Genomic DNA, 71,369 nt, shown 5'->3' with positions numbered 1-71,369 from the left:
ACCGGTGCAGCTGTCCAGCCCTGAGCAGCTCATCTCTCCAGGACCTGGGCCATTCACACTAGAAATGGAGCCAGCTCCTCAGGGGCATCTCCTCTGGACAGGGAGTCCCTGGGGACTACTGCCTGGGTCCCGAGGAGCTCCTCCCCACTGCAGTCTCCCTCTGTTCAGTCAAAGAATTTCCAGTGCTGCTCAGTTCAAATCTATCCATCGTAGCTGAGGGAGTGAAACGGAACAGTCAATTGTGTTTCATTTGAGTGATTAACTAGAAGATAATAAGCTCCTCTGCCCCTCAGATAGCAGGGCCACATTAAGCACAGCTCGGCTGTTAAACGGGTCAATGGAATCCAGATGAAAAGTGGCCCAAATTCATCATATTGCGGATCCAGGGGTTCTGTCAACTCACCCTGGTCACGTCCTTTGTCTAGGAAATGATGTTGGATATAACGGCCATTTCTCTTAAGAATATGTTACTTTTTCTAGGAAGCAAGTATTGGACCCTTCCATCCTGTAGCATAGGAGGACAACGAAAAAAAAGATTCAAGGAAGCAATTAGCCCAAATGAATAATGCTGCCCTTGGACCACAGCCTCCTCAAACCTAAGAAGAAAATAATTAGGTGGATTCTAATACCAACTACCAACCAAGATCATAATCGAAGATCCCGGTTAAAATAGGTGGAAATGTAGAATAAAAGTTAAAGACCAGACTTACTGGACTGAAAGACAATGGAGGAACCTGGAAGACTGTTGCCCTGAGAGTACAACTTCTAACTTGAAACCAAAGGCACCTCTGTAAGTCAACTTTCAAGCAAATGTTACCTGGGAATATAAAACCCACCACAAACCCAGTGAAAAATGTGGTCTGAGGGACAATCCACACTACAAAACTAAAAGGGTATCATTTGCCCAAAACCCAAGAGGAGGAGCCCAGGGAGTTAACAGGCAGCTGCTACCTCACTGCAAGAGTGTGTGACCAAGGTCACTCAACAACGGTGTGGGAACTGTTGATTTGAAAACAAACTTGCTATGCAAACCTTCACATAAAACACAATTATAATGCAGGAAAAAATGTATCTATTGTGGAAGGAGGAGCAAAAGCTTGTTGTCTGTGCCTGGATACGAAAGCAGTTCATGTCCACCTCTTTCTATGACGATGACAACATTTCTAGTCTATGAAACAATATCACCCAAAGGGATCGTGAGTAGTTTGTGATTCCCATTTAGTTATATTTGTAATTCTCTATTTAGTTTCTTTGATAGTTCTATTTGTGTTTCTCTTTCACTTTTTTTATTAAAAATCATTTTATTGGGGACTTTTTTGCATTTTATTGGGGGCTCTTATGGCTTTTACCACAATCCATATACAAATTGCATCAAACGTATTTGTACATGTTGCCATCATAAGTTTCTAAACATCTACTTTCTATTGAGCCCTTCTCTTTTACTTTTATATCATAAACACCTGAGTTTCTAAGGTTTGTGAGGGAGTGTAGTAGGTACATAATTTCATGCCAAGTTGCTATATAAACGTATAGGGGTGGAATTGAGCCTGTCAATCAGGTTACAGCCTGATGGTGCTTCTTTGTGGGCGTGGCCTTCTCCAGGGCATCTCCCTCCCTCTCTGCCTTCACCTTCCTGCTGGCTGACCCTGGTTGCTACCACTGCCCTGCAGATGCTTCCACCACCATTGGATCCATAGGACTTAGAATCCACAGGCCTATGATCTTCTTGCATTCTGCATCATTGCATGTGACTTTATGAGTTTGAAGAGGGACTTATGGATGAGTATCAGACTTTTGGACTTGATTTGTACTGGACTGGGACGTGTCTTTGATCTGTGACTTATTGATATAAAGCTCTTTCTTACACATATATGAGTGTCTCTGGCTTTGTTTCTCTAGTCAACCTATCCTAACACAGGAAGTATATGGAACTGGAGTTCCTGGGTGGCACAAAGAGTTGAGTGCTCAACCACTCATGAAAAGATTTACAGTTCAAATTAGAGCTTGGAATTGGTTTCAACTGGTTCAGTCATGGCAGACAAATCAAAGCAGAACAGACACAAGTTTTTAAAATTTGAGTGAACCAGAACAGTAACTAAAATGGGAAGTTTATAGGTTGAAGCCCTGTCATGAGAGTCTCTGGATAGACATAATGGGCCATTCAAGTAGCCTGGTGCAGTAGCTGGGTAAGTGGCAGGACTGTGGAGACCAACATGCAAAGCCCAATGTTTGGCCACCATCTTTGAGAGGGCCACCAGAGCTGTTTCTGAATGTTCAAGTTCCAACCTGCAAGAGATGTGGTTGCTGTACAATGCATATGGTGCCTGTGATAGTTACATAATCTGGTGTGAACTTGAGACTACTAAGAGTGAAGGGCTGGAATTTACCCTGCCAATCAGGTCGCAGCTTAATAGCCTCATTTGGAAGAGCTACGAAGATAAATAGCCCGCTGGAGGAGGGACACAGACACTCTGCTTGGTATTCCTGATGGCAAGACACACAGAACTATGCTAGAGCCCTGGAGCTGGAGGAGCCACGTGGAGACCCACACCAGCACTGAGATGCTTCTGCTGCCACTGGATCCACAAGACTTTCCACCCACAGGCCTGTGTTCTTCCTGCATTTGGCATCATTGCATGTGTTTGAAGACAGATGACAGATAGATAAATGATAGATAATCTCACCAGGAAGGCCTCACAAGGCTCTGAGAGGAAAGACTCACACTCTCTGTGATAGAGCTATTTTGCCAAGTAGACCAATCAGAACATGTGGGCAGAGTTTAATAAGGTTGCAACTTGATTAGAGGGCAAAGAGAGAAATGGCTTTCCTAGGCCCCTTCCGTTTTCTCTTCCTGCCTGGTCATGGGACCAGCTTGAGCTAGTTCTTTACCCCAACCTGGACTGCCCTACCTGTGGGCTAAGCCAACCCATGAATGGTATAGCTAGAGCTTGAGGTTCTTTCGAGATCTGCTTTGCTAGGCTGCTGCTGTGTACATTGCTTGAGCTTGAGGATGATGGATCCTGTGGCAGTATAGAGGGCTTCCCTAAGCTCCCTGCTACTGGCAATTGCTAACTAACCCTGCTGTCTGCTGCCTTCAGGCAGACTTGGCCTGTCTTGCCTGAGGGAAGATCCCAATGTCTGCTTCATTGACCTTGGACTGGCATCCCAGGTAAATTGAAGGATTTTCAGTATGTTAATGGTTCCATGAAAGTGAATTCAACTAAGCCTTCTACACGGCTTGGTTAATCTGTTATATTCCTTCTCCTATAAACCTATCCTTTTAGATATAATCATAAGTTTCGGCTCACTCCCTGCAAGACATCCCAGAGGAAAAGCCAAATGGACTTACCCTGATGTAGCCAGAGCCCTGACAGCTGGAGAAAACATGTGGAGACCCCTGCCAGCACTGAGATGCTTACAACACCACTGGATCCACAAGACTACCCACCCACTGGCCTGTGATTTTCCTGTATTTGGTGTCATTGCATGTGTCTAGTGAGTCTGAAGAGTACTTTACAGATTGTTATTGAACATATGGGCTAATATTGGACTTATGGACTTGATCTGGACTGGGCAGGAATGCTTCCTCAATATTCAATTGCCCTTGTATATAAAGCTCTTTCCTATACAAAACAACAACAACAAAACGTACACAAGTGTCCTGGTTCTGTTTCTCTATTGAACCCTGCATAACATACTCTCCGATCTCTCATAAACCATAAATCAAATATGGAGCAAAACTGTCAAGCGACTGAATGGTCAGCAAGAGTAAATTTCCACTGGTTCAGGCCAGTAGATGTTGTCTATCAGGGTCTTCCAAGGAGATCAGATCATTCGTCGGTTATGGAAGGATACTGGGAGCTTTATTTAGGGAGGGAACCCTGCACAGCAGCAGACTCACATCTACACACAGGGTAGTAAACTTTCTGGGAGGAGGCAGGCATTAACCACTTGACTCAAGAAAAAAACAACCATTTTATTCACTGAAGAATAATTATTTCTCCTGTGAACAACTGGCTTTAGGGAGGCTGGTACCATACATGGGATATGCAATCATCCTTGGTCTAAAGCATCCCCTTAGGTGGAGAGTCTGCTTGTTCTGTGACATCAGCAAGGGCTTAAAGTTTTTCTGGAACCCAATCTGTAAGCACCTCAGAAGTATACAGGTACCAGAGTACACACAGAACTCATGAATTGCTAGTCAAGGATGCAAAGAGACTCTGCTCTGACAATGACCCCAGTGGGTGCTGCCAACTGGGAGGCTGGTAGTTCCAAGCCACCTGTGTCTCTGCAGGTAAAGGGTATGGCTGCCTACTTCTGAAAAGATCCGGTCTGTGAAATCCTACATTGGGACTCTGAGTCAGGCTGAAAGTACCACAGACCTGCTGAACAGCAAACCAGTCGTCTTGGAAGCAGGACTGCCAGAATGCTCCTCAGAAGCAAGGATGGTGAATCTTTGTCTCACAGTCGGACATGACATCACCAGACGAGTGCCTGGGAAAGACATCTTGTTCAGTAAAGCAGAGGGCCAGCGAAAAAGAGGAAGACCCTCAGGGACATGGACAGACACACCCAATAACAGTGAAGACGGTGCAGCGCAGGCCGTGTTTCGCTCTGTCGAACATGAAGTCGACAGGGGTCAAACCCACTCAATAGCACCTGACAACTGGGATGGGGTGACTGGATGGCAGCGTGGATGGCTGGATGGTAAGCTGTGCACGCACATAGTGGTGAGATGGAAATGAAGAGGAGAGTTCAGATCATGAATGCTTTCATAACTTGTCATTTAATGTTGGTGAACATTTTTATCATAAACGCAATGGACTATAACCGGCAGTGGAAACACCTTATCCTGCTCTACCTGGGCCATCACCAAAGGGTTTGCCTCTATGTTTCTCAGAGGAGAAGCAATCAAAACACACAAATGTTGTGCATTGGCAACCACAAAGAGAACTGGGGGAGGTTTGGCCTTGCACCAGAGTGCAGGTGGGAAGGTGGCTGGCAGTGTCTCTCTAGAGAACAGTGTGAACTGATCATATCTTGTCCAAAGAGTGGACTCTGATCTGTCCCTGCCTGAGTGAAACTAAATTGCCTTCACCTTGTGACCTCAGGAACAGTCTAAAATACCAAACTAGTCCAAAATCAAACCATTCTAACACAGCCGTGTGCAGGAACACCACTACGTTTCTCAAGGAGTCTGGGAGTTGCTTCTTCTGTGGATCAGAAGCTGCAGCTTGTCTTCAACATCCAGACGATGCACATGTGCTCCCCCTGAAGTGCCAGCCACCTCCCCAAGAGAAGCTCAGTCCAGACTGCTACTGGAGAATTCACAGAGCATCTGCACCCCCCAGACAGCATCACTGGAGGCTTGGCCAGCAGGCCGCTGTACCTGTAACCAAGCACAGCACCTTCCTCTGCCTCCAGGTGTCCTCAGAGTCCTGACTTTTCAGCCCAGAGAACATCATGGCCTGGCCAGACTCCACCAGCTTCCTGAGCCCTCCCTCCTCTCCTCAAGAACCCCTCCTCCACTTCCACCTGCAAGCCCTCACCACCAACAAGAACTATGTCCCTCTACACCTCAGGGGCTCTATGCACAGTCAAGAGCAGAGTCTCTCCTCTGAGCCAGGCACTGGGACTGCAGGAGAGGTTACACAGGGCCTGGGGGAGGCCTCACCTGGAAGATGAGAAGGGGTAGGCTCAGCTCCACAGCAGATGTGACTCTGGGGAAGGAGGACACAACCTGGGCCTGAAAAACAGGCAGGCAGGCTGTCAGGACAGGTTCTGTCTCATGTGTCCAGGGAGGCTGGGGAGTAGTATTCACTCATTCAGTGAGATGGCAAAGAGTATGTTTGGAGATTAGTCTTATTATAAACTGAAATTTACATCATATTATTATTTCCATATGCTTCATCCAAGTTTCCTTTTAGCAATAAAAATTGAAATAGTGGAGGGAAGGTAGGGTGTAAAGGGGGAACCGATTACAGAGATCTACATATAACCTCATCCCTGGGAGATGGACAACAGAAAAGTGGGTGAAGGGAGACGTTGGAAAGTGTAAGATATGACAAAATAATAATTTATAAATTTCAAGGGTTCACAAGGGAAGGTGGAATGGGGAGAGCAGGGGGTGAAATAAGGAGCTGATGCCAGGGACTTAATTGGCGAGCAAATGTTTTGAGAATGATGAGGGCAACGAATGTACAAATGTGCTTTGCACAATTGATGTATGTATGTATTGTGATGAGTTGTATGAGCCCTCAATGAAATGATTTTAAAAAGATCATTAGTTTTTTTATTTTCAAACAGAAATAAGAATGCTTAAGAAAAGTTACACTAAAATTGATTATCTTGAGTCAGAGAGAACTGAGAAAAACCGCTATTCTGTGCTGTCTTGGTGGTCTCACAGCCTGGACATGAGGACCACTGCCCAGGGATGACCACCAGTACAGAAAGCATGACACTGACTGACCAATGCACAAACCCCACTTCAACGTTCTCCACACTCCCTCCCCAGTGACATCAAAGCCACTCCTGTCTGCAGTCAGGAAGGCAGTTAAAAGAATCCCTCTGTGTCCTGTGCTAGTCTACTCCCAATAAAATGCTCTCTTCTCACCAAAGCCTGCACTGGAGCAGACCTTTTGGCTTGACTTCAGCAGCAGGCAGAGATCTGACTTCTGTGGCAACACATGTGGGGGTTTGTCCAAGCCCTCCTTCCTACCTGTGACCCATGGACCCTGCAGCTGGAGTGGGGCCAATGCCGGTCCCAGCCCCAGGGAGTTTGTTACTGTTCCAAGACCTGGTCAGCCTTTTCCAAGGAAGAAAAAGAGAAAGAAAAGGCACAGGGCTGTCACACACTGGGGGGGTTGCACACACCACCAGGGGGAACTGTCACACACCACCCAGCTGTCTGTCACACACTACACAGGGAGCTGTCACACGTTCACCCGAGCTCCAAAATGCCAAGACACCTCAGGTCCTGGGCAACCACTGGGCCAATGCACTGGCCTTCCTCTGCATGAAGCTCGCTGCTCAAGTAGCAGCAGAGACCCTCCAGCTAACAAGCCTCAACTCTGGACCCCAACTGACAATTAGACTTGTCTGACCTTGAATGCACTCCTGAAGACCTAGAGAGCTGACAAGCGGATACTCCACGGAGCACTGTCTGCGTGCCCCACAAGGCAGACCACCTGCAGGCTGCATGGAAAACTTGTAGTCTCCACACACCGAAGACAAATCCCATCTGGCTCTCGGTCCCTGCACCCAGTATAGAAGGGATGCGCTGCCTTCCCTGGCTCAGGTCCAGGAACAAGTGGGTGGTGCTCTGCTGGATTTACGGGTCAGCCTCCCTATAACAGAAAAGGCCACCGAAGGGTTGAAGGCACCTCTGATGGCGCTCATCCGACCTCTGAGCAGCGTGCATCTGAGCACAGGCGCAGCCAGCCGGGGTGAGCACATTCCTCACACAAGTGTCCCGGCGCATCTGCCAAGCTTTAGGGGCTCAAGGAATTTCACTGCTGGAAGAAGAACCACACTGTGAAAAAGCCTCTGGCAGAGCTGTGTCTACAAAGGGACGGGGGGACCAAGAACTTCCCTCTCCTGTGTAGAAACCAGAGCCACGCTAAGGAGTGATTTCACCAGGGACTGAGAACTTCCCCTCCATTAGAGTGATTTCACCAGGGACTGAGTACTTCCCTCTCCTGTGCAGAAACCCAGAACTGCCAGAGAAGTTGGCTCAAGCCCCTATGAGATAGTATTTTTATAAATGTTGCCACTGGGTCAATTCTGACCCAAATGACACTGTGTCAGACAGAGCAGAAGTGCCCCAATTAGGGTTTTAAGACTGAACATATTTATGGCAGCAGACTGCCACATCTCTCTCCTGGGGAGCAGCTGGTGGGTTTGAATCTCTGACCAGCAGAGAAGTGCATTGTGCAGGCAGGGCCCCTCAGGAAATGCCATGAGGAAGGTGCACATCAAATCCACTCTCCATCAACAGGAAAACCTCTTCCAGGCTGCCTGGCCACTCACGGAAGCCCTTTCAAACCCACAGTCTGAAATACAGTACCAGGCTGCTGCTGCTCAGAACCCCACAGCCTGTGTGGCGAAAGGAAAACACCAGGAAGAGGCTGCTGGGAACCTGGGCAGCCTCGTGGGCAAGTGAGCCCAAGCTCTACCCAGACACAGGCCAGGGATGGTGCCCACATAAGCCTGGGTGTTTGTGGGTGCCTTTCCTGTTTACCAGAAAGTCATACCCTTTGTAGAAGCAACCTGGGATGAACGCTGTTAACTTTCAGAAATGTCGAATCTGTGTGCTCTGAGGGGTGAAGAGAAGGCTGGACCCCCTCCTGCTGGGCCTTTATCCCCTTTCCTTTCCAGGGTCCATGGTGGAAAGGATATCCCAGACTGGGGGGTTGTATGGGACCACCTTTGCAGAAGGCTGAACTCCCACGGTGGGGTTCTACAGGACTGTCTTTGAGGAAGAAGGAACTCTGAATGTTGGGTTCTGTGGCACCAGCTTTGGGGAAGGATGGACACCGATCTTTGGGGAAGAATAAACTCTGAGCATGGGGTTTTTTTGGGACACTCTTTGGGGAAGGACATACTCTGATCATGGGGTTCTGTGAGACTACCTTTGGGGAAGAATGAACTCCAGAGGTGGCAATGCAGTCTGTGTCACCAGTAGCTCCCCTGACTGTAAGCCATGTGACTGTAAACTGTGTGACTGGCTGACTGCCTCTTCTTGGTCTATAGGGAGTTCCCAAAGGAACACAACTGTATGTTCTGGAATTCCCATTCTTGCAATGTTATCCACAGGCTAATATGACCCACAAAGATAAATGCCTTAGTATAGTCAATAAAAAACAGGTAGACATCTTTCTGGTATTCTTGCCTGTAGACAAGTTGCAGCTGACATCATTAATGATATTCCTTGTTTTGTACTCTTCTATAAATCCAATGTGAAGGTCAGGTAGTTCCCTTTCAGTACCACTACAACTGTTTTTTTGTATTACAGCCAGCATACTTTTATTTGCATGAGCTATTAATACTGTTCTTCCATGAAACCCAGGATTGATGGACCTATAGGGACAGCAAATAGAATTAGGGGTCCATGGGGACAGGGATACAGTGGTGGTCAGGGGTAAAAAGGATGTCAATGAGTTAGTGTAGAAAGATTGTTTGGGGACTGTCTGTGGTAGCAATTCTATAGTTCTACTCGCCATGATTGAAATATGGAATGATATGAAATACACATCTGCACTAAATCCCAACTAATAAAGAATAAATAAAATAGAATAATGTTTTTCAATAATTCGAACATTCTACTAGAATACCCTTCTTGGAGCGGACATGTATATGTACAGCTCTGTTCCAGTGGATGGCCAAATGGGGAGGAAGCTGTTTTCCACATTTCTTGGTACAGACCAGTCAGTCCTTCCAGTATTGCACCCGTTTGTGGAAGCATCTCTCCTGGCGTTCCAACTCCTCCTGGAGTCTGGTTTATGCCAACACCTTCAGAGCTGCTTGGACTTCTTCCCCCAGCAATGCCAGTTCTTGATCCGAGGATTGACCATCAATCAGTTCTTTTTAGCACGGTGACTCTTTACTGTCTTTACTGAAAGACATGATGTAGGAGAAGGAAAATTCGCCGACCAAAAAAGAGCTCTTGGAACTTAAAATACAACTGTCGAGATAACAACTTCAATAGGATTTTGAGAGCTAGAATTTAAGGGATATCCCCAAAGTACACACACTATAAAAAGACCCAAAAAATCAGGAAAAAGATAGGCTACTTGGGAGCTTGTTCATAGAGTTTCGACACCCAAATAGCATGTGCTATGAAGAGAAGACAGAGAACCAGGATGGAAGGAACTGTCAAAGAATTTCAACAAAAGAATGTAACCCCCAAATTCCCAGAGTTTAAAGGAGACCAAGGTACTTTACACTGAAAATCTGAAGGGTAAGATAAATTCGTAAGATCTAGGGCCAAGGCCATCACTATAGAATTCCAAAATGACCCCCAAAATATCAAAACCCTAAAAGCTCCCAGCAAGGGAAAACAGGCTACACACAGAAAAATGAGCATCAGGAGGTCCCACTTCTTGAAAGTGACGAATGTTACACAACCACAGGGAAGCTTCAGATTTCTGAGGGAAACAGTTTCCAACTGCAGTTCCACACGCCACACTGCCCATCAGCGTGGGGGCAGAGTGGGACATCCACCAAACCCCCAAGAACTCGGAGATCTACCTTCCTGGCCCCTCTCTCACAACACTGATTAAAGACAGTCGCTACCTAAGGGCCTCAGGAAGGGTATGACCAGGTGTGAAACCCAGGGTACAGAGGCCCAAATCCCAGGGCAATGCCCCAGCTCTCCATGCACGGCTCCAGCCTGGCCTCCAGAGGGCGTCTCAAAGCAGTAGTGACTGAACTGGGACGCCCAAGTTGACAGTCAGAGTCAGTGTGACAGACACAGACAGGGTCAGAAACTAACAAGGGCATCAAGAAAGCCAAGACAGCAGGAGGCTGGAGGACAAAGATCTAAGTAAGCACAGAAAAGTAGAGATCCTGATGACTGGGCGAACACACAGTGTTCCACATCCTCTCTACAAGGACATAAACTACTGCTGCATTTGAGGCACAAAATCTGATCTTAACACAAGCAGGAGCCTTGAAGAATTAGTGGGGACCTCTACTTTCCCATAAATGCCTGATACCCCCTCAAACGCTTCGTGGTGGTATTGAAAGCTGTGTGGGTGACTGAGACAGACCCTCGAGCCCTGCTATTCCCCTCACAGAGGGGCAGAGAGACCGTACAGGGATGTCAGAGGATGTCACATGGGGCTTGGAGGAGGGGCCACCGCAGTTTCCTTTCAGCCTCACTCTTTGTGCATCCTCTTCTTCCTGACATTTGTGAATTTTACTTTAGAAAAAAAAAGTGCAAAAATCATCTGAACTACTTGTGTGCAGTTCTGTCCAGTTGCCCTGGTTCTGGGTGTAAATCACACGGCACAGGACAGGAGAGGATGGCCCTGGCCCTGGCCACGGGGACCTGAGGCTCTGGCCCGAGCAGACCCATCTGCTAGGGCTTCATCGGGACAGGACATGGTGAAGCCTATCTCCTGGCTTGGGACTGGACCCCTCGTCTGGAGAGAGGCTTCTCCGGAGGACACCATTGCCAGTGTCATCAGCCACGACCTTGCAGGATCTGGAGACGGATCCGCTGCGATGCTGCCAGCAGCCAGAGGGCAGAATCCAGGGCCAGGGCTGACTGGAATGAAGGGGATAGGGTCTTGGGCAGGCCCCTCCTCGTCCATCTCACCACGTGACAGGGACCTGCTGACAGAGCATACACCACTTCCTGTGGGCAGAGACTCCTCGGCCAGTCTGGAAAGAGACTCCAACTGGTGTGGGGATCTGAGTCCCTTCTCAGCCCTGTCATAAGGCTGTGGGGCACAGTACCTGGGAGCCGCTGGCTCTGCAGGTATTTCAGGAAAGCCCGAGGCAGGTGGCCAGCAGTGCCCACAGTCCCTGGGAGGCATCCATGATCTGCAGAGACGCGGTTTCTGCAAGTCCTGTTGGCAGCACAACAGTCAGACGGGGGAGGTTCAGCAACAGCTGAGCCTGTGCCCCCTTCACACGGGCTCTGCCCAAGGGGCCCAGCAAGTGAGACCCAGGCCGAACCGCCTCCTCTCCCACCGGTCCCTGGAGCACAGGGCAAGCTAAGCCCAGAGACACAGAGCTGTCAGCCCATTCCCACTTCCCACAGACTCTGCCTGGACACCCCAACAAGGGATGGAGGAAAGGAGCATAGGGTGAGCCAAGTCAGCATCAGACAGACGGGGAGACTCAGCAGCAGCCCAAGCATGTGCCTCCTTCCCGCAAGCTCCACCTTGACAACCCAACAGATGACGTCAAGGCCAACTACCTGCTCTGGAGAACGCAGCACAGGACGAACCAAGCCCAGAGACAGAGCAGACAGACAGGGATGCTCAGCGGCAGCCCAAGCCTGTGCCTCCTTCCTGCAAGCTCTGCCAAGGCATCCCAGCAAGTGAGAGCCAAACCCAACCAGCTATACCCCGGCCATCCCTCCTCTGAATCACTGGAGCACAGGGCAAGCCTTGCCAACCACAGCTGCTTACCTCCCACCCTCCACTACAAGGTGAGAGTTAGCTCTCCACACACTAAGGGAATGCAGGCCTCCACCCAGGCCAGGCCCAGCACCCACCAAATATGACCCATGTCTAGCCATTGCCCAGCTTCAGTCTCAACAACCTCTTTCCCCACTGAGAAATTACCTGATGCTATGGATCCCAGCCCAGCTGAAGGGCAGATCCAGCCTGAGCAGTTGGGGAAGTGGTTACAGGAAGGGTGTCCCAGTCATGATAGAAGTCATAGGAGGTGGGATCATGGGGAAAGGGATCATAGGTAGGGTCCTGATCCTCGGCTGTCACCACTGTGGACCCCAGCCCCTGCCGATGGGCCAACTCTGCTTCAGCAATCAGGTGGGGGCCATCTGGAGGGGTCACAGGGGGTGAATCACAGAGAGGTCCCAGTCTCAGTCAGGAGGAAGGTCCATGAGGACTAGCAACACCCCAAACCATAGGAGGCTGGGCTCTGGAGCCCCTCACCTGGCCACTGGGGCCTCACCACACCCTCAGGGTCGGCACAGGGGTCCCCTGAGGAGCAAGGAGGCTTTGGAGCACTCCCACAGGCAGCAGGCCCATCCTGGGTTGCTGTCCCCAGGTCTGACTCCAAACGCTGCAGAAGAGCTTTCTGTCTCCAGCGATAATTGGCAAACCAGTTGTAGACCTGCTCAGCCAACAGGCTTGGTCTCCAATGACAAGGTGTCCTGTGAGGACAAAAGAAGTTGTGCCCGCCTCACCCCACACTGGTCTTCCAGGGAAAGGAGCACGGACGCCTCACCCTCTACACTCGGGCCAGTCCTACTCTGAGCAGGAGCCCTGGGGGACAAGCGACCAAGTGCTCCCCGTACGGCCCATCCAGGGAGACCCTCCGTCCCAGGCAGGTCCCCCCACACCCAGCAGGAGGGAGCTGCTCAGGGCCTCTGGGTGCTATGGGGCCAACTCCCCTTTGTACCCACTGGGCCTTGTCTGGGTAGGAGCTCACGGCCAAGACGAAATCCCACAACTTCTTGCGCATGTCCCCGGGGAAGTGCCGGCTCCTTAGACCTTCGAGACAGAGGGACGGGGCGGTGGGTTCCTGGGTGAGGACAAGAGGGCGAGGTCGCCTGACAGGACCCCAAACTCTGTCCACTCTGTCCCAGGACCAGGCTCTGCCCCTAAGAAAGGGCCCCAGGTTCTTCCTCAGGAGCTCCTCTGTGCTTACTTCAGAACCAACGAGGAGTTGTGGACACGGAAATGAGGGCCCAGAGAAGGTGCTCAGGGACGGGAGCTGGCGGTGCCCCATCCTGTGCCCACTCATGGCATCCCTGTGCTCCTTCTGTATGGTATCCACGGGACCTCCCCAGCTCCCCTCACCTGAGTGGCTGGGACCCCGAACCCAGGGGCAACTCAGGACTCTGAACGCATTTCTTCCTGCAGCGGAAGGTCTGCAGGGATCTCAGTGTGTCCACGCCCAGCCTCCTCATGGTCATGTGGTAGTAGATGTCATTCCAGGCCTCCACCAGGTCCAAGGTGACCCTGGGCACCCTGCAGCCCTGCAGAGGGAGAGCCAGGCTGAGCCTTGGAGGCAGGCCTGTGGGACCACCAGCCCTGGGAAGATGCTGGCATCAGAACCGCTGGTGAGGGATGCTCCTGGGTGGCGGGACAACGGGGTCTACAGCCCTCCTGCCCCTCCAGTCCTGCACCCATCTGTGTATAACAGCAGCAACGTGGACGATGATTACTTAGAAGCATGGACCACACATGCATGTTGACAATGTCCACTGTTCCACCTCCAGCTCTTCAGGTTCAACGGAAGCCCAATCTCCATGGCTGTCCTGGAGAGTTTGCTCCTGCTGATCAAGTTCTGGTTCCTGGAGTTTCCTCTCCCTCTGGAGTGCTACCTGGGCACCAAAGGTCTTTTCCATCCGGCAACTGCATATGACCAGGCTTTACACAATTTGATGGACAGCTGCCATGGCATCATGAGAGGATATGATTCAATTACCTGCATTTTTCAGAACTGATGTAATTATCCCCATTCTTTTCATGTATTTTCAACCCTAACCTCTATCTCTGGCAATAATCCTAATGGTGGACATTTTATATGTTTCTTAATGAGGAGGTTTGAGTCATTTTAATGAGAATTGGGTTATGTCTGTTCTCTTAGTTATATACATTTAACATCCTATGATTTTTTTAAGTAACTATATAGAACAAAACCCAGGAGAAGTTTATTTTTTATATGATTTTAAAATATTAAGTGTATTTTAAGACATATGCAAATAAAATGTTTTTGTTGCCCACTGAAGATGGGCTCCCTATTTCTCTTAGAAAACTGTCAGTAAAAGCTATCTTGATGTCCAGCTTGGAGAAAGGGGCAAGCCTTCATGCAAAAGTTGACTCCAGTTATGGGTTTTGAGGGATGAGTAGGAGTTCTCCTGATTGAAGAGGACTGGCTGAAGACCCCTTTGGAAGCCCTCAGAACAACTGACTGCTTACTTTTAAAGCCTAACTTGATGTCTCTATCCTTGTGTCTGAGCACCAAGCACCTAAGGCCCTTGATGACATTGAGCTTCATTTTGTGGTGCATTTTCAATCACGACCTCTCCATCATGTTAAAATCTCATTTATAGAAGACATGTATGTGTATGTAAATGATAACTATTTTCCCTGTGTCAGTGAAGGTTGGGTTAGGCTGGTTTTCCTAACTATGCCCACATTTTAACTCCATATAAAATAAAATGACATTTAAAACAAATCTTGCTTTGCAAAATGAAAATTTCAAGGCCCTGAACAATGTGCAGAAGGACATTTTAAAATCTGATTTTCTATTTCACACGCATTTTAAATGTCTACAATTAAAAGGAGTTTAATGCACTGAAAATGGCCATGTAGCATGTGATTGGAGACGATCATGTATCATGCAATGAGAATCGACCATGTAACATGGGATAGGAGAATATGTAACGTGTGATGGGAGACGCTCCCGACCCTGATCCTTTTGCCAGAAATACATTCCATAGGATTAGCCAGTTGGATAGAGGAGTTAAAACCAGACCAGGAAACTTGGAGGTAAGGCGTTTCCCCTGCACGAGAGTCACAACTGACCTAGAGATACCTTCTACTTTGTGAACATGGTAAATCATACTACCGCCCCCCCCCTCCCCTCTCCCCCGCGCCATGACAGCCTGGAGGAAGACTAAATGAGGGTTGTAAAGGGGAAGCATCCCAATTGGGAGAAATCTCCTGATGCCAGAAAAATGCTAGACAGGTTCAACATATATATTTGCTCAAATGAAATGCTTCGTATTATCCCTTGGCAGAATCGGTTCCCTCTTCTGAATGTATTTTTGCTCTGAGTCAATGCTTGCCTGAGTGAAACACAGCGTTTGTGGGATATTTCATTATCACATGTAAGCCCTGAACTTCCCCTTCATGGAAGGAGTGGAGCGGGAGCCCAGGGTCGTCCAGGTGAGGCGGGGTGGGGGGTTCCTGAAGCAGCAGGTACCCCGCGGACTGCAGAAACCCAGCGTGGCCCTGCGGGGATAGGATGACGGAGTCCTGGACAACCTCAGGATGAGGGTCTGAGACAGAAGCTCTGACAACGGTCGCCTGGAAATTCCTGGCTGGACTGCGCACACATGTGGGCGTGGCGACGAGGTCCCACCCCCGCGGCTGGCCTCCACAGCGCTACAGGAGCCTTTCCAAAAGTCTCTTGCTGTTTTTGTAGATCACTCCTTGCTGTCCCCCTCTGTTAGTCTGTCTCTGTAGGTCTTTACTAAGTGATGGCTGAGTTCTTTCCTTGGGGCTATCAGGGAAACAACTCGCACCCGTTTTCTGCAAGGCATTTTAGCAGAGATGACTTCGATTGTGCATATCACAGCTCAGCGCATGCGCAAGGAGCCCAGTCTCTGTGGGCTGGGTCAGAATCTATCACCTGCGTTGAACACGTGATGCACAACAAGCACGCCCCCACTCCCATCCCCACACACGTAGCAGGACACTGCCCCCTGGACCGGCCAATAGCAAACCGAGAAGGCCTGACAGGGCTCAGGCTTTCCTTGAACGGAAGTGCTGGCCTCTGCGTTCACGCAGCAGTCGTGGCTGCCAGGCTGTCAGGAGGGGCGGGGCGTGGAGGTGGTCGGCTACCACCAACGTGTACGCATGCGCAAGGCGGGAACCTTTCCGCCCTTCCTCTCGAGGTAACGGTCAGCCACGCGGGAGCACAGTGCGCAGGCGTGCTGCTGAGGGCCCCTGCCCAAGGCGTCGAGCTTGCGACCGGTAGTTGGCTAAAGGAGCGGAAGGCCTCTTCACCCCTGAGCTGAGAGGAAATGTCCGGAAGGCCGGGGCTTTTGAATTCGGGTCCCTCAGGAGCCATGGACCTGTCTGAAATGGGCGGAGGTAAGAGCTGGAAGGCAGCCAGGGGCCCCCTGGGGCGCTGGGCTCGTGAAGCCTCGGGGTGCGGGCCTTCGCGTGCCCCAACAGCGGCCGTGGTGGCGCCAGGTCCGACGGTTCCCTCCCTGGGATGGAACCCAAACCGGACTGTCAAGGAGTAGATTCAGACTCGGTGACTAGGGGACAGAGAGCTGAGCTCTCGGGCTGCCGAGGCTCTACATCTTCCCGGGGCGGGCTGCCCAGGCTCACCTTTGTCCTGAGGGCAGCTGGGCTTCGAGGTGGGACCGTGGGGTGCGCAGCCTGACGTAGGCTCCTGCACCACCAGGGAACCTTTGGAAAGGGAGTGGCCAAAAATGACCTGTATGTCTTTCGACTCTTCCACTAAGAGGAAGGTGTCATTAAGCATACTCAACACCAAGATTTGATTTCTTTCACTTGCACCACGTTTGTTCGTTGTTTTAAAGGAATTGATTGCAGTAGAGTTCGTGAGGCTTTCCAAACAAAACAGACATTTTCCTCGAACCATACCTCTAAAACCCCTCTGCTATGGAGTCGAGGCGGACGCATAGTGACCTTATAGGGCAGGCCAGAACTGCCCCTGTGGGTTTTCAAGGCTGTAACTCTTTGCGGGATTAGAAAGCCCCATTTTTCTCCCACGGAGTAGCTAGTGGTTTGGAGTTGCTCACCTTGAGGATCACAGCCTAGTCTGTTAACCACTGTGCCACCATGGCTCCTCCACACACCTGCACACCTCCAGCATCCTCTACAGCTAGTCCACACCACGGTTTCCTGCTGATCCAGATGGCTGCCATCTGGAGCCTGGCGGCACTCCCCTTGATCCTGGAAAAAGCAGCTCATTCACATTCTACTTAAGTTCTAGAACTGCAGCACAGCAGAGACAAAAAAAAAAAAAAAAGGAAATTTCTGCTGTGAATGTTTTATGAACTGGTTGTGTGGGACACTTCTTCAAGACCCACCTTTACCAGAGCTCCCTTGGTACAAACAGGTGCTTGATAATGTTTCACAAAATAAATTTTTGATTAATAAAATGAGTTTAGCACAGCTTGCTTACAGCAGGGCTTGACCCTAAAGACCAAGAGAAAAAGAAATGAGACATACAGGTATACATCCCCTTTTCATTAAGTGCCTACTGTGATTTTCCTAAGGAGCCCGGGTACCTCCAGCTGCTCCTGGGGAGAATGATGAGGCTTTCTACTCCTGTCAAGATGTACAGCCTGGGAACACCAGCCTCCCGACCCCCCCCCACGACCCCCCCACACCCCCCCCTTGGCAGCTCGGCTCTGCCCTGGCAGGGCAGCATGAATTTGAATGGACTCTATGGCAGTGAGTTGGCAGTTTTGGTGAGCCACCAAACCCACAAAAGTCTTAGTGCCACTGTTTCAAGTTACTCAAATAAGCTAGTACATTTAAGGGAAAGTTTATTCACCTTCAACAGCAAAGGAAGATGTCTAAATTTTCAGGAATGGTGGGGTGTTGTCTGGTGTTAGCGACCCTGTAGGCACACATGCCTCTCCACACTAAGGGGAGACTGGTTGATAATGTGTCAAGTCCCTTTCCTTCTGCAAAGGTATATACCCATAGTAGCACCTATGGCAGGATTTATAAGATTGAAATGTTGCTTTTTTTGCCATTTTCAGTCACCTTCACACTGAACACAGATGGACCCTCACTTTTGGTAGCAAAATGTGGGGAAGAAATGGATAAAACAAAGCATACTCGTTAACACTGCTGAAATACCTGGGCAGAGGATTTCTGAAATGAGGAAGACATTTAATTAAGCTAAATTTAAAAATTTGACATTATTAGTTATATCTATACTGACAGCCTTCAGGTGATCATTTTGATGACAGGAAAACAAGAGGGAAATTATTATTTGTGTGTTGCAGAGAAATGACTGCAGCCTGCACTCGTAATTATGACTATGGGAAAGGGATTTGAGGCTAGACAGGCGGAAAGGAGCCCTGCTGATATAGTGAGTTCAGTGTAGGGTTACTAACCAAATGCTGACTGGTTCAATCCTACTTGTCCCCCTGGAAAAAATAGTCTCAAATCATATGAGGCAGTTTCACTCTGCCCTGTTGGGCTCTGTAAGTTGGAGTCGACTTAATGGCAGTGGTTTACAGAGTTTAAGTAATTTTGAATCATATTGTTCAATTTTTAATTACAAAAATATAGTGTTTGTGGAGTACAGAGACAGGAACTTTTGAATGCCATTTGAGGTAAGATTCATTGTGAATCCCTTGGCTTTGATTGTTGTGCCATCTGTTACCACATGAAGGGTGTCTTAGTCGTCAGACTTCTTAGTGGGCTATTATGGGGTAGTGGAGAATTACATCTGCAACTTAATCTCAAGGTTCAATTATTTTAGTTGTCAATAATATGAATATAAGTGAAGGGCATATAGGAACAAATATGTAAATTTGATGTAACCTTAAAAGTTTAAAGGAGGGGGCTCATATTACACAATTTATTTCCTACCCTGGATTTTTATTCTGATATACTTGGCCTAATTAGCAAATGACCACTGACCCACTCTGCTTTACCTTGTGACAAGCACTAGAAATGCCATGGAGAAGAAAACAAAGGTGGAGCTCACTTTCTAGTCTTCCCGTAATTTCACATGGAGAAGTGGTTGCCGAAATCAACTGTAGAGACTTTGGAGACCAGGGATTTGAATATGGTCTGAGTATTGTGATTCAAGGTTTGGGTTTATAAGAAAATGTCCTTAATTTTTAGACATGCATCCTGAGTATTTGGTCACTAGATGTCAAGTACTGGACATCAAATATCAAGAAAGCTTGGAAAGAAGTCAGGGAGAAAAAAATGGACACAAACATAGTAGAATGCTAATGATCAGATCTAGGTGATGATTGAATTAGGTTTATTACAGTGTCACTTCTACTTCCAGTGCGCTCTTAATTTTTAATAAGACAAATTTTCAAAAAATGTCATTAACTCCCTTTTTCATTAACAGAGTAGCTTAAAGTTGTAAAGAAAGGTAAAGGGGGATGAGATTTTTAAATGTTGAGAAAAATTGGAATCAAAAGATAATGGAATTATTCAACAAAAAATTTTTAAGTGCCCCTGACTATTTCAGGAAATAGTCGGGACAGGTTAGCACTCTTTAAAAAAAAAGTAAGAACATTACCTCTAAATGATAGCAACAATAAATTCTTTGTTTAATCACTTAGTAATTTTACAGATGCTCATGATCTCTTTATACTGTATATGTTTCAATAAGAATCGAAATATCCAACCCATCCTTGGGCATTTCACACTTTCTGGTTTTGAGAGCTTGGGTTTTGTTTCCACAGGGCAGGCCAAGTTCTCAAAGAAAATTGAAGACTTAATGGAAATGGTGAAAAAGCTACGGAAAGGTCATGCGTCTCTTCTGTGTCTGTGGTTTAGCGGGGTTTGGGGTCAAGGAGATAGAAGTTCAATTCTAACCTCACAATTCATAAACTGGTGAATTGTCCCATTTACTTTCTTTTAAAATTGAACAATATGGCCCCATGATGCAAAATTACAAAGGAATAAGAGGCAAATTGTTGTCCCCAACCCTGTTCTAACTCCTTGTTTGCCACCCTTTGGCTCTCACTATACTCCATTAAATTCAGCTTTGTTATTTGCAACCCCCTTAACCTCCCTTCCCTCCACTTCACCTACTGTCTATTGCTCACCCAACTCCTGCTGGCCACAGTCTTACTTACTAAGCTTCCCATGCACATAGAGCTTAAGGGCCTTCTCCTCAGTTGATTTGGGGCCTTCAGGAAGCCTTTCCTTAGCGAAAGAAGCACATCCCAACCCATTACTCTTTTTCATCTGCCCCATTTCATTTGTGTTTACCTGACTCATTGTCCTTCTTCTCCCCCCCACCCTTTTTTTTTTGGCCTCTATAGCGGGAAGCCTGGAGCCTCAGGTTGAAGTTCTGATTAACCGGATTAATGAGGTTCAACAAGGTGAGTTTAAGGGTTTTCAAGACCCAGTGGAAAATTAAAACATGGACCTTTCGTATAAAAATGACTATGAATTTCTAAACTTATAGTTAAATATTTAACCAAGTGTAGGGACTTGTGCTGCTGCCCAGTCACACATACACGATGCCCAGCCTGCTGCCAGCCAAGCTCAGCAAGAAAGGCCTGGGCCCTGGAAGCCTTTTCTTTTCTGCAAATTTTGGGCCTCTTTAGGTTCACAAGAGAACAAGGCTGGCAACAGCACTCACAGTGTCTTCCCTGTCTTTGTCCAGCCAAAAAGAAAGCCAGTGAGGAGCTGGGAGAGACCAGGGCCCTCTGGGAAGCCCTGCAGAAAGAACTGGACTCAAGTAAGTGCTGGATGTCCCTAGGGTTCCACACAATACCTCTTGCCCTTGATGCAAATCTTCCAGATACTTAAGTGACCTTATAGTAGCCCCTGGGATCCCCTGTTTCCTTCAGCCATACCTCCAACAACCTCCTACTTTACTGGTGGGAATGCTCTTGAGGTGTACTTCAAGCAGCACCTACTTCTGTGTGTGTGTAAGACTCTTCCTCTCAGAAACTCCAGACAGCCACTCAGCCCTCATGTTACTTCTCTGAGAGGCTTAACGTGGTCGTCCCATCTGAAGACTGCATCGTGTTCCTCCCTAATCACGTGCAACCATGCTGCTGGACAGTTCCTTCATAGCCCTCATCCCCATCATCTGTGATGTGTTTTTGTTTCTCCATTTGGTAAAAGTGTGTGCTTTCTGCAGGGTCTTCACACCACCACCTATAAATATCAGGGCTTTGGGTGATGACAGGGAAGGAAGGTGGGCACAAGGGGCAGGGGGCTTGCCTTAAGGTATCCACAGTAGGAATTGTGGGCAGGGCTATGACAAAGCTGTGTGACTTTACCAAACCCCATTTCTCATGCCTGAGTGTGTCACTTTTCCAGTGAATGGAGAGAAGGTGCGCCTTGAGGAGACCTTGAACACAAAGCAAGGTATTTGAGCTGCTTAGTTTCTACTCTTGCGGTTGCTGCCCCCACAGAAGCCCACATGTGCCCCAGCAGAAAGGACCTTCTAACTCTAGAGCTGGGCTGCCTCCCTCCTGTGGCTCCCATCAGACTCATAATCTGACTGTTGACCTAACATGACCTGACTGGTGACCTCTGTCCAATCCCAGTGCCTTTGATGAGCTTTCACAGGCTTCCTCGTTCCTCCTCTTGCAGAGACACTGAGGATCCTGCGGCTGCACTGTGAGGAGAAAGACAGTGAGGCACAAAGGTGAGAGGCTCAGCCGAACCCTTGCTCTAAATCTCCATATTAGCACAGCAGAGAAGGTATGGGGTATATTCCAGACACATTGTCATCATGCTCTTCAGTAACAGGAGAGACCAGGGTGAGTGGCTTCCTTGTTCAACATCAGACCATGGTCTTATGGACAACTGCCACACACTAGTCTTAAGTCATTCCTTTGCTAGTTTGTCCATTAAGTTCCTTTCAAACCAAAACCAAACTTATTGCCATCAAGTGAATTCTGACTCATAGTGACCCTACAAAATCCTTCAACTGGATTTTGTGCCTGTCATTCTACATCATCCAGCTCAGCTGTCTTTCCATTCATTTAGGCATCTAGTCAACCATCCATTCAACCATCTAATAACCATCCACTCATACACCTATCTCTTTCCATCCATCCGTGCAACTATTTGACCATCTCTCTACCTCCTAAGTGCTAATTTATTTCATTTTCGTGACCAAAGGCTCCAAGCACTTACATCTCCAAATTGAAAGTGTTTAGGAAAACCTGATGACAGTGTATGTGTGTCCTCAACAGTGAACATGGTGATAGCCCCAATCCTCACATTGGTACTCTTATGAGGCAGGTACCCATGTCACCCCCTGCCCCCAAAACCATGTTCTAAAGAAGGAACCTCGGAGGGAAAACACTGGATTCCAGTCACAGTGATCTGCAGAGCCAAGGCTCTCAGCCAGGTTTCAGCACCCATGACACCAAAATATTAGATCCATACTCAGGCAGGTAGAAGACAGGATGGGTGGTATTGGTCTTCAAAGAACACCTGACAGCAAGAAGCAGAAACATCTCATGTCGGCCCCCCATCCTCCTAAGGGTCACTTAGAGTAAGTACATGGCTGAGACCTGCTTTGTCCCTTGTCAGGAAGAACACTGTGTTGCAGGACTGCAAAGACCGAATTTCTGCCCTGAATGCCCAGATCGAGGAAGAGAAGAACAAACAGAGGCAGCTTAGGTAACTCAAAAGAGGCCAGGGTAGGGGTCCATGTCAGCGCATGAGCAGGGAGAACCCTGGCCCAGCCAGCTTGGTTGGGTGGGTGGGGAGTCTCAGACCAGGGCCCTTTATTTCTATACTGTTGGCTCATAGATTGGAGTTTGAGGAACAACTTGAGGATCTGATGGGCCAGCACAAGGACCTCTGGGAATTCCACGTAAGTCTTGCCTTACTCACCTCAAAGCCAATTCTCTCATCTTTCACATCTTCCTTGGTGGCACCTCCTGGCCAGGACCAAGCCAGGTTCATCCTCCATATCTTCCTCCGCCTCTTACGTGCAACACAGTTCTGAACAGGCCCTGGTGATTATAAGGTTGGGATTGTGCTGACTCCAGTCCATCTCACTGTCCTACTGCTTCTAGTGTCCTCCTCAGAGCCCAGGTTGGGCACTCATTCTTGGCTGCCCCATAGCTGTGTCCACCACCATCACAGGCCCAGGCAAGATAGTGTTTGCCACCCTGCATTTCTGTGTGTGTAGCAGAGGAGGGTACCAGATGCCAGATAAGGAAACAGAGTATGCAGTGCAGGATGGGCAAAGGGAGCCTCAGTGCTCTGTTGTGGAAATCCTCCCACTAGGCCGATTTCCACACTTGCAACAATACCACCACAGTACACCAGGTATGGGTCTCTCAGGTGAGAGTTCATGGAAGAGGGAAGGGCCAGTGCAGGGGTCTGAGGTTGCAGGAGGCACCCTGAGTAAATAAGCATTTAAATGGATGAATGAAGGCCTTGGTAGGACTTCCTGAGGCATAGTGAATGCTGGGAAGTGTGGACTGATCTCATTTCTGCCCCTTAGAGGCCAGAGCAGCTAGCACAGGAGACGGACGCCCTGGACAGCAGTAAGGAGCAAATGCTCAAAGAAGGTGAGGACAGGGAATTGGGGGTGAGGCGGGTAGGAAGCTCTCACCTGCCAGTCCTGCTCACTTCTCTACTCTTACCTACCTATCCGCCCTGCTGCCTGCCTCTTCCCATCTCAGAGAAGCTGATCCAGGCAAAGCTGGAAGATGCCAAGCATCGATTGTACTCCCTGTGTGGTCCTGGGGGTCCCTCAACCATCAGTGAGGGGCTCTTCCTTCGCAGCAAGGAAGCTATGGCCGCTGTGTAAGAATGGGGTGGTGAAGAGGGAGGAGGGTGGGAAGGTGGGAGAGGGGGCTGGTCCTGAAGCCCCCATCACCCTCTAGGAAGCTGTTTGAGGAAGAGAATGGAAAGGCTGAGGAGCTCCTGGAGGCCGTGGCCCAACGCCAACAGCAGCTGCAGGAGAAGTGTCAGCAATTACAGGAGAAACGCCAAAGGTGGTTGTGAAGTCCCCAGCCCTGGGTGGGCATCGATATGTCTGCTCATCCTTGGGGCTTTACACCCTTTTGTTTCTCGCCCCTACACACTGTCCAGGTTGAAGGAGGAGCTGGAGAAGTACGGTGTGCAGGTTCCCACCCAACCACACAAGACCCAAGAGGAAGGAGCTCTCTCTGGAGAGGTGGGGAGCCCAGGGAATAGGAGGGTGGGAAGGAGGCTAGAGAGTAGGACTTCTGGGAAGGGTATTATCAGTAGGGGTCACAACAATGGCAGAGACAGTGGTGGGCAGGTGAGAACCAGGCTTGAGGGGTGGGCACAGGTACCTACTGATTCCCACCCCAAACTCCAACCTCTCTCCCCTCCCAGGCACAGCACCTCCCATTTACCAGCCCCAAGTCCTTTGGAGTTCACGAGGAAAAAGACTTGGAGCCACCCACTAAGTAGGGGCCCAAACCACTCCATTTGGAAGACACCTCACCATGTACCCCTGTACCCACTTCTCCCTGTCCCAAGTTTACTCTGGGCCATAGAAAATAAAACTACGACTTTGATGCTACTTGCTTCAGCTGGGGCGTTTCTGGGGACTGGGCCTAAGCATACTGAAGGCTACAATCCTTAATCTTCATCAAGTGCTTTAAGTCCTCACTTTTAACAAGCAAGGTTGTGTCATCTGCATATTGCAGTTTTCCTCCAACTCTGATGCCACATTCTTCATATAATCCATTAAGTGTCTATTGCTAAATGATCCCTCCTCCTGGCCATGGAAAATTCAGTGACCAATACAAAGTGCTGAGCAGCACTTCTCTCAAGCATGCCTTACCAGGATCGGAGCCATGCCTGAAAGATGTTAGATAACCCACGAAGGTAGCTCTGGCTGGGTTCCAACAGCCACCTTTCAATGTCTTCACCACTAGGCCCCCACCCCCATAAAAAACCCATTGCTGTGGAGTCCATTCTAACACATAGCACATCGTGAGGTGGTGTCAATCTTGTGAAACTGAGACGAGGGACACTGGAGACCCTCTTACCAAATTATTTGCAAAGTCATCCAATGGAAAATCACAAGCAAGCAGAAGAGCTTAGAACCCACATCCTGGAAAGGATGGGTAGGTTGAGTTCACCACTTCCTCTCAATCTCCTCCAGAGGTGGGTTTCAGAAAGCTCAGGTGCCAACCATGAACAGTGAAAAGCCTACCATGACCCCTGATAAAACTGGAGGAGAGGAGGTGGGCTGCCAAGGACCACAAGTGGGCCACATCGCATCCCAGAATATGTTTAGCTAAGCACTCCCAGCAAGCTTTGCAGCAGAATTAATCTTGAACTGCACGCACACCCTAGTAACATGGCCCAGCTTATCCCAAGTAAACCCCACCCTTTCCAGAATTTTATTATGCTGCACTTTGGGGAGGATAAAACCCTGGCCTCTGAGTTTATAATTTAGGAATTTTTCTAAATCTAACAAAAATTTGCAAGCACGTTTTCTAACAGTCACCGTGGGGTCCTTCAAAGGGAATTTGATTAAACTGAAGAAAACACAGGAATTATTTAGGGTCATCACTAGGTCATGAGAACATGTGGCAATTATCATGTGAAAATGAGATCAGTTCAGAAAAGGATAAAATTCACGAAGGAGTTTAAAGGAGGCCAGGAAAGTAAGGGCAATGGATTCTGGTTTGGGGATAAAAATACATTTTAAATCGTGGTATTAAGATAGACGTGGTACACACCCTGTACTCACTACTGGAGAAACCGGCCGAGCTCCCTCTTGCAATTTGGGCATCACTTGGGGAACAAAGTGCCCACGCTCGCTGTAGGAGCGGCACCCAGTCTGTGCCCAGGACCCGAGGTTCCCATGGTCGCGCCCTCTTGCGTCCTGCTGCCGAAGCGTGGACAATCTGTCAAGATTTTAAGACAGCCTCGGAAGTTGAAATCCAAGTGGGCTGCATGCTCACGCTTTGATGGAAGCGTCAGAGACAACAAGTAAAGCACTAGTTCAATATTTAAAATGCCACTGAGTATTAGAACAAGCTAGATAGAGGAAACATGTTCGTAGTATGAAGGGACCCAGAGATGGAGAAAGCTTGGTATCCTGTGGCCTTGTCTCTGATCTCCTGGCTCCACACTCCAGCTTGGTCACCAGGACAAGATTAATTTTGCCTGAACCTTCAGAAGAATTTTCAAGCATTCTGTGACCTGCAACAACCTGAAGATGATGTCCTAGATGGTAGGTCATTATTGTTAGTGGTGGGTGGTCATGGTCATGGCTTTAAGTGACATTTCTTGATTCACAGATAACCTGGAGGTATTGCCAAGATCCCTTGTACACACACACACACACACAGGTCCCAGGCTCCTGTGTTCCCTCTTGTGTCTTCTCAGATGAGGCTCTGGGAATTTCCCAGGTTCCCCTCTGGTCACTGGGACAGCTTTCGCACATCCAAGGGTCTGACAAAGGGTATCCACCATCTGCCCGAGCCATGGAATTTTTGTTTTGTTTGGTAAACCGGTCTTGGAAAACACCAGAGCCAGGCAGAAACGTTTCTTAGTGCAAACAAGTACCTGGAGACTACTTGCAGGCTGGGCAGCAGGTCAGGGAATGAGGTAGAAATGATGGTCTCGGGACATGTTTATAAAATTGGACTAGCCTCTATAAGGCAAACTATTCACAGAGTAAATGACTGATGATGTAGTTTTTTTTTTTTAAGAAAAATTGTGAGGGAGAGATAATTCCCACTTTGACCAAGTCACCTGTTATGAAGTTATGTAACTTATGAAATTTCTAGCTAATCAATGAACCCAGGATGCAGAGATGGGTAGGGATCAGAAGCTGTGACTCTACACTTAAAAACATACCTCGTAAATCATAGTATTGGTCAATGTGGCAACCAGATTGACTCCTTATATAGCTGCAAATTGGCTTTCATAGGCTGATAGATAAGTCCCAGACAAGTACCTTAGAGTTGTATTAATAGCTTGGTACTGTCCTCCACACTTGGATGACTCTAAAGTTTAGACATGCAAAGGAATGGTTCTTGTAAACAAGCTCTCACCGTAGTCTGGGTTCTAGCGGTCACCTTTGATTCTCCATCTCTCTTATCCCATACATCTGATCCACCAGTCATTCTTGGTAGCTCAGGCTCAAAAGTACATCGCAAGACTGCTCCTCTTTCTCATGTGTGCTACCACCATCTTTCTGCATTCTGATCCCCTGCAGAAGCATTCTGACCAGCTTTCAGTTTCTGCTGTATTCATACTGTCATAGCATGTAGTCAATATTTTGGATGATAATGTATGAGTTTTGATGTTATTAGACTTTGTCTCAAATCACTTGCTTTGAGAGTTGCCAATAATTGGCAATCGAAGACTAAAATTTCGATTTCCACTCTTTTTTTTATGACACTTCTTCGTCTGGCAGGCATAGTTATGCCATAGTGAATGAGCTTTATTGAAAGTTTTATCCTATCTTTAATCTTCATTGTTTGCATAAACATTGTCCAGAGACTTAAGTTTTTAAATCTGTACAGGTCAAAAATTATGTATTCTATTCTAAAAATCTGGCATATACATATAGACTTTATTTTTCTCAGTGGTTTCTAAAACTCTGTACAACTGGATAAATTAATATTAATAGAATTAACACATTCTCCACGGGGATTATTTATGATATTCTCTAAATAAATGATAATGGTGTCTCTAAAGTGTACCAGGGACATATGTAAATCATAGATATATGAATGGATTTTGAGCTCACACTTAGTCATAATCCCTAAACTAAGAACCATTAGTTATTATGATGTGACTTTATTTGATACTTACCTTTATGAGGCGATCACTAAAGATATGAGTGCTATAGCACAATGTGGTGAAGAAATAAGATGGTTATGGCCTATCAGACAGAATAGTGTCTTGGGTCTTAAAGGATGGCTTTAAACCAAGCAGCCATCTAAGTGAGGTGTCAGCTAAGTCCACACAGAAGAAGCACACCAATCTGTGTTATCCAAGTATTGTAAATAATAAAATCCCAAGATTGGATGTTTGTATTAGAGCTTAAATTATGAGTACTCAGTTTGCAGAAGGCGATGGATGACAATGAAAGCCCCAAATACATATGCATAGTCTCCACATAGTTTAAGCCTCTGGAGAATCCTCTCTGCTCATTGACCAGGGATGTGAATAGCCTTGCTATCAGACAGAGTGTATTTGGAACATGAATTGCTGCAGATGTTGCTAGGTGCCATCCAGTTGTTTCTGACCCATAGTGATCCTGTGCACAACCAAAGAAAACACTGCATGGTCCTGAACCATCCTTGCAATTTTCCTCTGCTTGAGCCCTTGGCTACAGCCACTGTGTTAATCCGTCTCATTGAGGACCTTCCCCGTTATTGCTGTCCCTCCACTTCAGCCAGCATGATGGTCCTTCTCCAGGGACTGATCTCTCCTGACAATATGTCCAAAGTATGGAAGATGAAGTCTTTCCATCCTTGCCTCTATTCTGTCTGTACTTCTTCCAAGACAGATCTGTTTTTCCTTTTAGCAGCCCATAATTCAAATGCTTTGATTCTGCTTCAGTCATCCTTATTCAATGTCCAACTTTCACATGCATATGAGGCAATGAAAAATAACATGGCTTTGGTCAGGCACACCTTAGTTCTCAAAGTAACATGCTTGCTTTTCAATAAAGAGGTCTCATGCAGCAGATTTACCTAACTCAATGTGCCGTTTGATCTCTTAACTACTGTTTGCATGAACATCGATCCAAGCAAGATAAAACTCTAGACAACTTCCGCCTCTTCTCCACTTATCATGATACCTATTAGTTTAGTTGTGAGGGCTTTGGCCTTTTTTACATTGAGTCATAATCCATACTGTAAGCTTCAGTCAGTGCTTAATGTTCATTGGCAAGTGCTTCAGTTCCTCTTCACTTTCAGCAAGCAAGGTTGTGTCATCTGCATATCATAGGTTGTTATCTCAGGTGGTTACAGATGTAGGTTGGTTAAAATCTAACACCTTACGTTTATAGTCCCTTTTGACGTGTTTAAATTTTTTCTAGTTTTTATTATTTTCTGCTTTGTTTTGGATTAAGGGCTTTCTGTGTTGTTTTTGTTGTTGATGTTGGGTTTTTGTTTTCTATATGATTTTCTTTATATGAAATACAGGATAGATAAGCCTACAGGTACAGTAACTACATTAGTAGTTACTTAGGGTTATGGCAGTGGAGGTTGGGGATGACTGGAAAGTATAATGAGTATGTAAGTGAAGAAAATGTTCTAAAATTGATTGTGGTGGTAATTGCACAACTCTTTACAATATATCTAAGTGATTGACTTATATGGCAAGTGAATTATATGTCAATAAAAGTGTTATAAAAAACTTTGGACATAAGTGCTTTCTTGAAACCAGTGAACAAAAGAAGTTCTTTCTTGTATAGGCACCTCTCCCTAGTGCTCATCAGTCAGTTTATTGACCTGTGATGGCTGGTGTGTTGCTGTAACGCTACTGGTATTTCAAGTACTAGCAAAGTAAATATTATAATGAACGTTTCAAAGACCTGGAGTTACAAAACCAAAGGGGAAGAACATGGTTGCCATTTATCTGAAATAACTCAAGCAAAATAATAATATAATAAAATAAGAATCCAAGCCTTGGGTTGCAATATTTAATTCTGTGGGAAAGTATTGAAAGATCAAGGGGATGTGGGAGAAATACACAGAATCGCTGTGCTAAAAATAATTGGTCAGCGTTCATTCCATTCAGATTGTAGCATATGGTCAAGAACCAATGATATTGAAGGAAGAAGCTCAAGTGAATCCAAGGCATTGGTGGAAAACAAAGCTTCAGGAATGGACAAGATAATGATTGAAGTTTCAACAAACTTATGCAGGGCTGGAGGGGATCATTCATCTAGACCAAGAAATTTAAAACTGAGAGAGATGCCTATTTGTGTGCCCTACAGAGAAAGGCGATCCAACAGAATGAGGTAGGTGTAAGTTAATATACGCAAGTAAAATTTTGCTGAAGGTAATTAAAAACAATTTCAGTGCTATACCAACAGGCAACTGCCACAAATTCCAGCCTGATTTAAAAGTGGACATGAAATGCTGGATATTACTGTTGCCAGCAAATGGGTCGGGACTAAAAGCAGGGGCAACCAGAAAGATGTATACCTGTGTTTTATTGACTATGCAAAAGCATATTTATTATGTGGATACTAACAAATTATAGATAATATTCCTAAAGTTGGGAATTCCCAAACACTTAAATGTGCTCATGTGGAAGCTGTACATAGACAAAAAGACAATCATTTGACCAGATCAAGGAGATACTCTGTGCTTTAAAATCAAGAAAGGCATGCATCAGGGTTGGATTCTTTCTCCAGATTGGTTCAGTATATATGTTGGTCACATCGTCTGAGAAACTGGACTAGATGAAGGAGAATGTGCCATCAGGATTGTAGAAAAACTCAGTAACTTGCAATATGCAGATGCCACAACTTGCTTGCTGACAGTTTGAGAAGGACTTGAATATACCTTGGACAGCCAGAAGAAGGAACAGATCTGTCTTGGAAGAAGTATAGCCAGGATGCTTATGAGAAGGAGGATGGTGAGACTTTGTCTCACATACTTTGGACATATTATTTCTGCCTAATGAAAATAAAAAGACTTTTATTCTATTTTTCTGCTGTAAGTAAAATGATCAGTAACTATGATGGTGACAATGATAGGTGTCTTTCCGTGTGTAGACAGCTAGTCCTCCTCAGTTTATCCATTTGCGTGTTCACTAACCAAGCAAAGTTTTGATAGTGCCCCTTGGTGGGTGAGATGGGATGTCTGATTGGCAGAATATTGGCACCCCTAAGATGTCCATGTCCAACTCCCAGAATCTGTGTAGATTGTTAATTTACAAGCGTGCTGAACTTAATGATTTTGAAGAGTGGAGATTATCCTAGATTATTCAAGTGGGCCCAGTATAATCAGGGTCCTTGCAAGTGCTAAGGGAGTCAGGCTGCTTGCTTTGAAGATGGAGGAAGAACCACAAGCCCCCCAAATGCAGGTGGTTCTAGAAGCTAGAAAAGGCAAGAAAACAGATGCTCACTTTGAGTTTCCAAAAGAAATGAGCCCTGCTGCTACCCAGAACTATGGGATAATAAATGATCGCTGATTGAAATAATGACGTTTGTTGACATTTGTCAAAGCAGTCATAGCAATCTCATAGAGAGTGAAATAGAGTGAGGCTCTGTGATACTGCACAGGTCAGCGGTTCTTGCTGGAGACACCTGAAACTCTGTCTCAAGCACAATGATGCTAGTATTGCTCTTAGGGTTGAGACATGCACATTAATGCCCTGTTTTTAGATATTCCTAACCCATCATATTCTCCTATCCACCCTCCTCAAAACACCCACCTAGTTACCGGGGTGCACACTCTCTTAGCCATTAACTTTCTTCCTTAGCCTACTGCATTCACAACGAGAGTTCAGATGAAACAGTGCTAACTTTTTTTTAAGGGGAGCAGAGTTGATAGAGTTCTGAGTGTTGTTCTGAACACTGTGCTGCCTGACTCAGTTAGTCTTCTGGGCATGTGGGAGAGCAATCTGTGGCCACCCCAGCAGACAGAAAACTGAGGCACAAATGTGGGGGCATGGCATGGGGGGCAGCTCTCAGTCCAGCTCCGTCTTCATCTTCAGTTCACTGAGCATACTTGGTACTTTCATAACCTGTCTCATCACACATCTTACACTTAGGCTTTCTTTTTCTAGGTACAGAGTTACATTTTGATATTAATAGAAAATTTAAACTGGTTGTGTTGAGTGTTCAGATCTATTTTAATCTTAAGATATAGCTCTGAATGATCCTAAGGCAGTTTCATGGGAAGTGTTTCTGGCAAGGCTAACAAATCCTGTGAAAGGTGTCTATCTCTTCCCTGTTTCCCCACACACCATTTTCTTTGTTGTGGTTTCTTTATGATAGATATTCCTCTAGTGACTGGAAAGTTCTAGTTTTTTTTAGAAGAAGTTAGCGTAACTTAAAATGGTAAATTCTTAATCACCACTGTTTCTAGATTTTCCAACATGGATAAGTCTAATTCATCATTGAGTTTAATTATCTAAAGCTTTTTTTGAACTTTGCTTTTAATTCTGTCTCAAAGCTGGGATATAGGAAAGCAACAGTCTGGACCCATTTAGTTCCCATGGGGGGCCCTGATTGTTCTCACTGGACATAATGTTACCAGGAATGCTGCCTGGGTGTCACTGCGGGTGGGGAGAGCAGGAAGACTCCTGCAGCCACCTGGGTTACAAACCTTCATTATTCAGTGTGTGTCTTCTGTACATTATGAACGAGGGATAACACAGAGCTTGTAATGTGGTGGAATACAACCAAACCCGATCGCCATGGGATTGAGATCAATGTCCTTTGGGTTAACAAGAGACTTCAAATTAAAATGTTGCAAAATGGCGGCCAGGAAGAGGAACAGTTCCATGCGAGCCAGGCCTTCTCCGACACATACTCGTTTTCCTGGAAGTGACAAGAGACAGACACAGAGAGTATTCCAGAGAGTGGTCTCTGCCAAAAGCCAGAAAGTGGAGGAAGAAAGCAGAAAAGCAAAACTCCCCATTCTGATCCCTAAAAGGGAGTAAACAGTGCATGTGCACACATTCAGAACAAGGAAATCAGAAATGCTGACTTATTGGGGAATAACCTTCCTACAACTGCAACGATCCTGAACACAGTAGGAAAGCCCGTGTTAACTTAGCAAAATCGCCTCTGCTGAGCAACTGGGGTGCTTCCTAATGATTCCCTAAGGTATTCTCCAGGAAAGAAGTGGTCCCCCTTGGGTCAGAAAGTAACTCTCTAAACTTGGTGTCACATTGACACTATCAAGTCAGTTCAATGATCTTCCTGTGTACCAATACCTGAGGAAGGGTCCTGGGAAGGAAACCAAGAGAGAGACCACTGAAGCTTATTCCAGGGAAGACTGATGCTTTTGATGAAGAGTTCAAATAGTCGAAGTTTACATTATGTTTAGTAATTTAAAAAACTATGGGTAACTGGGAAATATTTTGAAAGCTTTGTGCTACACTCTGTTCAAGTAGAAATGGAGTTTTAGCACAGATATAAAGAGTTCACTACATGGAGAAAATAGTTTATCTGTAATACTTCCTTATCAGAACTTCTAGGTGAAAAAAACATCATTTAGCTTCTCTTGATAGATAACAATTCACTGGGGTCATCTTGCAAATAAAAACAAGGAGCATGATGGAGCTAAGAGGCTGATGCTTGTCTGGTCTGATGAAAGTCCAATTGAAGTGGAAATGAGAAATGTAGGAAAGTTTCATTGAGGGAAGGTGAAATATCAGAACTCTTCTTACCTGCAGAGAATACTTTGAAGTAGTCACTGTATTTGAATTTTCCATTCTCATTCAGAAAATGCTCTGGTTTAAATGTGTGTGGATCAGGGAATTCATGGGCATCAAATAAGAGAGAGTCCAGAGTTGGAATAACAACAGTGCCCTATAAGTTATATATAAAGATTGTCTTAGCAAAGTTGACAAAGGTGGGATTTACTCTAAAAGCCCCCATAAAGAAGGTTATTTTGAATGATTGATTATCATGTAGGAAAGCATATTTCTAGTTTAGGACATTGTTTAGCTCAGTGCTACATAGAAAGATATAGCTAACTGAGATGATAGGTTTTTTTTCTTTTTTTTTGAGATGATAGTTTTTAATCTCAAAGTATTACCTCCAGGTTTCCCCTTCACCCATAACACTATCTGATGAGCTGCTCTTCTATATTTCTCCATTTATGTGGTCACCAGGTCCATGGGGGGTAAAGATAGGGGCAGGAATGGGTGGCTAAGAATTCTCTCCCCAGGTAGCCTAGCTGATAGGCTAGTGCTTATGGTGTGGACTCCAAGCTGTACATCTGACCTTGGGGATGACATATCCTCTGAATATTGTGTCCTGAGTTGTTTCATGGGGTAGGTTGGAGGGCACAAGGTTGATGAATCGCTGGATTTCATGCACCACAGCATCTATGTAGGGCATCTGTAGTCTATCCTTGACAGCAGGCATTCTGCTTGGCCCAATCACCCTGTCAATTTCTTCATGAAGCTTCTCTGCCAAGATATTAACAGAATAAATTAACAGGTTGATCTAGGCTGGCAGGCCATTAGCCCGCTCATTCACCCAGGCATCTGCCCATCCATCAAATAATCCATTGAGTCACTCTTCACCCATCCATGTGTCTAGTAATGTACCGATCCATCCACCTACCCACTCACTTATCTATCCATTCATCCATCCATAAACCCACCCACCCATTCATCAATCTGGTCAAAAATCCAACCATATCGCCACCCACACACCCATCTACACACCTCATCATCCTGCCAACAGAATTTAATGGAATGCCTAATCAGTACTTCATGGTGTCCTTTTTCAGATATAGATCAATCTAATTCTAATTTGAATCATTGGATAAGCTTTCCATAAGCATCTTAAAAACAAACAAACAAACAAACAAAAACCTAACTGCCATGAAGGCAATGCAAACTCCTAGTGACCCTATAGGATAGGGTAGGGCTTCTCCTGTTGGTTTCTGAGATTATAACTTTTTTTTTTTGAGAATTAAGCCTTTTTATTTCCTTGTCTCACAAATAACGCTGGCTGCTTTGGTTGGTGTCTAGTCAAAGAGACCAAATCCCATGTCCTCATCCGACTCTTCCGATTCCTCCTTTGCTGCTTGCTTGACCGGGCCAAAGCAGCCCGAGCAGCAGTGGTGGCAGCGGCAGCCACAGGGGCAGTGGCCACAGATGCAGATGGATCAGCCAAGAAAGCCTTGACCTTTTCAGTCAGTGGGGAGCTGTATTCAGTCTCCACAGACAAAGCCAAGACCCGCTTGTACCCATTGATGATTGAATGGGGCACAGAGGCAACAGTTGGATCGCCAATCTGCAGGCACACGCTGGCAACATTGAGGACACCCTCCAGGAAGCGGGTGTGCAGAGCTTCCTCTGTGATGTCAAGCGCTTCCGGGTTGTAGATGCTACCATTGTCAAACACCTGCTGGATGATCAGCTCAAAGGAGAAGGGGATGATGTTCAGCATGTTCAGCAGGGTGGCTTCGCTGGCACCCACTTTGTTTCCAGTCTTGATCAGCTGCACATCACTCAGGATTTCAATGGTGCCTCTGGAGATCTTCGTGGTGATGCCCAAAGCCTGGAAGAAGGAGGTCTTCTTGGGACCCAGACATGTGTTCTGAGCCGGCACAGTCATCTCACACGGAGCGATGGCACCGGCGCGGGCAGCAGCGGACACCTTGTTGGCCAGCAGCATGCCCCTGATCTCAGTGAGGTCCTCCTTGGTGAACACAAATCCCACATTCCCTCGGATATGAGGTAACAGTTTCTCCAGGGCCGGGTTATTCTCCAGGTGCCCTCGGATGGCCTTGCGCATCATGGTGTTCTTGCCCATCAGGACCACGGCCTTCCCGTGGAGGGACATGCGGATCTGCTGCATCTGCTTGGAGCCCTCATTGTCTGCTCCCACGATGAAGCATTTTGGATAGTCATCCAAAAGTTGGATTATTTTAAGGAAGTAGTTGGACTTCCAGGTCGCCCTGTCTTCCCTGGGCATCATGGCGGTGCGTCAGGGATTGCCACGCGGGGTTTAAAGATGTTGTCACCCTAAGAGAACGCCTGGTGAGAGGAGATTATAACTCTTTATGGGAGTAGAAACCCTTATATTTCTCCCAAGGAGTGGCTAGTAGTTTCAAACTGCTGGCCTTGCAGATCACAGCCCAATGCCTAAACACTAAGCCACTAGGGGATCAGTAAGAGCTAAACTCTTATTTATGGTCTACAAAGTAGTTGCGATTTCCTATCTTAGCTCATTGTGCCTAACCCAATTCTTCTCCTTATTTCATGAACAGAAAATAACAGAGTATCCTGCCAATTTCTTTTGGAAGAAATGCTTTGTATTGATTATTATTTCAGGCTGCTTTACTTTATGCTTCTAAGAAGTAAGAAGGAGAATGACAGAATGGGAGAGGACATGTATCTACTTCTTGAAGAACTTTTAGGAAGCAGGGGCCTGAAAATGTCTCTTTCCCTGAAAGATTATAGAAACTTTGGGGAGGTTGCTTAAGATTTAGGTTTAAATTTTCCCATGGGCCTTTATAATATGTTGAATGAAAAAAATTACAAAAAGATATGGACAATATGGTAGCCAAGTAAAAATGTAAAGCAATGCAATAATATGAGTTGTATGCAGATAAGAAGTGTTACCTCTATGAAGTTGTGCATGAGACGAGCATACACCAGCTGGACACTGATGTCTCTGGGGAGAGACATTAGGCAGGGGTTGGGCTGTCTGCACTGTATTTTCTTTGGAACTGTTCTGACAGAAATATGGCAATAAGTATTTTATCTTTTTTTCTATGTTGGAGATGTCTCATAATTTTTAATACTTTAAAAAATTAATAAATCTTTTTATTGGGGCTCATATAACTCTTACCACAATCCATACATACATCAATTGAGCAAAACACCCTTATACATTCGTTGCACTCATCATTCTCAAAATTTTAATACTTATTTTAAAAAATTTAGGATAACCCAAGATGGCCGCTTAGTCACACATACCATGCCTACAGCACGTACAGCAAATAACCAAGGTGGAAGTCTGGGAACCCAGAACAACAATCAGAGGGACAAAGAAGTAAATTGAACACCAAAATGAAAGGAAAAAAATCTAAGAACAACAGTGAAGGAAAATGCGTATGGACTGTATGTTCCCTACCAGCTTGCCCAGCACAGCAAGGCCATCTTGAGGACCAGTGAGCAGTATTTCCACGTGAGGAACACAGGGAGTGGGGTTCGCAGAATCCCCAACAGAAGACAGAGAGATTGTGTAGTAGAAGCCAAAGTGAAACAAGGTGAACAGAACAGATCTAAGGAAGGTGGGCAGGAGTGCTAAGAATCCAGGTGATCATAGAGCAGGGAGGGAGTCCGAAAACAGGGGCAGAACTCGCTAGCAGTGACTCCTAATCATTTGAGCAGGTGGCACTGGCAAAGCAGAGGATCCTTGGAGTGGAAGTTAGATATCCTCTGCCTGACTGAACTCTGGATAGGCTCTCCACCCTCCTGCCCATGCACATACGCCACGTTTGATTGGACTCAGGTCCCGACCACTGGCTGCGTTCTGAAGGGAGTGACCTGGAACTCATGTCAGAGACTGGGGGGACATGGTTCATTCCTCCTCCCAGGGACCAGAGGTGAGACCTGTACGCACTCTCAGGCCAGTGATCTGTGGCATGGTTTCTCGTAATGTTGGATATGCTCTAACCTTCCTAATGCTGTGACCCTTTCATATAGTTCTTCATGTTGTGGTGACCCCCCAACCATAACATTCTTTTCATTGCTACTTCATAACTGTCATTTTGCTACTGTTATGAATTAGGTGAACCCTGTGAAAGGGTCATTCAAAGGTGACCCACAGGTTGAGAACCACTGCTCTAGAGATTTGCACTCACCTTGCCCACCCCAAACCCATAATGCCCCATGTGTGCACTTGTGGCTCCAGACTGGTGATCAGAGGCATGAGACAAGCCCCACACTCCATAGCTCTGCACATCTGTAAACTGGAGATATACCATACCACCACCTTAGTGACTGATGATCTCTGTAGCCTCACCCCAACTATTCAATAACCAGTAGTGCACACTCCATACCACCACCTTAGTGACTGATGATCTCTGTAGCCTCACCCCAACTATTCAATAACCATACCACCACCTTACCACCATACCACCACCTTACCACCACCTTAGTGGTCCATACCACCACCTTAGTGACTGATGATCTCTGTAGCCTCACCCCAACTATTCAATAACCAGTAGTGCACACTCAACCCTGAAAATAGCAAGAAAGGTCCAGGTGCCCATGCCTGGTGACCATCTGGAGCGACATCTAAGGTAGACTATCAAAAGAAACTCCATTTTTGTAAGCTGCTAAGTAACTTGCCCATTCCTCCCTCCCATCTCAGAAAGTTGACTGCTAGTTGACCTGCCCATTCTCCCTGCCCTTATGTGAAAGTCTTTGTGGGTTATTAATTTTAAAATGTACTCCCATGTTCCCAGGTTCTGGACACTACCATTCGTTTTGATTATTTTTCAATATATCATTTGTTCTGATTCAATATATATTGTTCCCTTGAATGTTGTAATCTGAATGGTGTAGTTAATCTTGTCATGATAACTAGGATTTTACAATATAATTCTGTTATGGTACCCAGGATGTTATCATCAATTTTGGTATTGCTCCTTTTATGATAAGAAATGTACCTTGTAATGCATGCTTAATCTTCTTGAAGTTACAATTAATCCATTAATTTTGCTTTCTCCTTCTGTTCATGCTTGCTTGAACCCTAGACAGGTGATAAATGAGTTTTTTGGACTTAAAGATAAACTGAGATGTGGACTCGGGACTGTAATCAAAGAAATGCTTTATGATTCTAATAGTCTGGTTATAATCGAATAAAGACTCTTCCAAATTATCAAGAGGTTATGGAGGCTGTCATTTATTCGAATCTGCAACACACCAACTCATGAGCAATGCCAGGCAGATTATTACAGGTGGCATCTGCTTCTTTTCCAAACAATAAGCGGAGATGCTAGTGCCCTCATTCCATATCCACTTGGCTACAATGCCCACGCCCCACACCCAAGCAATTCTCAAACTGCCTGCTATTGTACAACCCCCCTGATAACCCACCACCTACTGAGAGGCCAACTGATGCCTGCATAGTGGGCTTACTCTGTCCATTTTGGTGACACTACCTCCCAATAGATATGGGAATATTCTGCCCTCATATCTAAAGAATGCATTAACTGATAGCACCAATCTGGAAGGATCTCATGCTCCCACAAGGGATATAGAGGTATCTGACCTCTTAACATCTGTCGCCTAATATTAAGAAAGAACATACTTCCACCTACACCTCTACTCTATCTGGCAAGGGATAGCATAGAGGGCATAACCACAGAGACTCACACATGAGTTGAGTGTGATCCCCAGTATTCACTAGTGAGAGGAAACCACGCCAATCAAAAGATATCACCAAAGTCACATATTGACCAGAACCACAAGGCAATAGGAATTCAAACAACAAAAATAAAAAGACTCTAAAAAGCAAGAGAAGAAATAATACTTGATATCTATATCTATCTATCTATCTATATATATAAAACAAAACAGAGATCAATACAATCAGTCAAACACCCTAACATCTTGAAAACAAAAGACAATAACAGATCATATGAAGAAACAAGACAATATGGCTTAAAATTGAGTTAAACAAATGGGGAAACCCCTTTCTGAGGAAGAAATGGAAAGAGAGCCACCTGATAACGAATTCTAAAGACAGGCTCCTTAAAGAGATCAAGGAAAACACAGACAAAACCCTAGACTACTTTGTGCAATACAGAAAGGTTTTTCCATAGGCTGTCCCCTCATAATATATGCCAAACCTAAGAGCACATGGTCATTGACTACACACTTTGGAGGTCAACTGCTTAGAGGCTATCTCCCTGAGGGTCTCAGCCATCTAGAGCAATCAGACTCTATAGACTGTCCCACCTTAAGTAGAATCCACACCTTGCTGATAAGGATAGTGGGTGGCTCCCCTGAACGAGACCCCAAAGACAAGGTCAAGACAACTCAAGGAGGACCAAGGTTAGGCTGCCATCTTGAATCTAGGATACTCCCATCTTGTCACATGTGTACCCCTAGACTGTCCTCTTCCTGCCATGCAAATGCCTATTATACAACCCCTTTCTGTTATGATGTACTCAGGGGGCAGTAAATAAGCCATGATTGGAAATATATTTTCTCTCTCTGTGTGGACCTGGCTGCTGAGATCATGGCCATCTGGGAGGTGAGCAATTGCATACTTTATCTTGTCTGATGTATGTATGAGCTGTTCAACAGGAAACTACCGTAATTGGCTATGTAAACTTTCACCTAAAATAAAATGCTAAAAAATGTTGTTAAAGGGCAGCCAAAGGTTCTCCTGCCACAGACCTGTACAATGCCTCCCTCTGTGCCCTCCAGACCCCTTCTCCCTGTCTGGTTCCACCTGTGCCCTCTGTGTCCAGCCTGCCTCCTTACTTAGGACAATGGGAACATGTTTTCACTGTCACAAGTAGGTCATATCACAGAGAAGAACTTAATGTTGGCTGGTTTTTGCGCTAAGCTGTGCTGTTGGACTTTGACAGGGAAGGGCGGGCACTTTTCTTTATTGCAAGGAGGGTTCTGGCAGGAATGTGGGCATGCCCACAGGGTGTTTCTCTGGTGAGAAATATTCAAGGTGATTCATCCCTTGATCCATGATCACAGATCTTGCCTGGCGCTGGCAACTCCCCATTCCTATGACTCGAGGGCACAGTGCTGAGGTGACATTAGCCTACCTTCAATTTCAGGGTACTTCATGAGGATAAGGAGCCCATATCTCAGGGTGGTGCTGGTGGTCTCTGTCCCAGCAAAAAACAAGTCGGCCACGGTCACGGCAACATCCTCCAGTGTGTACCCGAGATCTGCACTCTGATTTTTCTGTGGTGTAATAGACAGAGAGGGACTCAGTGGGGGGATAGCTCAAAAAAGACATCTCTCCCTTCAGCAAATGAGAATGAGAATGTGCCAGCCCCCTACCTCTACAGAAAAAGAAACTGTCTTTACTAAGCAGTCATGTAGGCCAGTTGGCAACTATTCCTCTATAAGATCATCAGGTCAAGGACTTAGGAGACATTATTTTCTGCCTTACAGTTGGGGGAACGGAAGCTCTCAGGAAACTGGTCTTGGATAGGACTTGGCTTCAGACCAGGGTGCCATGTGCTCTCCTATCACAGCTCTACATAGCAGCTGGTGGGGCCCTCTGGCCTGCATGTGACTGCTGCAGGCTCCTCCCTTTCCGGGGTCAGAGGTGAACTAGGTTCTGGGACCTCCAGTAGCTTGGGGGCTGGTCGACTGAGTACTTGTCCATTAGTTTAATTTGTAGGGGTGGCTGTGTTATGAGACCTTGGCTGGCAGCCACTTGTAGCTGGTGCAAGCCCAAGACCCCTTCAAATCGCATGCAATGTGGGATCTATGTGCTAATGAGGAAGGCTGACAGCACCCATGGCAAGACACAGCTCGTCAAAGTCATTGGTTCAGAAACAACAGAGAGCACAGCCTGGATAGGGCTGCTGTAAAGGGCCCAGGAGCCTGCTCTCGGCTGGCAGTTGGTAGTTGGTGGTGGTGCACTGTTTGAAGCTGCACAGAGGATGTGCCTGGCTGGTGTGTGACAGCAAGCCTCACCCCACTGCAGCTGAACATGCTGGGGTGTGACCAAGAGCATCAGATTGTGGCCAGGACCCCAGATGTGCAGGTGTGACATAAGCAGAAATAGACTTGTGAGGATCTTCAGCCCTGGGCCGCATCTGGGGCGCTGACCCAGGTATGCTGTAGTGTGGGGTGGGGAGCACCTTTTCCATTTCGATGAGAAAGCAATCAGTGAAATTCCGGGGACAGTTGGAGTCCAGCGAAGCATGCTGTTTCTTCACTTGCTCTAATGTGTACTGCTTGATTTCAGACACATTTTTCAAGACCTTCCTGTGACTCCCAGGCAAGTAGTGCATGTAGCAGGATACATTGTTGTAGAGCTAGAGAGGCGGGGGAGGGAGGGAGAGAGGAGAAGGAATGGCAGGGATAGTTATTTTACAAGGTCGTGTTTTTTGGTGGCGGGGCGCGGTGAAACCTAATTTTGTGTGCTGAGATGACACCTGCCTGGATGAGCACTGTGGTCATTTAATTTAGCATATCTTCTTGGGGGGGGGAGAGTGTCATTTGGAAATGCTGGCAGGAATGACATTCTCTGGTGGACACAGGAACATTGTGGTCAGTTCTTGCTTAACAAGTTCTCGATAAGGCAAATAATGATTGTCACAAGCTTAGCAAAGGGACTGCCTCTGTCAGGACTGTTGGGGCTGTTTGATCAGACACCCTGTCAGATTCCCATCTCAGTACTTGTAGGCTTCCCCCATCACCAACGGCCCAGTTCCTAAGATTCCTCTTCTGTTGTAAAATACATATCAGTGCTCAGAGCAGATTAATGGAAAGGAGGGGCGGCACCTGGAGCCAGGGGGTGCTCAGCAGGTAGAAGTTCTCATTGAATAAGTTCATCAGCCTCAGGCATGTCTTGTCACTGTAGTCAAAGTGTTTGCTGAAAAGAATGTCAGCGATGACGTTGCAGGGCCCACCACCGAGGACGAAGGTGGGATCAAAGGGCTGACCTGGAAGATATGCACACAGGGATGGGCTCTGTCAGCTGTTCATGTGATGGCCACGGGGGATGCCCTCACTGCCTCCAGACTATTGACCTGGTCTCTTGCCACTCACTGATCAATGGCTGTTCTTATTGTCTGTTGGTGAGAAGACACTGAAGATGATAGTGGCTCACGTAAGAGAAGGAATTTATGTAAAACACAGAAGCTAGTGTCCCCTTGATGACCACACTGTCATTACCTGAAACGTAGACTAAGAAATTCAAGTTGTAAAATAAGATCTCTGTGATCCACAGGATGTTCTGCATGCCTGGGCCTCAGGGCTTTCCATTGCTTCTGATGTTCCAGATGCTGTCTGGGGTGGCCCATCCCCTTTCTGAGAACTACACCCCATCGCAGGTAACTAAGTCTTTACTCATGAATAGGTCTTCTGTTTCTGGTGGGCAAGGCCCTTCCCTGCATGTGGACACATGGTTCTAGGCAAGGTGGGGCTGAGTCCCTTGCTCTCTGCTCCCTGGCCTGGTGGCACACACACACCTTGAGTTTTCCTGAGTTCCTCCAGCAGAAAATGGGCCTCCTTCTGGATCCGCTGCTCATTGCCCATCTTCCCCATGCCATAGTCCCTCAGAGTGGTCAGGGAAAAGCGCCGGGTGTCTTTCCAGGTAGGCCCATTATTGAAAATAATTCCTTAATGAAGAAGAGACAGCAAGAAGTCGGTTGCCTCATACTCATTTCAGGGAGAAATGGGGAAATTGGAGTGAGATGTGGAGGGAGAATCAATCCGGCAAATGATGGCATGAGGTGTGCCTGAGTGGGGCTGGACCACTGTGCCTGGACCTCCAGCTTGACAAGAAGGAGGGACCTGGAGACCTCCTCCTGTGGCATCCAGGAGGAAGATGCTTGGGAAGGGTGGACTCACCAGGTGAAGAGGCCCTGAGGGATGAGGAGTAGGTCAAGGGGGAAACTCCTGAAAGTGAAGTGAAGAAACAGGCAGAGGTAAGGTGGAGAGGAGGTGGAAAGGGCCCGAGAATGTGCATAGGTTTATTGAAAAGGGAGGGAGCCAGGATGAGACAGGAAGGCTGGCTGCTGGCTGTGCAGGTTTCCTTCCCAGCTTCACTTGGGTTTACGGAAATGGTGCAGCCCCTAGCACAGAACACATGGTCTGTGCCTAGTAGTTTACTGACCACCAACCTCCACATCCTCATCTCAGGAGTAATGCACCCCATGCCCAGCCCCCAGAGGTCCAGGTCTGGGCTGTGCTCAGTGTCAGTGTTAGGCATCTGAGCCCGTCCTGTGGATACCTAGCTCCACCTGTCTGCAGTCAGGGGTCACCGTTTCAGATGTTTGGTGTCAGATAAAGTTCCCTGGACCCAGGTCTTCTCCCCTCATGGGCTCCCCCTCCATTAAGGTTCCTCTTGTTTAGTGATTAGGAGATGCTAATTTTGCTCTTGGCAAACCTCAAAGAAGTGGAGCAAATCTGCAACAGCCAAGAAGAAAACCAATACCACTGATTTAGACACATGGTGATGATAGAAATGAATCATTCACCCCGGAGAACATTCTACCTGGCGGACAAAGAGTTTCCACAGATTTACAATCAAAATTAACTCAGAGAGAAACTGAGATTTTCAGTTACCTATGGGTGGCTCCAACATTTGTGTTTGTTTCTAATCTGCTTTGAAATCTCAGTACAACCCCTAAAGGGAAGGCTGGCCAGCAGGGAGTGAGGAGCAAGCAGCAGAGTGGCACATCGGAGCAGGGGCCGCTAATTGGGGGATAACCAGGAGGGGCAGCAGGGGGCTTATGGGGGCAGTTGGTTTTCCATCAAGGGTGAAGGAGAGGCACCCCTCACTGAGCTGATGTAGAGAGGGACACTAAAGTTGAGTTGGTGAACTCTCCAAGGAAGCTCAGTTTGACCCTCAGGCCTCCAGGGTATGTTCTGGGTTAGCTGAGCTCGGTCAGGAAGCAGAGAGTGCCAGGCACAGAAGAGAGAGCAGTGCTGTACTGTTTGGGTATTCTGAGCTGGGGTCTGGTCCCTGATCCCCTTCCTGGGCTCAGAACCTCCTCCGGGTGACTGGATGCATGAGCTCTTGAGAAAATGAGCAGCAACTGTGATGAGCCCTTGTGCTTGCAGCTCTGCCAGGGGGGAGCGCAGCCTTTGCAGTAGAAGGCACCTGGGTTCCTGCAACTCCATGGACCCTGAGTCCTTGACACCCTCCCTCATCCACTTCACTGACCCTCACCAAGGCCCAGGACTCCGGATGCAGCAGCAGGACCCAGAGCCATCACCCCACCCACTATCAGCCCTGCCTGTCTTGGCACAAAGTACCGTTCACACCCCAGGTTGGAGCAGTCACTAGATTTGCTTCCTTCTCCGGTCCTCAGATTGGACACTCATCCCATCTTCGAAGCAGCCCTGGAGGGAGGTGCCCCGTTACTATGGCAGCCCTGGGATGTGGATGGACAGAGGGCTGGAAAGTGGAAGGGGCGAGGCTGGGACCTTGAGGTCTCTCTGGAAAACGTTCCCTACCTTGCTGACCCCAGGTGGGTGCCCAGAGATGCGGAAGGCTCCCTTCGCTTTTTGCTAGCACTGTGGACGGGTCTCACAGAGCTGCGTTTTTGACACTGAAGACTGGGCAAAGAGTGAGGGGGTTCCCCTGGCTGTGGCTGCTGTAGGAGGCCGCAGCTATCTGCGGACACAGGCCGAAGGCGATGGGGCTTCACTTGCTCACTGGTGCAGGGGCCACGGGCCATTCCCGCCTGACCTGAGCTGCACCTCTGCTCTGAGGACCTTTCCCTTGGTCTTCTCCGCAACGGTTACTGTTAGGGCCAGCCAGTGTCTTGCCCCGCCCGATGGCGCGCCACGTGGGCTCTGAGGGAGACTCACCACGGTCCTTGTGGGGGTGGAAGGCGGGGATCTCTCCGCGGCCGGAAAACTCGTTCTTGTGCTGGAGCAGGACCTCGCGGAAGGCCTTGTAGCCGTGCACGACCACCACGCGCCGGGGGCCCAAGTACACCGTGAACACCGGCCCGTAGCGCTCGGCGAGCTGTGGACACAGGGCAGCTTGGGCCTCTGCAGGTGTCTTAAACACATGCCCTCACCCAGTGCCGGCTGCCAGCGACCAAGGGAACCCAGCAGACTCATAGCACCCCTATGGAGGAGGGCAGAACGGCCCCTGTGACTTTCTGAGACCCTAACTATTTGGTGCAATGGAAAGCCGGTCTTTCGCCTCGCGGAGCAGTTGGTAGTTTAGAACTGCTGACCTTGCAGTGAGCAGCTCAAAGTGTAACCCACCACTCGCGGGCTCTTCAGAGAACCCAGCGGGGTGGGGAAAGTCCGGTCCTTTTCCTGCCCACCACGGAGCAGCTTCGTTCTGCAGGGTGCACAGCGATTGAAGGGGCCTGGCCTGGCGGGTGTGGGCCCCACTGCCCCTCGGATTCTTCCTGTGTGGGCCCAGGTAGCCAGCTCAGACAACAGGCCTGACTCTGGTCAAGCCCTACTGGGACCGCTCCTCACCCCCACAAAGAAACTGATAACAAAACAACAAAAAAAGTCCATTTCTTTTGGTTGTGTAATACATTTTAAGACACCAATTAGAAAATTTTATCAGTGCGGAAGAAATCGTCTAAGAAAAGTTTATTGCTATCAAGTCAATTCCAACTCACAGCAACCCAGTAAGACAGGGAAGAACTGCTCTTTGGATTTCCTAGACGTTTAAATACTTTGGGCTCTCATTATTTCTACCGGGCTGGCTGGTAGTTCCCAGATAGACTTGCTGTGGTTAACAGGTCAGTGCGTAGCCCATGCCACACCAGAGTTCCTGCAAAAAAAAACACCTTAGGGGCTTTGAGACAGTTCATGGAAACATGGGATGAAAAGATAATGGAGTTTTTATCACCCACTTGTTGAAGCCCTCTCATCTTGTCCGATGCCCAGAGAGGAGCTACTGTGAAGGTGAAGGGTGCACACACTTGCCCCTCCCCTGTTGCTATGACTGGCACCTGGGCTATGGTCTGGCACACATGTGCTGCTGTGACCTGTAGCTTTCTTAGATAGTCCCAGTTGGACAGGACTCTACGTAATGACTTCTCAGGCAGAAACTACTAGAAGCTTCACCTCTGCTGCTGTATAGCATCCTGGACTTATCATACTTCCTAAGAGCCTGTGTGAAGCTGGGGACCTCACTTGACCATGCTTCCCTCCTGCCCAGCCTGGACACAAGCAACTCCACAGACCCTGATTCCTCGACACTCTCCCTCATCCACTCCACTGATGCCCACCAAGGCCCAGGACTCAGGATGTAGCAGCAGTACCTGGAGCCATCACCACCACCCACTGTCAGCCATGCCTGTCTCGGCACAAAGTACTGTTCACACCCCACTCCGAGCAGACCCTCAATAACTCAGTCCTCAAATTGGACACGAATTCTATCTTCGCAGCAACCCTGAAGAGAGGTTCTGTATTACTCTGGCAGCCCCAGCCACTCCCAAGCTGAATCCAAAAACAGGGACCACCGCCCCGGCCCCGCCACCCCCACGGTTATGCCACCACTACAATTTTTTTCTGAACACTGGGTGTCTATTTGTCCTGCAAGTGAAATACTTGACCATCACCCCTGGCACTCCTATGTTAGTGTAACTAATTCATAATGGTCTGGCATTGAACAGCAACAATTTGGTCGACAGCTACACACACACACACACACACACACACACACACACACACACACACAATCTAATTTCTAAATTCTTCCCAAACTAGTATGTTTCTCTTACCCTAGTGAAGGATTTAGGAATGTTCTTAAATTCTAGCTGGAGAAGATTCCCAATGATAGGGAGTGGGAAAGGGCCGGGTGGTAGCTTCCAACTGCTGTAGATATGCTTCCAGATGGAGACAAACAGGAGTGTGGCCAACCACACGAGCAGGGCGACGGTGATCCCTAGGGCAGCCATGGCACCAGTCTGCAGGGAGAGCATGTAGAAAGGCAGAACTTTTATACTGTGCTGCCAAGAAGGAGGGTGGCTCTCCCACCAATGAGTCGTCTCTTCACCTTTGACTAAGAGATTAGTTTATTATTAGCTGGCACTGGCCATTATTTCAAAGGGCACTTGCCGGAGTGGCTGCCTGTTAGACCTTGTAGTGACCTCCCACAAAGTGCGGTTCTGTCAACACCCATAGCTGCTGACACAGACCCCAATGTCAGTAAACATGGCATGCAGGAGAGCTCTACCACCATAGGCCAGAAGTTGGGGTGGGGACTTGATTCCCCTTTGCACTTGGTGGACAAGCCAGGTGAAGGCTGTGTGGGGTGGGCAGCATCAAATGAACATTGAAAGTCTCCCAGCAGATGCTGACTCTGCTGCTGCAAAGTCTCTTAAAGTCCATCAGGTCTGTCTGAGCTACTCCCAAGAGCCACTCACCAGTTTGATGGGGCCAGGGGAAGAGGATTCACATTCATTCACACAGTCAAATCAGTGGATGCATTCCGCTGGTGGAAAAGTTAATCTCTGATCATAACAGAAGTATTTGAGCAGGAGCCCTAGTGGCATAGTGACTTGCTAAATGTGTTGGGCTACTAACAGTTCAAACCTTCCAGCAGCTCTAAGGGAGAAAGACAAGAGTGTCTTCTTCTGTAAAGATTGACAACCTCAGAAACCCAAAGGGGCAGTTCTACTCTGTCCTGTAGGATCACTGTGAGTCTGGATTAACTTGATGGCAATGGGATTGGTATTTGGCTTCTGTATTGCAGCAAAGTTTTGTATACTATTAAAATTAAGTTTGTGTGTGGATTGAATGAGTTCCTCAGAAGCATCTGTTTTAAATCTATGCCTGTGGTTATAATCCTGTGGTATTTACATAATTTTGTGTCATTTTGAAGATATATAAAAGTGTAGGGGTCGTCTTTCACCTTTCATTCATGTCACAGCCTGATGGTGCCTCCTTGTGGGCATGGCCTTCTCATTAGGGAATGTCTCCCTCTCTCTCTCTCTGCCTTCTTTTCCCGCTGGCTGACCCTGATTGCGGCCAGATTCACTGCCATTGGATCCAGACAACTTTGCACCCACTGACCTGTGGTCTTCTTGCATTCTGCATCATTGCACATGGTTATGTGAGTCTGAAGAAGGACTTACTGGGCTAGTATCAGACTTATGGACTGGTATGGGACTTACGGACTTGGGTTGGACTGGACTGGGATATTTTCTTGATATACAATTACTTCTTTATATAAAACTTTCTCTTACACGTATATAAATGTCACTGGATTTGTTTCTCTAGTTAGACTGGCCTCACAAAAATCCTATATGGGAATGGGTCTTTCTTACGTTCATGAGGCAGAATTGGCTCCAGGCTTTTACAAGATATGAAATGAACAATCGAGCAGAGAAAGAGGAAGACAGATGTCAAACCACATGAACATCACCCAGTAACAGAAGCTGAAAGAGACAAGGACCTCGCTTCAAAATTGGCAGAGAGAGAAGTCTTTCCCTAGAGCTAAAATTCTTAATTTGGACTTCCGGTCTTCAAGACTCAGAAAAGAAATTCTGTCCAGGAAAGCCCCCCACTTGTGGCATTGCTATTATAGCAGCACTATGATTATAGCTTGGGAATGGGAATGGGGTGCTACTCTAACAAATAGGTACAATATGGAATTAGTTTTGGCACTGGATAACAGGGGGATGCTGTAAGAGTTTTAGTGTCAGAAGATCTAGCACAGTTTGTCATACTGTGGTGGCTGTTGAGCTGGTGGCATGCAAATGCCATCAGGGCCATCTGTGGTGGACAGATTTCAGAGAAGCTTTCAGAAGAAGACAGGTTAGGAAGGAGGAACCGGTGATCTCTTGGGGGGAGGCAGGGGGAGGTCCATGAGAACTTCATGGATGGCAGTGGAACATTGTATGATTGCGGGGTAGAGGGAGGTGAAGATGAGTCCCTCAGGTTGGAAGGCACACAAAATAGAACTGGAAAAGAGCTACTTCCTAAAGTAGAGTGAGTTAACTTTAATGGCATGGATAGAATAAGGTTTCAGAACCTTCCATTGCTGATGTGGCATGACTCAAAATGAGAAGAAACAGCTTCAAATATAATAATCAGAATGTGGAACATGCAAAGAATGAATCTAAGAAAACTGGAAGTCATGATAAATGAAACAGAAATATCAATGTGAGTGTTCGCAATGGCATGGGGATGGCATCAGACGCTACAAGGTGAAAGGAGACTCAAATGCAGCATTAACCCAAAGTCAATTCCTATAAGGTTGAGGTCAGACATGCAAACCCTCCAACATTCTTGGCCAATTCTGACACCAATCTGGAGAGCCCAAACACTCTCTAACTCTCCACTGAATGCAATAATTCATTTCTATGACCACACAGAACTCATCTAAAATACTCACAATTATGGGGGTTATTAAGGAAGTGAACAGGCTACAATTCAGGTTAAGAAAGGCTCAGGATACAGTTCCTTGGTCAGAAGTGCCTCTTCTCAGCTGTGTTCACAGGCATACCATTATCTGGTCCTTGGTCTCCAAGCCAGGGGACCCTTTGGCTTCTGCAACACTCATGCAGTTTGCAAAGCTCTTTCAGTGCTGCTAATGAATGTCCAGGGGACACTTCATTCAAAAGTGTCAATGCGAAGGCTCTCAGCTCGAGTTCCGTGGGTTAACAAACTTGGGTTTGCCTCTTTGGCAAACCAATGATTTGTTCATAACACACGCACACCCGTTTTCAACAACACAAACAGCAGCTTTACACAAAGACTTTTCCACATAGAACACACAGAAATCAAATTGACTGCTGTGGGAAAAGACGATGGAGAAACTTAATATCTGTAGCTAACCAAGCCAGGCACTGACTGTGGAACAGACCATAAACTGCTCATATATAAATTCAGGCTGAAGCTAAAGAAAAGTAAAACACGTCTACCAAACCCAAAATACAATCTTGAGTCTCTCCCATGTGAAGTTGGAGACCATCTCAAGACAGATTTGATTCGATGCATTGAACACTACTGACAGTAGACATGATGAGCTGTGGGAGGGCATCAAGGACCTTATTTGTGAAGAAAGCAAAGGGCATTCCAAGGACAGAAAAGAAAGAAAAGATCATAGTGGATGTCAGAAGAGACTGAAACGGCTCTTGTCTCTGTAGTAGCTAAAGCAAATTGAAGAAGCATCTTGTATTCCCATACATCCAGAAAAGACAGACAACCCAGGGAAAGACGGGAACTACATATATGGATGGGCATCTCTGAGAAAAAGGCACAAGTGTAACAAATAAACTTTTGTTCTTGTGGACATAAAACATTTTCTTAAAGTTTCAATTGAATCTGTCTATGAGTAATTGATATTTAACCCCCGGTTTTATTTTGACTGATGGTATTGAACTTTTCTATCCTCTCTTTTGACCGATAGTCAATGTGATTGGTCAATCTTCTTATCGCTCTGGGTTTAAAGTGAACCCTCCTGGAAGCAGCCTCTGATGCAGCTGCTTCTCTGCCATTGCTCTGAGTTCACTGCTCTCAGTGTCCTGGATCAAGGAGGTTCTGTACACAGGATCTTGGGATCCAAAGGACCCACGCCACCCCTGGCTCTTCTTTCTGGGTGGTAGTGATAGCCTCCTTCCTGCTTTAGCCAGAAACTTCTCTAAAGCAGCAAGTACTGTTTAACTGCCAAGTCTCCAAGGCCAAACTCTCTGAATCAGAGAGATTAACCCTGAAAGATGAACGAACTATTCCGGCACTTAGCAGGTGCGTGACCAATATTACCTGCTGCCATTCCTGCTCTTTGCCCTGTTGCTGCCTTTTGTTCTGGCCCCACTTGCTCTCTGCTGGTTTCCATTGTACTGACCTCTCACCTTCTTCCACCAGCACTCAACTTGCTCTCATCTTCAGTCCCTTAAAGCTTCCCAAGTGCCTGTAGGCACCAAGGGTGGTGGTGTGTCTTCAGCAAGACCACTAAATGTGGAGACTGTCAGATGAAGCTTTCCACTCCTGTGAAGTGTTACAGTCTCAGAAACCCACAAGGGCCGTTCGACTTGTCCTACTGGGGTGCTGTGAGACAGGATCCACTTGATGGCAGGGAGTTTGAGGTGATGACTTACTTTTAATAAGTGACTTCAGGACCACCTCATGGTCTTACATAATAACCAAGTGGCATTTTGAATTCATAGGCTATAACAGGGTCTCAGGAGCTGAGAGCATCATTTTCTGGACTTAAATCATATGGAATCTGTGCTTTCCAACATATTCATTTTCCTGTTATACCATAGGAAATAGAGCTGACTCTGAGCTTCAAGTCTTCAAATCTCAATTTGTCTTTAAATCTGTACCTATATGGTCTCTGCTGTACACTGTGTCAGTTAAGATATCCTAGACTTCTAGGTGCATTTCGGGGAATCTCTTTGTGTGTGCAGTAAGTTGTTATAAGAGCTGAGACAACCTGCCAAAGTCCACATTGAAGGTGGACTGGACAGTCATGGGGATGCTCGTCATAACTTGTTTCTGGCAGTAGGTTCAGGCACATCACCAATACAAGCTAGTTTCAAAAGTTGTTTTTCAAATAATTTGGCTTCAGTTACTAAGTAAGGAAGATTGAACAGTTTACTTTGTATTATTTCTAACTTTTTGATTTATTATCAAAGAGAGTGTTTGCGTTTTCTCATTTGCCAAGTTTTCTTCAGTGTTGTAGTACAGAATTGATTTTTGTAACTGGCACAAACACACAATTGATTTTCTGGTTTCAAAACTGAGTTTAATGAAACAATTGTCCATTTATTCAGTTTTATTATTTTTTGATACAAAATCTGTCAACTTCTGAAATATTTTAATTTTTTAAAGCAAACTGTCCATGTATCAAGTCACACAAAGTTCGCTTTGTGCCATTGATTGCAATGGTCACAATGCAACAGCGCCCCTCCTCCTCCTTCCTTCTTTGTTTACTCTTTCCCTTCAACCTTCTGCTCCTCTCCCTACTGACTTCTGAGCTTGCGCTGGGTAGAAGCTGCTTTCTTGAGATCATATCACTGTACACTTCCTTGATCTAAATATTGTTTACCTATAGGCCTTTCTATCACTTGTTGTCAGTTCGTCTTACTGTGCTGGCTTGCATGTGGTTGTGATACTAGAAGCTATGTCACTGGTATTTCAAATACAAGCAGGGACACACATGCTAAACAAGTTTCAGCAAAAGGTCCAAACTAAGAACAGTTTAGGAAGAATGGATAGACAGTCCACTTCAGAGGGATTAGTCACTGAAAACTTTATGAATAGCAGCACAACCTCGGCCGATCTAGTGCCTGGATATGATCCCCTTAGGCTGTATTGCATTAAATAGGGCTGGGGAAAGCGAATTCCTTAAAGTAGAGTCAATATTAATGAATGGATGGAACAAAGCCTTCAGGCCTGCATTTGCTGGTGGAGGCTGGCTCAAAATGAGAATAAAGAGCTGCACACATATATTAATACCCAGAATGTGGAATGTAATGAGGTATGTGGTAGTACATTTTTTTTTTACATTTTCAGCAATTTTATTTCAGTTGAGAGAGTGGCCACGGCCACTATCAGACCTGGACAGGCTCACAGCCCAATAATCCCTGGGTAGGAAAGAGGCTACATGGAAGAAGCATGTTTAACATAGGGAAATTGAAACACATTAGAGAGCAATGAGTGTAGCCAAAGTGGAAAATTTTCCAAATGAACAAACATCAGACTTGAATGTATGGAATGCCTCAATTCCAAGGCTCCCTGCTTTCGCATCTACTTACACATTCATACCTGAACTTGATGCTAGGATCCAAAGTCTAGTTTCCAGACTTTTAACCTCCCTTGATGGCTGCAAGACAAACTGAAATTTCATGACTGTTAACTTAGGGCTAAGCCAAAACCCAAATCAAATGAGCCAAAGTAAAATATATTAACCTGGAAACATTCCAGTGGAGCTAGGAAGTATCTGTATGAAATATTTTCTGACCATCTTAGAACCTTTGACAAATCAGTAATTGTTTAAGGTGACATGTACCTCCATCAGTTCATAACATTGGCACCATTCTCTAACATACATCTTTGTCAATTTATTCTCCAATTTTCAGTGCTTTCATTCTACCAGAAATAATATGTAGATGGCCTCCATTCTCTTCTTTTCTTTGCTTGAAATGATACAATCATTGGGAAAAGTGAATCTAGATGCCAGAGACTATTTCTTTTTTTGCTTCAAAGGTCTGTCTGAAGTTATGATGGAGCTGGTAATCTTTTCATATTGGGGTTATCTTTTAGTCTTATCATCAGTTCTCTTTCTTCATTTTTTTATTAGATCATGCATTTGCCAACATTTCTTTTCTTTCCTTTTTTTAAAGATCATTTTATTGGGGCTCATACAACTCTTATCACAATCCATACATACATCAATTGAGTAAAGCACCTTTATACATTCGTTGCCCTCATCATTCTTAAAATTCGCCTTCTGCTTGGGTTCCTGGAATCAGCTCATTTTGGTAGTACATTTCTATATATGTACAAGGAAGACTAGTTAACACAACTATTATTCAAATTCACGTACTAACTAATTAAGGCACCAGTGAAGAAATTGAAGAAGTCTACCAACTTCTTCAGTTTGAAATTGATCAAACATGCAACCCAGATGCATTGACAATTACTGGTGATTGAGATGCAAAAGCTAGGAACAAAGAGGACACGTCAGTAGTTAGGGAACATGGCCTGGGTGATAGAAATGAAGGTGGAGATTACATGATAGAATTTTGCAAGACAAATGCCTTAATTGAAAATAACATAAATGGTGACTATATATATAGACCACACTTGATGGAATACACAAAAATCAAAATGATTATATCTATGGGAAGAGACGATGGGGAAGCTCAATATTATCTGCCAAAAAAAGGCCAGAGGCCAATTGTGTAACAGATAATCAATTGCTCATATGGAAGTTCAGGTTGAAACTGAAGGAATTAAAACAAGTCCACAAGTGTGAACATAAAACTTTTTGGATATTACACCTAAGTTTACAGATTATCTCAAGAAAAGACTTGATACCCTGAACACTAATGATACCAGATCAGATGATTTGGGGGATGACATTAAGGACATCACCATGAAAAAAAGCAAAAGGTTTTTAAGAAGACAGGAAAGGAAGAAAATACTAAAGTGTACAAAGACCTGGAGTTAGGACACTTAAGGAGAAGAACACACTCCGCATAGTTCACATGAAAAGGAATGAAGAAAACAAGCCTCATGCTGTAATATCGAAAGCTTCTGTGGGCAAAATATTGAATAACACGGGAAGCATCCACAGAAGATGGAAGGAATACAGAGTCACTCTGCCCAAAGTAATTGATGCATATTCAACCATTTCAAGAGGTATCATAGGATTAAGAACCAAATATGGTACTTGCCTATGATCACATGCAAGTAAAGTTTTGCAGAAGATGACTTTTTAAAAAGTAGTTGCAGCAGTACATCACTAGGGAACTGCCAGAAGTTCAAGCTGGATTCAGAAGGAAATGTGAAATGAGGAATATCGTTGCTGATGTCAGATGAATCTTGGCTGAGAGCAGAGAATTCCAGAAAGATATTCATCTGTTTTCTAAGGCTTTATACTCTATGAAGAGGAACATGGCATCAAGATTGGAGGAGGATTCAAGTTGAGAGGACAAAATTTGGCCTGCTGGAACCAGTAGGCCTGTTGGACCCCTAACTGATGAAGATCACAGACAGAAATGTTCATTATGCATTCCACATGAACAAAGAAACAAAAATCCGTACAATTGAACCCCAAAGCAACATCGTGAAAACAGAAAAATTGAAGTTGTCAAGGATTTTATTTTATTTGGATCCACAGGCAAAGTGGGAAAGCAAAAAGCATAGCAACAGCCAAGAAATCAAATGATGCCTTATATTTCACAAATCTGATTAAAACATCTATTTAAAGCGTTGGTGGTGGGGAGGGGTTCAGCAAAGATGTCATTTTGAGGACAAGTAGGTCTGACCCAAGCTGTTGTACTTTTAGTTGTCTTATGTGCAGGCAAAAGCTGGGCAGTGAATAAGGGACACTAGGTAGTGCATTTGCATTATGTTGTTGGCAAAGAATACCGAAAGTACTCAGGACTACCAGAAGGACAAATAGAGCTGTCTTTGGTGAAGCACTGCGAAAGTGCCTTAGATGTGAGGATGATGGACTTTGTCTCATGAACTCTGGACAGGTTATCAAGAGAGACCCATGTTTGGAGCAGGTCTCATGCTTAGTACAGTAGAGGGTCAGTGGGGAAGGGGAAGACATTGACAAGGTGGATTGACAGAGTGGCTGCAATCATAGATTCAAACAGTAGTGATGATGAAGACGGCACAGGATTGGTAAGCATTTCACTCTGTTGTGGAAAGGTTTTCTATGAGTTAAACTTGATGACGCTTAATCATAATAAGCAACAATCCAAATTGATCTTTGATTTGTTTCATTTTTTTTGTCATGGCAAACATTGCCACGCTGAGCACTACAGGACTTGTCTGAAATTCCCATGTGCACAGGTTCCTATTGTGTAGCTATCCAAGGGTGAAATTGCTGCAGCACAAGGTGAACATAGACATTATGGACATGTTTCTGGATCTTTGTAGTTCTGTTGCCTTATTGGCCTCTCCTTGCACCAAGGTACATTACCTTAATTGCTGGAGTCTTGCTCTCTGAGACTCTAAGTCCTACCACTTGCTCTTCTCCAAGTTTACTTTGGCCCTTTGTATTTTTTGTTTCAGAATCAGTTTGTCAATGTCTACAAAATCTGCTGAGATTGCGACTAGAGTTTGAATCTGCACGTCTAGTTGTGAAGGTTGACAACTGATTAATGTGGTGTTGGTTAGCTGTTGCAGTTCAATAATCACTCCCCTTCTCTCCTGACCCAGCTAGGTTCAGCTGGGCAACTATACCTTTGTTGTAGGCCCTCGCTGGTCAACTTTGTGGGTATTTGTCCTTTGGGGAGCAGGGGTGAGCTGGGAGAGTGTGCTCTTAATGGCAGGTCTTTTCATGGCCAGGTCTAGGACTGCACAGGTGCCTCTTCCTCCACCTGCAGCAGGATTGAGCTCAAAGGCAAGTCAAGGGTGTGAAATGATCTCTGTCTCCAAAAGCCCTACTGGAAGTGTGAGGGAATCCCCGATCCAAGATCATGGCAAATTACTCGATCCATTTAGATCTCCATTGATTTCACTTTATAATCTCTTCTAATTCTCTATACAATGTCTTGAATATCTTTCCATAGGTTTATTCCTAAATATTTTAATATCATTTGAAAATATTTGGTGGTATTTTCTTGTCAGGGTACCAGCCCTAACACATTATCATGGGTCCAGTAGGTGCAATTGTACAGCAATAATAAGTAAAGATTATAGCAAAGTCATAGAGAGCACGAGAGACAGAAGAAAGACTGAAATAATGGAGCCAGACACATTTCATGGTAGCATGCTCACCTCAGCCTCACTTGCTGGTCCACGTGGAGAGAGAGGGGGAAAGGAGGACAAGGGGAAAGGGAACAGGGGAGCAAGGAAGGGAGAGGAGAGTGGGGAGTGATGAGAGGCCAAGAAGGGGAACTTTATTGCTAACCAAGGCTTATATATTCTCTGGTGACGTGCAAGCCCCTAATTACAGGTGAAGACATACGTCACAGGAAAGGGTTGTGCTATAGCTAATACAGTAATGGGAGGGGGTGATCTCAGGGTATCCACGTAATAGGAAGGGGAGGTATTGGGGTACACATGTGACAAGATGGACAGATACTAGATTCAGGATGGCAGCCTAACTTTGGATGTCACCAAGCCGATTTGACCTGTTCTTTGGTTCACTATAGAAACCATTATCAGTAGGGTGTAAACCCTACCTACAGGAACCTGACTTAAAAAAAAAAAGGAATCAGACTAATGGTCACAAGCCTTTAGGGAGAAGTAACCCATTGTCATTAACAGTAGGCAGTGCACCTATCTGTGGTGGGACCAGACAGTAGTCTGGCAACTGACTGCCTTCAGGGAGGTAACTTGACAATTATTTACCACTAGCTGCAAGCAGTGTCCAAAGTCTAACATATCTGGGGAAGAGGACTTGGGAGAAATCTTTCTGTTTCCCACATTTTCTGTTCTCTAGAAATGAAGTAACTCACCCTCAGATTAGAGAACTTAACAAAAGCTGCTGGAAAAATTGGATGTCCATTTTTATGACTCTTTCATAATTCATACCAAGTTCTTCTAGTAGTCTGATTAGACATCTGTGCGAATTCATTGTCTTTACCCAAATAAAAGAGAACACTTTTCATATCACCGTGACAAAGAGGTTGCTAGTTACAGCTTAACTGCCAAGGCGAAGAGAGACCAGTTCTATCTCCCATTATGCTTCCATGTCAAAGAGTTGGCTCACGTGGTAACACTAGCTAGAAGCTTATTTACCTTAAAAAATTAGTGTGTGTGGGGAGGGAGGGGAATGGGGGGAAAAAAAGGGAAACCGAGCTGATTCCAGGAACCCAAGTGGAAGGTGAATTATGAGAGTGACGAGTGCAACGAATGTATAAGGGTGCTTTGCTCAATTGATGTATGTACAGATTGTGATAAGAGCCTTATGAGCCCCAATAAAAAGATTTAAAAAATTAGTGTGTGTGTGTGTGTGTGTGTGTGTGTGTGTGCGTGCACCTGGGTAAAATGTAATTTATTGATGGTACATGACAAGGTTGGGCTCTCTATGCCTCTCCCCTTCTTCAGGGGATCTGGATGAAAATTTGATACAATGTGATATTCTCAGTGTATTGGGGGATCAACTCGTGTCAAAGATACCCCAGAAGCTGAGGCTGGTGCTCCAGGGAGGCTCTTATTCCTTGGAGACCATTTGGACCAGAGGCCTATCACTCCATTGCTATAGTCAAATTCATTGTCCTACCAGAAAATGGGCTTGGCAAAGTGACCCTTGAGGGCAATTCCAGCCCCAGCATCAAAGGTGGAAGAGAGGGTGTCACTGTTGAAGTCAAAGGAGACAACCTGGTCCCTAGTGTATCCCAGGATGCCCTTCAGAGGACCACCTGATGCCTGCTTCACAACGTTCTTGATGTCATGCTCGACAGCTTTCTTCAGATGGCAGGTAATATCCACAGCCAACACATTGTGGGTGGGGCCATGGAAGGCCATGCCAGTGAGTTTCCCATTCAGCTCCAGGATTAACTTGCCCACAGCCTTGACAGTGCCAGTAGATTTGGGGATGATGTTCTGGGAAGCCCCATGGCTGTCATACCAGAGTTTCCCAGGGGGGTCATCCATGATCTTCTGGGTGGCAGTGATGGCATGGACTGTTGTCATGAGACCCTCCTGAATGCCAAAGTTGTCATGGATGACCTTAGCTAGGGGGGTCAAGAAGTTGGTGGTATAGGAGGCATTGCTGACCTTCTGGAGGGAGTTGTCATACTTCTTGTGGTTCACACCCATCACAAATCTAGGGGCATTTGCAGAAGGGGCAGAGATGATCACCCTTTTGACACTACCCTTCAAGTAAGCCCCAGGCTTCTCTATGGTTGAGAAGACACCAGTGGACTCTATGACATACTCAGCACCAGCCTCACTGCACAGCATACTGGTGGGATCTCACTGCTGGAAGATGGAGATAGACTTCCAATTGATGAAAAGCGTCAAATTACCAATCTTGATGGTGCCATTGAACTTACTATGGGTGGAATTATACTGGAGCATGTAGAGCACATAGTTCAGGTCAACAAAAGGCTCACTGATGGTAACAATGTCCACTTTGCCGGAGTTGAAAGCAGCCCTAGTGACAGGCACCCAATGTAGCCAAATCCGTTTACTCCTCCGACCTTCACCATTGAAAGCGGCTGAGACTGCACAGGAATGGGAAGATGTGGCTGCCTGTCACAAGAGGAGGAGCAGAAAGTCTAAAAATACTTCCTTATTTATAGAAGTGACTGAAGAGTAACTTGAAATTTCAGGTTTACTCAAGGAAAGGCTTTAAGAAAAGGGAGGAGCAAATCTCTTCGCTTTGGACAATAGAGAAAATTCATACTAAAAATCCCAATAAACATTAAATGGGAAGGAGACATCCTCATTAACAAAAGTTGGTGGAAATTTTGGATATTCATGTGTAAAAGAATAAAACAAGACCTATACCTCACCTATGCACATAAATGAACTCAAGATGGATCAGAAACTTAAATGTAATACCTAAAAATGTATAACTTCCTCCCAGGGCGATGAACAAGAGAAAAGTGGGTGAAGGGAGACATCAATCAGTGTAAGACATGACATAATAATAAGATTTATAAATTATCAAGGGTTCTTGAGGGAAGGGAGGGAAAATGAGTAGCTGATACCAAGGACTCAAGTAGAAAGAAAATGTTTTGAAAATGATGTAAAATGTGCTTGGCACGATGGATAGATGTATGGATTGTGATAAGAGTTGTACAAGCCCCCAAAAATGATTAAGAAAAAACCCAAACAAACCTAAAGCTATCAGGATCATCAATGAGAAAATCTGGACAAGTCTAAGGGCCCTAGTGCACGTCATACACAGACTACAAGATATAACAAAAGAAGCACACACCATGAAAGACAAAATAGATGAATGGGACCTACTAAAAATAAAACAAAACACTTGTGTACATAAAAATACTTCATCAAGAGAGTAAAATGATAAAACCACAGATTGGAAAAAGATGTTTAACAATGACACAATGGACAACGGACTAATTATGAAACTCTACAGAATACTGCAAGCCCACAACAAGGAAAAGCAAATAACCCTCTTAAAAGGTGGACAAAGGGCCTTAATAGATAACTTATAAAGAATGACACCCAAATGGCTAACAAGCACACGAGGAAATGCTCTAATTCCCTAGACATCTGGGAAATAAAAATCAAAACAACAATGATATACCATCTAACATTCGCAAATTTAGCCCAATTTAAGAAAAGTAGAAAACAACAAATGCTGAGAAGGCTGTGGAGAGATTGGAAGTAGGATACACTGCTGGTGGTGTTGTAAGATGAACAACCACTGTGGAGAGCATGATGGTAATTCCTAAAACACCTGGCAATAGAAGTACCATATGACCTAGCCATGCCATTGCCAGGCATATGCCCCAAGAAATAAGAAACGGATCGCGAACAAACATATGCTCTCCCATGTTCATTGCAGCACAGTTCACAATAGCATGAAGTTGAAAACAGCCCATCAGTGATAGAATGGATACAAAAAACTTTGATATATATCCACAACAGAATACTACACAATCCTAAAAAACAGAGATGAAACCAAGAAACACCTCATGACATGGAGCTGATCTGGAAACCACTATACTGAGTGAAGTTAGTCAATCACAAAAGAACAGATACTGCATGAGTCCACTGCAGTGGGGATGAGCAGGCTTAGGCTTACAGGTCTTCCAGTCTGACTGGTGCCGATGAACCATGCACCATCCTCCCTATGCACGGATGTTGAAAGTCGCTTTGATGGAGCGGTCCTCACATCAGCTGTGGAATCAGATTTGCGAGAGAGGGGGAGGAAAGGATGATTGTTTAGTGGTTGCCATGCAAAGTTATGATGAGGTACCTGCTGGACTGGCAGACATTCCTATCAGTGATGAGGGATAGTGGTGGGAAAGTCAAGTCTGGAGGGGGAAAGTGGAGCAGACATATGTGGGAGAAGACAAGTGCATGTCTGTTGGTGGAAAACGGGAGGAGAACCAATTTCATAGTGGGGTGGGGGGTGGGGATGACGAATAATACTTCCAAGGATCCACAGTGGGAAGTATATCTAGTCACATGCACCTAATAAGCCACATTGGTCAGAGTTTCTGTATACCCCCTTGGGAACCAGGCCATGTGCATAGAACATTGGGACATTTAATCCTATATCGTCAAGACACCACACAACATGCTCCAAAGCCCATACTAGAGGGATTCAATATGGAAACCCCACTAGGTGAACTAGACTCTGCCTCAAACAAACCTGTGACCTGATGACTTAAGACTGAAATTACGTGATGTGTGAAGCAGCAGAAGACAGCCATGCCAAGGGTATTGAACTGTTGGAAGGCGGACCAACATTTACTTAGCACATCAATGCCCTACTTGCTGTATTAAAATATATATTATTCCGGCAGATCTGTGATTGACATTTTCAGTGAATATTACTGTAAATTTTGTCTGACAACTAACTCCCTTTGTGTAAATAGCACCCAGTCACATAAGGATTTATTTTGTATAAGTGAATAACTCCGGTATTACAATATGTAGTTAATCTACACTGGTATACACTGCTTCTCTCAACAGTTTTTTAAAAATTAGTACCATGACCTAATCAATGACGCTGTTAACAGAAGATCCTTATGCTCCAGGGAGATGATCGATACGATTCTCCACCATAAATGAACAAGGAGGTCTCTAAGGGGAGAAAGAAGCAGATAAAAAAACATCGATCCAGGAACGAATCTGGGGCTCATGCTTAATCCTAGCACCAATCTAAGAACAATTATTTCTTGCAACATGACCCTGCTTGACACTCGCCCTCATGAAGGAAACACAGACAATATGAGTGCTATAGCAAAGTGTGGTGAAGAAATTGGATGGTGCCCAACTATCAGAATAACATCTGGAGTCTAAAAGACTTGTTTCCAAACAAGCAGCCAACTAAACGAGCCCTTGAATAAGTACACATTGAAGAAGCACACTACCATCTGTTAGCCAAAGATTATGTACTCCAAATACAAAGGAAGGAATAATAACAGAGCTTAAACGTTGACATTTTAATGCACAGAAGACTATGAATGACAGTGGAATCTGAAAATACATTTGCATCATTTGCACATGGAATAAGCTTCTGGTGATTTTCTTCTAACCGTAATTGAGCAATAGGAATAACCTGGTTATCAGACAGTATTGGAGAGACAACTATAGTAAATTAAAATTATAAATCTAACTTGAATGGTTAAAACCTTGCCATTTGACATCCCCTCTGATACACTTCGGGCTTGATCTGGTTTTTAATATTTTCTGAGTGCTTTTTTCACTTCCATGTTGCGGTTTATCTCTGATTTATTTTGCCATTGCGGGTAGCCTCCTGAAATCTTTGTTATGTGTTTTTCTGTTTTTTGGTGTATGAAACCCAGAATAGGTGAACCTATGGAGACAACTAGAATAAGGGCTCCTGGGAGGTATGGCAGGGCAGCTGGGATCAGGGAATTGAGGAAGGAAGAAAATATTTTGAAACTGAGTTTGGTAGAAATTATACAATACTGCTTGATGTAATTGAACCATGGAATGGTTCTATGAATGCACTATGACCTGTATTAACTCCTAATAAAATGGTTTAAAATTAAAAATTAAAAACAGTCCAAATTGGAAAAAAAATCACTGTTGTTTGTAGCCTCCTGGATCTATCTCATATTCCTTGCATACCTGGGCCTTGCAGTCAAATAATTTTCTGTTGGGTCAGACTCTTGAATCCGGATAAATCGGCAACAATCAGAGGTTTCCGATCTCTGTCTACTCCTCTGCTAGGTGAAGACATTACAGTAGTTGCTTGCCTGAAATACTCTGAGTGGTGTCTGCGGAAATGTCCCTGCTGCACTCATTTTGGAGTTTGCCTTACTTTTTCATTCCATTGTTGTTCTGGGTTCACTTCAAGTGACAAATTATAGTAAAAAAATCACACTGTCCCTGGACAGAAGCTTCACTTTTTACATACACATGCAAAATAGATTTCTTTGGTCTATGAATTTTTGAATTAGCATCAGTGTTTATAGTCACCACCATAATCAGATCCCAAACTGTGTCATCATCTGTTTTTAAAAATCATTTTATTGGGGGTTCATACAACTTATCACAATCCATATATATATATATCAATTGCGTAAAGCACATTTGTACATTCATTGTCCTCATCATTCTCAAAACATTTGCTCTCCACTTAAGGCCCTGGCATCAGCTCCTCATTTTACTCCCTCCATCCCTGTTCCCCCCTCCCTCATGAACCCTTGATAATTTATAAATTATGTTGTCATATCTTACTGTCTGATGTCTCCCTTCATCCACTTTTCTGTTGTCTGTCCCCCAGGGAGGAGGTTATATGTAGATCCTTGTAATTGGTTCCCCCTTTCCACCTCCAGCCCTCCCCCAGTCCCCATCCCCATTATCGCCACTCTTACCACTGACCCTGAAGGGATCATCTGTCCTGGATTCCCTGTGTTTTCAGTTCCTATCTATACTAGTGTACATCCTCTGATTTCGCTAGATTTGTATGGTAGAATTAGGATCATGACAGTGGTGGGGGAGGAAGCATTTAGGAACTAGAAGAATGTTGTATGTTTCATCATTGCTACAAGGCACCCTGACTGGCTCATCTCCTTCCCATGACCCTTCTGTAAGGGGATGTCCAGTTGCCCACAGATGGACTTTGTGTCCCCACTCTGTAAGCCCTCATTCACAAAGGTTTGAGTTTTGTTCTTTGATGCTTGATACCTGATCCCTTCGACACCTCGTGATCACACAGGTTGATGTGCTTCTTCCACGTGGGCTTTGTTGCCTCTGAGCTACATGGCTATTTGTTTACCTTCAAGTCATTAAGACCCTAGATGCTATACCTTTTGATAGCCAGGCACCATCAGCTTTCTTCGCCACATTTGGTTATGCACCCATTTGTCTTCAGAGAGCGTATTGGGAGTTGAGCACACAATGATATGGTTTTTTGTTCTTAGATGCCTGATAACTGATCTCTTCGACACCTCATGATCACTCAGGCTATGTGCTTCTTCCATATGGCCTTCCATAAGACCCTAGATGCTATATCTTTTGATAGCCAGGCTCCATCAACTTTCTTCACCACATTTGCATATGTACCCACTTTGTCTTCAGCGATATTGTCAGGAAGGTGAGCATCATGGAATGCCAGTTTAATAGAGAAAGTAGTTTTGCATTGAGGGAGTACTTGAGTGGAGGCCCAATGTCCATCTGCTACCTTAATACTAAACCTATAAATATATGCACATAAATCTATTTCCCCATCCTCATATGTATATATTTAAATATTTACATGCCTTTATTTAGACCTCTATAAATGCCCGTCGCCTCCTAGTCCTTTCCTCTATTTCCTTTTACTTTCCTCTTGTCCCACTATCATGCTCAACCTTCATTTGGGTTTCAGTAATTCCTCGGTTACATTACCCTTGATCACATACTACCAGACCTCCTACACTCTCCCCACCATCAATTTGGATCACTTGTTGTTCCCTTGTCCCTGGGTTTGTTAACACCACTTCCTATCTCCCCACCTCCCCCTCTCCCATGTTCCCCTGGAACTGTCGATGCCATTGTTTTCTCCTCCAGATTGTTCATCCAGCCTATCTTATTTAGACAGACCTGCTGAGATAATAACAAGACAGAACAAAACCAAGCAACAAAACAAAACAACAAAAACCAATGACAAAAAAAATCCCCAACACACAACAACAACAAAAAGAAAAGCTTATAGTTAGTTCAAGGACTGTTTGTTGTCCTTTAGGAGTGTTTTCTGGTTGAGTCTGATGGGGTGCTAAGCCCTGACCCCAAAGTCCATTTTTGGCATTCCCTGGGGACTTCGTTGCTCTGTTCCCCTTGCTGTTCTGGTGCATACCCTTAGGGTTTTGCCTCGGTGTGGTGGGATCAGATTGGATGTAATTCCCACACTGTCTCTCCAGTGTTGTCCCCTGTAGGGCTATGGGTCAGTGAGGGATGTTGTGTCTCCTAGTGGGGCCAGCCATGTGGTCTTCTCTATGGATTGGCTGCTCTGAGTGGGAATATCGTCCTCAAGCACTTGTGTGCCAGGATGTGCTTCACTCTCTCTTCCTCCCCCTTCATTTGCTTCCGTGTGCTCTGATCAGACATATCCCTCTCCCTGAGCTGCAGCTTCAGTGCTGTCCTCTGAAATAAATTCTTCTGAGGGGAGGGGCAGGTGTCCACATAGTTGGGATTGGGGTTGGCCCCTCAGACCTCTACACTGGTTTCCCTACTCCATGCCGGCATGTTGCATTCACATCTTCAAGCACTGGGTTGAAGTCTGGTCCCTCTTCCCCTGTGGAGATCCATTTCACCATGTTAAAAACTCCACAGAGTTACTGCTTATGGCCCCACAATGCCCCCATCCATAACCTGCCAACCATTACCTGCCTCATCAGTGTAGTTTGAGGAATACCACATGCTTGGGATCAGAGTCTGATCTATTGCTGCAGAATTCTCTCTTATCAGCACACCTTTGAGGTGATCACTCCATTGCCTTATCAGTAGTTCATTCTGGTTTATCATGAATAATACCTCATTGCATGTGGGATGAAGCGGCTTGTTGATCACTTGTTGCACCACATATGGTTGTTCCCAGTTTTAGAAACACTTCAGGGATCTGCTTAAAACATTTATATATAGGTTTTTGTGTAAGCGCTGGGTCATATGATTCATTTATAACCAGTCAACATTTAATAGTTTATTTCCATTTCCTTTTTTTGGTCTTTATTTTTTAATGCTGTTGTTTGGTGGCATGAAATTATAGAGCCGTTGACAACAGAAAGAAACACTGCCCAGTTCTGTGCCACTCTGCAATTGTTCTGTTTGAGTCCATTGCTGTACTTCCTGTGTCGACCTCCATTATCTTTTTTAAAATGTGGTAGAATATGCATAGCATAAACTTTGGCATTTTAACTATTTTCAGGTGTAAAATTCAGTGGAACGAATCACATTCACAATGTTGTGCAACCATTACCAATATTTGTTTTCAAAACCTTTTCATCTCAAACAGAAACATGGTGCCTATGATGCAATCACGTATTTCCTCCCATGCCCCACAGGCTTCAGTAACCTCTACTCTGTTTTCTGTCTGCATGCACTTGCCTGTTCTAGATATTTCATATAAATGGGTTCGCACAAAACAGATATGTTTTCGGTTCTCTTATTTTACTCAGCATCATGCTTTCAAGGTTCATCTGTGTCGTATGTCTTTTTTATAGTGAGGGAAAATGAGCTAGGCAATTGGTGCACACTCTCACTCCAGAGTGCAGCGGTGGACACTGCCAGCCCTGTGCCCTTTCCCACCATACTGACCATAACTAGTCACCTCAAAGCCCTTCCCCCTGGCTCAGAGGTTCATGGCTATAATATGACAGCGTTAAGCTGGACAGCCCAGGTTTTCTGAAATAGGAAAAAGCATGATTTAGGAAGTTCTGGAAAGAACTGATGCAGCTGCCACCAGGGGCTGTGTTGGCTACAGATGGACACATGGTCACGTGGACCATGTCATGCAGCACTCAGAGGACAAGTGGAGCTTTTGAGTGGGGGTGTGCTTCTAGAGAGTGGGGAGCAGGGAGAAGGCGCTGGACTCAGAGCTTGGCTTTGATGGAGGCTCTCCAACTCTGATGCTGGTACTAACCCAGAAATGAGTGGACGGTCTGGACATGGAGTCTGGACAGGTGGTCGGGACAGCTTGCAGAAATTCACAAGGGGGAGCACACACAGCCCAGCCCTTCCTACTGCAAGTGGCCCACAAGGTGCTTAGAAGTGTGAGACCCAGACTGAGCATTGTGTCCGTGGCCCATGTGCTTCACAGTCCTATGGTGTCAGGCAGGGTCTCTGGGTGGTGGGACACAAAACAAAACTCTAAGAGGGATGAAAGCTGGGCTCACTGTCATTTACAAACTCCAGTGAGAGAGTCCGCAGGCAGTTCTACCCAGGGCGCTGCCTGAGACAAGGTAAAAAGCAAAACGGAACTTTGGATTTGATTAATGGATAGCAAGGTTTAGGTCTCTGGGTGGCCTGGGGACTGGGCAGTATGAATCATTCTTCATGCTACCGCATATGTTCCTAGGTGTTGGGCACCTGGGCCAGGCCATGTGGGCAGAGTGGCTACGGAGGGTGAGGATGACCAAGGGGATGGTGGGACAGAACTTAATCAGTTTTTCATGAAGGACAGCTAGCCTCCAGTCAGGGCTCATACTGAATCAGGACAGTGTTTGAAGAAGAGTAAGAAGGAGAGGAGAAGGAGAAGGCAAGGGAGAGAAAGATGTAGAAGAAGAAACAATTACCGAAGCCCAAGTGAAAGAAAGCTGAGACAAGGGGCATTCTACTCTGTCCTATAAAGTTGCAAAGTCAAACTTGAATTGATGGCAGTGAGTTGGGTTTTAGTCACTGGATGGCTATGGGATCCCACTCAGACTGGTCACTGGTGGTATAGTCACTAGGGCACCAATGACTACCTCGGTGCACTTTCAGACACACTGTGGGAGCACCTGGGCAGGTATATAACTAAGACCCCTGGATCATCTGTGGAACACAGGTCGACATAGTCAGACGGGTCAGAAGGAACTCAGTCTTCCTGAAAGAGAAAAGACCCTGAGAATTCACAGTCGGGTGCCACCCCATGACAGAGGGAGAGTGGGGTTGTGCTCCTGGAGAGAGAGGATGGAAGGCTCAGCAGAGGCCACATTCAACTATGCAGACTGAGTAGCGGAGGGGGTCAGGGCAGGGCTGAGGGCAGGTGTGCACAGTGCTTGAGGGCAGGTGTGGGCAGTGAGGTGCAGGTGTGGGCAGTGAGGAACAGGTACCCATGGATTAGTGTTTGGAGGATGTAAGAAGCAGAGCAATTAAGGAAGAACTGCACCAGTGGGTATTTTGAGGGATCAGAGGCCACACTGAGCAGTCTCCATGGGAGCTGTGCTCCATACATCTATGTGCCCTGTGACAGTGTGTGGTGTGGTATGTGCTACAAGTCCAAGCTTACCAGCCATCTGCCTGCTGCACCCCAACTTGGACTTACAGCTCAGGTCTGGCATCCAGGTGCAGGAGACAGGCACAGAGAATGACTTGTGCTCTGGGGTCACCTTCGGCAGAAGGGCAGGAGCTTGGCCAGGGCTCGTTGGACCTCAGCATTCCGCAGTGTGTAGATGAGCGGGTTCAGGGTGGGGCTCAGGGCAGTATACAGCACCCCCGCCACTTTGCTCCTCTCGGGGCTGTAGCTGGAGGCTGGATTGATGTAGGCATAGAACACAGCCGTGTAGAACAGGCAGACCACGATTAGGTGCGAGGAGCAGGTGGAGAAGGCGCGGCGCTTGCCCTCGGCAGAGCGGATACGCAGGATGCTGGCCACGATGCGGCCATAGGAGGCCAGCGTGAGCAGGAAGTTGATGAAGCTGTAGAAGGTGTCGGCCACGACCGTCATGATGTGGTTCACTCGCGTGGGGCTGCAGGAGAGCAGCAGCAGTGGTGGGATCTCACAGAAGAAATGCGTGATGACCCTGGGGCCACAGAAGTTCAGCCTTGCCATCAGGCCAGTGTGGACAGAAGAATTCACAGCACAAATGCCCCAGACACCCATGGCCATTGCCACACACACCCGTGGGCTCATGATGGTACCATAGTGCAGTGGACGGCAGATGGCAACGTAGCGGTCGAAGGCCATGACCGCAAGAAGTAGCAATTCAGAAGAACCTGACCACACCAGGAAGAAGAGCTGGACCATGCAGCCTGAGTAGGAGATGGTGTTTTCCTGGGTGGCCAGGCCCGCCAGCACCTTGGGCAGGATGGTGGAGGTGCAGATGATGTCCATGGTGGCCAGGTTGGACAGGAAGAAGTACATGGGGCTGTGGAGGCTGGTGCTGCAGGCCACCACAGTGATGATGAGAGCGTTGCCCGAGAGCGCCACGGTGTAGAGCACCAGGAAGCAGCTGAGCAGGGCCAGGCGCAGCTGGGGGTGCTCTGAGAACCCCTGCAGCAGGAACTCTGTCACCAGCGTCTGGTTGGACTTTGGGGTCTCACCAGGCTCCATGGCACAGGAGGGCTGGCTGTCCCACCAGAAAACCTGCAGGCTTATAAGAATGGGGTGACATAATAGTCACGTCTAATCGCATTCCTGACATAGTCTTCTTTACCTGCATTCTGTAATGTCAATCCAAATTCTCCCTTTCAATTAGGATCAATCCACTACTCAATATCCAAATTCCTTTCTTTGCCCATTGATACAGAGGCATAAGGACCCTAAAGTGGGCAGAAAGCATTCCTAACTACTGGTTCATGGGGATCAATGTTGTCTCTCCAGGGGGTAATAATTCTCCAACGGAAACTAAGATCTACAGACCCCAGAAACCTTTTAACAAAGAAATGACAAAGGTTATTAAAACTCAGTTCGAGTTGAATGGCTTAACATCCTACAGTATATCATCATTTGTGTGAAACAGACCCCCTCAAACCCCGTTTTTAAAAATTTTGTCAGTTTTCTCTTGTATTTTCCTGAATTCTTTGGTTTGTTTTCCTTGGTTTGTGTCTGTATCTGTCTAAGTCTCTCACAATCCAATGAAGAAGTAAAAATACACTTGTTTTGAATTCCTTATCTGGCAGTTCCAAAGTTTCTCTTCCTGAGAAATGTCTTCTAGCTGTGAATATTGTTCATTTGTTTGAGCAACTCTATCCTGTTTCTTTTTGTGAACTGAAATTGTCTGTTTTCTCTGAGACATTGTGGTGGTGGTATATTTTTATTTAATGGATGACTGTATCTTGGTAGCCTTTACCCACTTCATGACTATCTCTAGGTGGGTGGAGTAGGGAACTTGAATGTGCAGGCAATTCTCTTTTGGATGTTCTTATAGCACAGTTGATGGCAAGGGGGGCTGGAATTTTTGTCTGCCTATTGATGATCAGGTCTTACAGGCGTGTATAGCAGACCTAATCCTACAGATGTGGGTGCAGAAAGTATGGTAGTCGTGGACATGGTTGCTCCTTTCAGTTGGGTGGAACAAAGAAAAAAATAAAACAAGAGGAAAAAACTATATATTTTAAAGTAAATCAATAAACAACAGCAGGAAAGGGGAATTTATAACTAAACAGAAAAAAGAAAATAAAGTAAAAACAAGGGTAGACTTTTTTTAAAGCAAAGGAATTACAATAAGCATGACCAGAGAAAACAGCAGTGAAAGTAAAAAAAGACCACTCTACAAAGAAAAGGAAAAAAATCCTAAGAGAAATGAAAAGAGAGAGAGAGGTGAACAAGAGGGAGAAGTGAAGAAGGGAAGAAAACAAAAAGAGAAACCGAGGAAAGCGATAGAAAAGGAAAGTAGAGAACGAAGGAGTAAGAATCAAAGAAGGAAAAGAAACAAAAGCAAAGAAAGGGTCCCTGGACGTGTTACTCTAGTCAACCTGGACTAACACAGACAGCATAATCTAAGACAATTTTGAACGTGGTTTTTTTAAAAGTAATTGTGTTTAGGATCTGGCTGTACTAAGATAATATCGATTTCTCTTACCTACTGTTACTGTTTAGTGATTGAGGAGGAGTTGCTTCCTCAAAGTAGCGTCACCATGGTGATGGGAATGGATTAAACTTGTGGAATTCAGGCCTTCCGGATCTTCATTTGCTGATGGCACACACTGAAGGTGAGAAGAAACAGGTGCAAGCATCTACTAATAATCAAGACTTGGAATATATGAAGTATGACTCTAGGAAAATTGGTAGTCATAAATAATTAAATGAAAATGCATAAAGGTCAATATCCTGGCCCTTAAGTTAGCTAAAATTGACTGGTATTGGTTATTTGAATCAAAATAGCATATGACTTAGTATGCTTGGAATGACACCATCACGAGGAATGGCCCTGCATTCATTATCACAAGCGACAACTCAAGCTCAATATTGAAGTACAACGCTGTCTGTGATAGGATTATAGCTAGTCACCTTCAAGGAAATCCAATCAATACAATTATTTTTCAAATTTATGCACCAACCGCTAAAGCTAGTGATGCAGAAACCAAAGATTTTACCAACATTTTAAGTCATAAATTGATTAAACATGCAATCAAGATGCATAGATAGTTATTGACTATTGGAAAGCAAATGTTGGAAAAAAGAGGAAGGACTACTAGTTGGAAAATATGGACTCGATAAAAACAAAGCTGGAGATTGCATAATAG

At 45.8% G+C, this 71,369-nt stretch overlaps 3 protein-coding genes and 2 pseudogenes across 3 annotated transcripts; 1 reads left to right on the top strand and 4 right to left on the bottom strand.

Annotated features, from left to right (window-relative positions):
- The first annotated feature begins 16,456 nt into the window (after nucleotides 1-16,456).
- Nucleotides 16,457-24,545, top strand: SYCE1 (synaptonemal complex central element protein 1). Its single transcript, XM_075533503.1, has 13 exons — nucleotides 16,457-16,526; nucleotides 19,856-19,918; nucleotides 20,441-20,500; nucleotides 20,788-20,862; nucleotides 21,453-21,500; nucleotides 21,729-21,783; nucleotides 22,680-22,769; nucleotides 22,902-22,965; nucleotides 23,605-23,671; nucleotides 23,786-23,909; nucleotides 23,990-24,100; nucleotides 24,198-24,306; nucleotides 24,468-24,545. Exons 1-13 carry the CDS (start codon nucleotides 16,457-16,459, stop codon nucleotides 24,543-24,545), a joined length of 1,014 nt encoding a protein of 337 aa, XP_075389618.1.
- Nucleotides 24,546-32,428: 7,883 nt separating this feature from the next.
- Nucleotides 32,429-47,368, bottom strand: CYP2E1 (cytochrome P450 family 2 subfamily E member 1). Its single transcript, XM_075533781.1, has 9 exons — nucleotides 47,192-47,368; nucleotides 45,303-45,462; nucleotides 42,953-43,102; nucleotides 42,264-42,424; nucleotides 41,618-41,794; nucleotides 40,565-40,706; nucleotides 34,027-34,214; nucleotides 33,468-33,609; nucleotides 32,429-32,613 (listed from the first exon to the last, which is right to left on the bottom strand). The coding sequence occupies exons 1-9, from the start codon at nucleotides 47,366-47,368 to the stop codon at nucleotides 32,429-32,431; spliced, it is 1,482 nt and encodes a 493-aa protein (XP_075389896.1).
- LOC142428883 (large ribosomal subunit protein uL10 pseudogene) lies at nucleotides 34,781-35,790 on the bottom strand (annotated as a pseudogene).
- A 10,822-nt stretch (nucleotides 47,369-58,190) lies between the features above and the next one.
- On the bottom strand, nucleotides 58,191-59,260 carry LOC142428720 (glyceraldehyde-3-phosphate dehydrogenase-like; annotated as a pseudogene).
- A 9,026-nt stretch (nucleotides 59,261-68,286) lies between these two features.
- On the bottom strand, nucleotides 68,287-69,234 carry LOC142428719 (olfactory receptor 13A1-like). Its single transcript, XM_075533502.1, has one exon. The coding sequence runs from the start codon at nucleotides 69,232-69,234 to the stop codon at nucleotides 68,287-68,289; it is 948 nt and encodes a 315-aa protein (XP_075389617.1).
- Nucleotides 69,235-71,369: the final 2,135 nt, after the last annotated feature.

Source organism: Tenrec ecaudatus, chromosome 16, assembly GCF_050624435.1.
Source record: "Tenrec ecaudatus isolate mTenEca1 chromosome 16, mTenEca1.hap1, whole genome shotgun sequence".
Taxonomy (NCBI): Eukaryota; Metazoa; Chordata; class Mammalia; order Afrosoricida; family Tenrecidae; genus Tenrec; species Tenrec ecaudatus.
Note: the sequence above shows the minus strand (reverse complement) of the source record. Positions and strands in the feature narration are given on the sequence as shown.

Bases quoted from the DNA above. Each gene is read 5' to 3' on its own strand.
- SYCE1 (XM_075533503.1), top strand. From the start codon at position 16,457: ATGTCCGGAAGGCCGGGGCTTTTGAATTCGGGTCCCTCAGGAGCCATG. The intron at 16,527-19,855 runs GTAAGAGCTGGA...TTGTTTCCACAG, and splicing joins CCTGTCTGAAATGGGCGGAG to GGCAGGCCAAGTTCTCAAAG. The intron at 21,501-21,728 runs GTATTTGAGCTG...CTCCTCTTGCAG, and splicing joins GACCTTGAACACAAAGCAAG to AGACACTGAGGATCCTGCGG.
- LOC142428719 (XM_075533502.1), bottom strand. From the start codon at position 69,234: ATGGAGCCTGGTGAGACCCCAAAGTCCAACCAGACGCTGGTGACAGAG.
- CYP2E1 (XM_075533781.1), bottom strand. From the start codon at position 47,368: ATGGCTGCCCTAGGGATCACCGTCGCCCTGCTCGTGTGGTTGGCCACA. The intron at 45,463-47,191 runs GTAAGAGAAACA...CTGTGTCCACAG, and splicing joins TTCCTAAATCCTTCACTAGG to CTCGCCGAGCGCTACGGGCC. The intron at 32,614-33,467 runs GTAAGAAGAGTT...TGTCACTTCCAG, and splicing joins CTTCAAAGTATTCTCTGCAG to GAAAACGAGTATGTGTCGGA.